Source organism: Triticum urartu, chromosome 5 (assembly GCF_003073215.2).
Source record: "Triticum urartu cultivar G1812 chromosome 5, Tu2.1, whole genome shotgun sequence".
Taxonomy (NCBI): Eukaryota; Viridiplantae; Streptophyta; class Magnoliopsida; order Poales; family Poaceae; genus Triticum; species Triticum urartu.
This window is the reverse complement of record NC_053026.1, coordinates 392,263,203-392,335,291: the sequence shown is the minus strand read 5'-3', so window position 1 is coordinate 392,335,291 and position 72,089 is coordinate 392,263,203. Positions and strand designations below refer to the sequence as shown.

Sequence of the window (72,089 nt, the reverse complement as noted above, 5' to 3'; positions counted from 1 at the left end):
GCACCCTTGAAGAGTGGTCTATTCTTATTAAATCTCGATAGTAGTGACACACATATTCATAATGTTGAAGCCAAAAGATGCAGAGTTGATAATGATAGTGCAACTTATTTGTGGCACTGCCGTTTAGGTCATATCGGTGTAAAGCGCATGAAGAAACTCCATACTGATGGATTTTTGGAACCACTTTATTATGAATCACTTGGTACTTGCGAACCGTGCCTTATGGGCAAGATGACAAAAACACCGTTCTCCAGTACTATGGAGAGAGCAACAGATTTGTTGGAAATCATACATACAGATGTATGTGGTCTGATGAATGTTGAGGCTCGTGGCGGATATCGTTATTTTCTCACCTTCACAGATGACTTAAGCAGATATGGGTATATCTACTTAATGAAACATAAGTCTGAAACATTTGAAAAGTTCAAAGAATTTCAGAGTGAAGTTGAAAATCATCGTAACAAGAAAATAAAATTCCTACGATCTGATCGTGGAGGAGAATATTTGAGTTACGAGTTTGGTGTGCATTTGAAACAATGCGGAATAGTTTCGCAACTCACGCCACCCGGAACACCACAGCGTAATGGTGTGTCCGAACGTCGTAATCGTACTTTACTAGATATGGTGCGATCTATGATGTCTCTTACTGATTTACCGCTATCATTTTGGGGTTATGCTTTAGAGACGGTCGCATTCACGTTAAATAGGGCACCATCAAAATCCGATAAGACGACGCCTTATGAATTGTGGTTTGGCAAGAAACCAAAGTTGTCATTTCTGAAAGTTTGGGGCTGCGATGCTTATGTGAAAAAGCTTCAACCTGATAAGCTCGAACCCAAATCGGAGAAATGTGTCTTCATAGGATATCCAAAGGAAACTATTGGATACACCTTCTATCACAGATCCGAAGGCAAGACTTTTGTTGCTAAATTCGGGAACTTTCTAGAGAAGGAGTTTCTCTCGAAAGAAGTGAGTGGGAGGAAAGTAGAACTTGATGAGGTAACTATACCTGCTCCCTTATTGGAAAATAGTACATCACAGAAACCAGTTTCTGTGACATCTACACCAATTAGTGAGGAAGCTAATGATGATGATCATGAAACTTCAGAACAAGATACTACTGAACCTCGTAGATCAACCAGAGTAAGATCCGCACCAGAGTGGTACAGTAATCCTGTTCTGGAATTCATGCTACTAGATCATGATGAACCTACGAACTATGAAGAAGCGATGGTCAGCCCAGATTCCGCAAAATGGCTTGAAGCCATGAAATCTGAGATGAGATCCATGTATGAGAACAAAGTGTGGACTTTGGTTGACTTGCCCAATGATCGGAAAGCAATTGAAAATAAATGGATCTTCAAGAAGAAGACTGACACTGACGGTAATGTTACTATCTACAAAGCTCGACTTGTCGCAAAAGGTTTTCGACAAGTTCAAGGAATTGACTACGATGAGACCTTCTCACCCGTAGCGATGCTTAAGTCTGTCTGAATCATGTTAGCAATTGCCGCATTCTATGATTATGAAATTTGGCAGATGGATGTCAAAACTGCATTCCTAAATGGATTTCTGGAAGAAGAGTTGTATATGATGCACCCGAAAGGTTTTGTCAATCCAAAGGGAGCTAACAAAGTGTGCAAGCTCCAACGATCCATTTATGGACTGGTGCAAGCCTCTCGGAGTTGGAATAAACGCTTTGATAGTGTGATCAAAGCATTTGGTTTTGTACAGACTTTTGGAGAAGCCTGTATTTACAAGAAATTGAGTGGGAGCTCTGTAGCATTTCTGATATTATATGTAGATGACATATTACTAATCAGAAATGATATAGAATTTCTGGATAGCATAAAGGGATACTTGAATAAGAGTTTTTCAATGAAAGACCTCGGTGAAGCTGTTTACATATTGGGCATTAAGATCTATAGATCTAGATCAAGACGCTTAATTGGACTTTCACAAAGCACATACCTTGACAAAATTTTGAAGAAGTTCAAAATGGATCAAGCAAAGAAAGGATTCTTGCCTGTGTTACAAGGTGTGAAACTGAGTAAGACTCAATGCCCGACAAATGCAGAAGATAGAGAGAAAATGAAAGATGTTCCCTTGCTTCAGCCATAGGCTCTATCATGTATGCAATGCTGTGTACCAGACCTGATGTGTGTCTTGCTATAAGTCTAGCAGGGAGTGTCGGCATTCTAGGAATGGGGGTCCCCATACTTGCCTGCCTGCGGCCTGCGGCGTGGCTCAAAGGGGGCCCAGCACGGCCCGTCTTCAATGACACAACCCCAAGGCCCTCGCGAGGGGCCAAGCCTCGCGGGGCGGATGACACGGAGCTTCCTCAGGCACGGCCACATCAGGCTGGCTCGCGAGGAGGCGGAGAGATCAAGGCGGGGTTGTCGGATTTCGGGTTCCGGTAGACCCTTGAGGTTCGAACACTAGGGTGCGCGCGGAGATTTCGCCTCCTACCTACCTGCACCCCTCCGCCTTGCTAGGATCTGAACTAAGGAAAGAACAACGCAAGAGACACAGGGTTTATACTGGTTCGGGCCACCGTTGTGGTGTAATACCCTACTCCAGTGTGTGGTGTGGTGGATTGCCTCTTGGGCTGATGATGATGAACAATACAAGGAAGAACAGCCTCGCGAGGGTCTATTCTTGGCTGGGGTGATGAACTGCTGGGAGGAGCTCAGTCACCTTTCTCTCTCTCTCTCTCTCTCTCTCTCTCTCTCTCTTTCTGATCTTCTCTCTCTCTCTCACTTTTTCCCTGCCTTTCCTTGCTCCGTCTCTCTGTCCCCCCGTGTCCCTGTGGGTGGCTGGTCCTATTTATAGAGGCCCTGGTCCTCTTCCCAAATATCGAGCGGGAAGGGAGCCAACAATGGTGAGCTAATTTGAAGGGGGACAGCTAGTATCAACTATCCTGACAAAAGTAGTCTTCGCCTGCGCAAAGCTCTGGTGATGACGCCGCCTTGGGCTCCACGGTGACCTCCGTCTCATAGTCCTCCTGGTCTTGGTCTCGTTGCACCGAAATGGCAACCTTTGCCTGATTCCTCGGTACTCCGCGGCTGCGCTTGCCCCCTTTGCACCAAAGAGGAAGGGAGGACGCTGCACGGGCTGGCACCCGCCTGGCGCCCCCGGTCGTCATGGCTTGCGTCACGGGCACCTCGTGAGGTACCCCGCCTTGATCTCTCCACCTCCTCGTGAGCCAGCCTGACGAGGCCACGCCTGAGGAAGCTCCGCGTCGTCCGCCCCGCGAGGCTTGGCCCCTCGCGAGGGTCTTGGGTTTGTGTTGGTGAAGATGGGCCACGCTGGGCCCCCTTTTAGCCACGCCGCAGGCCGCAGGTAGGCAAGTCTGGGGACCCCCGTTCCCAGAATGCCGACAGTAGCCCCCGGGCCCAAGGCGCGCCCGGACTTGGCCGTGCTGGGAGGCGGAAGGGCAAGAGTGAAGCGCCGCGGGCCCTAACAGCCTGCGGCCTTGGGCGCCGCGTGGTGGTTGACTGGACGTGGGCGCCTCCACTTCCCCATGGCGCCTCGGCAACTGCGCGGATTGGGCAAGTCCCTACAAGCAAAGTGGGTCATGATTACCTGTAGTCGTGGAGGTCGGCGGTTGGCCTTCGCCGGCCATAAGTACGGGGAAGCGCGCGCCCTTCCAGTCCATCCCTCCTTGCTTCTCCTTCTTCCTGGTCCTTGCTCCGTCTTGCTGCGATGGCTCCGATCCGCCGGTTCTCGACGGCAGAGAAAGGAAAAGCTCCCCGAGAGGATCCAGACCCACTTCCGCCGAAGAAACGTCTCGTCCCCCGTGGCCCGGACGAAGGGGCCCTTCAGGTGGTGTCGAGGCCTTGGTGCGAGCGGGTGCCGCCGGGGTTCCCGCTGCCATTGTACGCCCACGTCGAGGGCCCCGAAGGAGCTGATGCTGACCGCCATGGGCGGCGCCGCCGTTGGCGCCGACGGGTCACGAAGGTGTGGGTCGTCCCCCCTGGGGTTCACACCGAGGGCTCCTCCCAAGAGTTCGTGCTCCACGTCGCCATCCCTCTTCAGTCTTGGATCCGCCTTCCTCCCTTCTTCGCCTCCATCATCCCGCAGGGGGAGCCCCTGGAGCTCTGGCTGCAGCACGCCGGCTGCAGCACCCTTGCGACCGAGGCAGAGGTCGCGGTCGTTGCCCCGGGCGAGGTCTTCATGACTCGGGGCTGGAGAGAGATCACCCGGGTTTGCAGGGTGAGGGGTGTCTTCGCGGTCCACTTGGATTACGACGGCGCTTCGGTGATGCTCCTCAAGGTCTTCGATGCGAGCGGGCGCCAGCTGGAGTGCTGCCCCGGGGAAGGTGGCCCGGACCCTGCCGCGACGAGGACTGGGCCCGCCAACCACTCCCTTGGCGGCTCCTCAGGTGGTGGAGGCATCGGAGGCTCCAACGACTCCGGCGAGCTCTTCGCGACTCTGGAGACGAGCGACGACAGCTACGAGCCCCCGAGCTGGCGTCGCTCCTAGAGCAGGGCGGGCTCGTCAGGCCGCCACCGACTCTGATCTGGATGGGGTTGGCGTCGGTGCTTGACGGCCCACTGTTGATGATGGCGTCTTTTGCAGGGTCGCGCGTAGTTTGTGTCTCTTTAGGATCTGTTCCCTGCGAGGAATCAAGAACACGCCCCGTGGGGGCTTGTAAGGTGCCTGTGATCCTATTTTGTTAGTATAACCCTTGTCGTAGAATTGCGCGAGTTGCTCATTCCGTCTTAGCTCAGTCCTTCCTTTCGAGCCTCACGAGGGCTTGGTGCTCTGCGCCGACAGGTCCCAGTCCCAAGGCGGCTTCAGCCGTCGCTGGTATGCCAGGTTGCGATGCCGTGGTCAAGGCCAGGAGGTGAGCGACCTGGAGTCCGGTAAGAGCCCCTGAGTCGCGATGCTCAGGAGGTCCCCTTTGGCGCCCAAGCAGCCGTTGTTTGGTGAGAAAGGAGAGCGGCGTCGCTAACACGGGGTAGCATTAGGTGCGGGGATGGTGCCGCGGCAGCTTGCGCTTCCGGGTGATGACTTATATCGAGGATCAGGGGCCGCTCTCTAGTGTGTCGTCGGGTCCATGCATCGGCAGGCGCGAGGTTGCCCGGCGAGGTCCTCGTATGTCTCTCCCCTCTCGCCTTTGCTCCCCTTTCTGCTCTACGTCCTCGGGTCCCGGCCCTCGAGCGAGTCTCAGCCGTTGCTGGTATGCCAGGTCGCGATGCCGTGGTCAAGGCCAGAGGGTGAGGGCTGGAGAGCCAGTAGGAGCCCTGAGTCGTGATGCTCAGGCACCCCCCCCCTTTAACGTGCAAGCGGTTCGCGCGGACGAGAGCGAAGGAGAAACCGCATGGGCCTCGCCTGACGCAGCCCCCTTCAGGTGGTCCTAGGTCCATCATAGAAAAAACAAGGGGTTGCCATGGAAATTGACAGTCAGCCGTTGGTTGCTTCCGAGGGGTAGTGAGGCACTGAAGGCTTGACGAGGTGACGCTATGCGGGGCTGCCGCGGCCAGAGCTCAGCCATCCAGGTTTGTCGGTGTTGCAGGGACGGACCCATGCGCAAGCGTCGTGCTGTTTGGGAGCAGCTCCGTTAGTTGGCGTCGGCTGAGCAGGCAACTGGGTAAAACACATTAGCCGCGAAGGAGTGGATTCGTTCAAATAGATGCTGGGAATGCGGACATTACTGGGTCAGGCCCGAGCGGCTTGGGGGATCATGCAGCCCGAGGGGCGCCCCCAACAAGGTAAGATAACAACATGGAATAAAAAGGGATACACGCCGCAGGGACGGACCCACGCGGCCTGGAAATAATGCAGCCCTGGGGGGCACTCCCAGCTGGAAGTGGAAACTTGAAAGATGTCACCTGATGACGTTGAGGACGAAGGAGCATTGATGTAGCAGGCTCGGTGGGCTGCGGGAGCCGATCCTCACGAGCCCCCAGGCCCAGGGGCCTCGGGAGGTTCCGGAGGCACTGACGGCTCCTCACGGGCCATCTCCATCCCTGCCAGGGCTGCGGAACGCCCTGCCTCTCGTGCCTCTGTGATGCCCCTCATGAGGCGCCGGTACGTGTCAGCCGCGTTCGGCAAGCCGTAAGGCATGCGAACGTAGCTGTGGGGTGGACCTCCGCAGCACCCCACTCGCGAGGGCCAGAGGCGCTCCAAAGAAGCGACTCAATTGAGCCCTGGTATGTCGATGCAGACGCGCAGCCCACCATCCTCGCCTGGATGGGGAGCCACTGCTGGTAGGCGGCGGCCGCCTTTCATGACTCTTGACTCCTGAAGCTCCTGAATGGACTTGCTGACAAACTCCTGAGGGTCTGGATCTCCTTGCCTTGCTCCTTCTTGAGGGAAACGTGCTTCGAAACACGCCTCCATGTGGTGCCCAAGCGCCTCCCTCATGACCCTGGCTAGGTCGGTGGCCCTCCAGGGGAGAGCCCCCGAGCCCTGCCTGAGGAGGGCGCTGGGCGCGCTTTCCTATGCGATGGAAGGAGGTTCCCCCTGGGCAAGCACGGGCCCAGAGGGGCCTGCCTCCTGAGTGGTCGGGCCGGACGATGTCTTCTTCTTCTTAGGGGCGGTCTCGGTAGGCCTCCTGCTTCCACGATCCGGGTCTTCCAGTGACGCGGCCTGAAAGGCTCGTTCCAGGGAACACACCCCGTCCTTCTCTTCACATGGCACCGTGATGACCCCGCCGCTTCCTGGCATCTTGAGGACGTTGTAGCCATGGTGAGTTACGGCCATGAACTTGGCTAGCGCTGGGTACCCAAGGATGGCATTGTACGACAGGCGAATGTGAGCGATGTCGAAGTCGATAAGCTCGGTGCGGTAGTTGTTGCGTGCCCCGAAGGTGACAGGGAGGCGGACCTACCCAATCGGGACCGTGGAGCCGTCGGTGATACCGGAGAAAGGCTTGGTTGGCTGAAGCTGGCTGTAGGGCACTTGGAGGTTGTTGAATGTTTCCACGGACAGGACGTTGAGCCCTGCCCCGCCATCGATGAGGGTCTTGGTGACCACCACGTTGTTGATGATTGGGGAACAAAGCATCGGGAGAACTCCGGCTGTAGCCGCACACTTGAGCTGATCTGCTGAGCTGAACGTGATGGCGCACGCCGACCGCCTGAGAGGGCGCGTGGCTTCGAGCCTGGGGAGGGCTGCGTTCACTTCGCGGGCGAACTGCTTGAAGATGCGCTGAGAGGCTGGGGCTTGTGCCCCGCCCAGGATGTAGGCGATCGCGCGCGGCTCCTGGAAGCCCCCAGCCCCCTCATCTTGGTGGCGGTCCTCGTTTCTCCTTGGCTGCGGCGGCAGCGGTGGGAGGCCAGCGTTGCCTTGCGGGCGATCCTCGCGAGGCTGATCCCTCCAGTCTCCCTCGCGAGGCTGATCTCTCCAGCCTCCCTCGCGAGGTGGGTCTTGCCAGCGATCCTCGCGAGGTTGATCGCGCCACCCTTGGCGCGGGCCACGGTCTTCCCAGCGTCCTGCGTTCCTTCCTCCTCCTCGGTCGTAGCCCCGGTCACTGCGCTCATGGCGACGGCCGATCCTTCCTTCTCGCACGGCTCGGAGCTCTTGACATTCGTTGGTGTTGTGGGTATGGAGGTCGTGGTACACACAGTACCGGCTGCCCTTGGAAGGTTCGGGTTGATCTCTGCCCCGCTTGGTGTCTGGTTCTACCGCGAGCACGGCAGCCCCCTTGCGCTTCACATCCTTGGCCTTGGGCTTCTTCTCTTCTGGGTCTGCGGTAGGCAGCTCGAGGAGGGAGAGACGCCCTTCCTCGGCCCTGGCGCACTTGGGTGCCAGGTTGAACAGTTCCAAGGAGGTGCACAGGTTTTCATGCATCGCCAGCTCCTCCTTCATCTTGACGTCGCGCACGCCGTCGGAGAAGGCCGAGATGATGGCCTCCTCAGTCACCTTGGGAATCTTTGAGGCGCGCGCTGTTGAAGCACTGGATTTACTTCTGCAGGGTCTCCCCAGGCTGTTGCTTGATGCGGCGCATGTCGCTCACGGCGGGTGGCCGGTCGCGAGTGCCTTGGAAGTTGGCGATGAAGCGGGTGCGCATCTCGTCCCAGGAGGAGATTGTGCCTGGAGCCAGGTTCAGGAGCCAGGTGCGGGCCCCGTCCTTCAGTGCCATGGGGAACCAGTTCGCCATGACCTTCTCGTCTCCGTTGGCAGCTTCGATGCCCAGCTCGTAGAGCTGGAGGAACTCCGCAGGGTCAGCCGTGCCGTCGTAGCGAGGAGGCAGGTCTGGCTTGAACTTGCCGGGCCACGCGACGTTGCGTAGCTCGGCGGTGAAGGCGCGGCAGCCTGCTGTGGCCACGGGAGGCCTTGGATGACGGGGAACTTGTTCTTGCATGTCCCCACGCGCTGCAGCTGGGAGTAGCACGGGGTCCTGACGCGCGGGAGCAGGAGCATGGTCGCGACGTGCTGGAGCAGGGAGCGCCCGGGCAGCTTCCTGCGGGCGAGGGACTTCTTGACAACTCTGCTCTTGCTACACCGGCGCCTGACGGAGTGGGTTCTGCCCAGGGGCCATGCGCCTTGGAGCCATGGCGCCTTCCTGAGGAGGAGGCGGCCGGGCTCCACCGGGGCTTCACTGCCCGCGTGGGGCGGGGTGCGGTGCAGCGGAACGGACGGCGCAGGAGAGCCCCTGCGGCGCGGACAAGCTCGGCGATGCGGTCGATCCATTCTTCGTAGACATCATCGACGGCACGGTAGCGCAGGAGCTCGTTCGCCGCGATGAGTGCAGCCCGAGCCTCCATGGGCGCGCGGAGCACGCGGGACGAAGAACCAGCTGGGGTGAGCGAGGGAGTTGCGGTGCGGCCGTCTTCCGCACGGACGAATGCTGGGACGATGCTTGATGCTCGTCCCCCGCCGGGCCGGTGGCGGCGTTGATGGCAGGTGACGGGGAACGGCGAGGTCGCCCGCCGACAGGGGCCGTCTGGGCGACGCGGGAAGCGAGCGCGGCCCGGCGCTCGGCGCGGGCCCGACGAGTGTCAGACATGGGCGTGATGGTCGGAGGAGAACGGGGTGGTGGAAGACGAATCCCGGCGCACCCCTACCTGGTGCGCCAAATGTCGGATTTTGGGTTCCGGCAGACCCTTGAGGCTCGAACACTGGGGTGCGCACGGAGATTTCGCCTCCTACCTACCTGCACCCCTCCGCCTTGCTAGGATCTGAACTAAGGAAAGAACAATGCAAGAGACACAGGGTTTATACTGGTTCGGGCCACCGTTGTGGTGTAATACCCTACTCCAGTGTGTGGTGTGGTGGATTGCCTCTTGGGCTGATGATGATGAACAATACAAGGAAGAACAGCCTCGCGAGGGTCTATTCTTGGCTGGGGTGATGAACTGCTGGGAGGAGCTCAGTCACCTTTCTCTCTCTCTCTATTTCTGATCTTCTCTCTCTCTCTCTCACTTTTTCCCTGCCTTTCCTTGCTCCGTCTCTCTGTCCCCCCGTGTCCCTCTGGGTGGCTGGTCCTATTTATAGAGGCCCTGGTCCTCTTCCCAAATATCGAGCGGGAAGGGAGCCAACAATGGCGAGCTAATTTGAAGGGGGCCAGCTAGTATCAACTATCCTGACAAAAGTAGTCTTCGCCTGCGCAAAGCTCTGGTGATGACGCCGCCTTGGGCTCCACGGTGACCTCCGCCTCATAGTCCTCCTGGTCTTGGTCTCATTGCACCGAAATGGCAACATTTGCCTGATTCCTCGGTACTCCGCGGCTGCGCTTGCCCCCTTTGCACCAAAGAGGAAGGGAGGACGCTGCGCGGGCTGGCACCCGCCTGGCGCCCCCGGTCGTCATGGCTTGCGTCACGGGCACCTCGTGAGGTACCCCGCCTTGATCTCTCCACCTCCTCGTGAGCCAGCCTGACGAGGCCGCGCCTGAGGAAGCTCCGCGTCATCCGCCCCACGAGGCTTGGCCCCTCGCGAGGGTCTTGGGTTTGTGTTGATGAAGATGGACCGCGCTGGCCCCCCTTTTAGCCACGCCGCAGGCTGCAGATAGGCAAGTCTGGGGACCCCCGTTCCCAGAACGCCGACAGGGGTACCTCACGAGGTGCCCGTGACGCAAGCCATGACGACCAAGGGCGCCAGGCGGGCGCCAGCCTGCGCAGTGTCCTCCTTTCCTCTTTGGTGCAAAGGGAGCAAGCGCAGGCGAGAGCATCAAGCAAAGGCACCCGTTTCGGTGCAACGAGACCAGGACCAGTCCAACGGCAGGAAGGAAGTCATTGTGGAGCCCAAGCCAGCGTCACCACCAGAGCCTTTGGCAGGCGAGGACCAACTTTAGTCAGGATAAGTGTACCCGATGTTCCCCTTCAAAATGGCCAATTGTTGGCGCCCTTCCCGCTCAATATTTGGGAAGAGGCCCAGGGCCTTTGCCTATAAATAGGACTAGCCACCCCTAGGGTAGGGAGGATCCAGAATCGGCCAACCCAGAAACTAGCTAGGGTCGCAATCGAGAAGAGAGAGAGAGAAGGGTGACTGAACTCCCCCTAGCAGTTCATCCTCCCAACCAAGAACAGACCCTCGCGAGGCTATTCTTCCTTGTATTGCTCATCATCATCAGCCCAAGAGGCAATCCACCACACCTCACACTGGAGTAGGGTATTACACCACAACGGTGGCCCGAACCAGTATAAACCCTGTGTCTCTTGTGTTGTTCTTTTGTTCTTTCCATAGCTTAGATCTTAGCGAGGCGGAGGGGTGCAGGTAGGTAGGAGCGAAATCTCCGCGCGCACCCCAGTGTCAAACCTCAAGGGTCTGTCGGAACCCGAAATCCGACATTTGGCGCGCCAGGTAGGGGGTGCACCAGAGTTTTCCCTTCCGCCACCGCCACAACCTGCCTCGCGATGAGAAGCGCATCGCCTGCTCCGGCCGCCGGTGCCAGCATGGGGGCCAGGGGGCTCTGAGCCCTGGCCCCAGCCCTACAACAGGTACGGTGGCCAGACCAGTTCAAGCCAACGACGCCGCCGCGCTACTAGCGGCGCGACTGATCCGCTAGCCTTCTTGCTGGCGTACGAGGAGGCCATCCTCGAAGCTGGAGGTGACGATAGGGTCATGACCAACTGGCTCCCCATGGCCCTCACCGGCGCTCCACGTGCATGGCTGCTCCCCCTGCCGGCAGCCTTCGTGGCCTCTTGGGAAGAGCTCCGCAGCCTCTTCCCCGCCCACCAGCTACACCAACACCCCCGGTCGTCGCGGCCCTCCTGGGCGGCTCGCAGGCGCCGCCTACAAGTCACCACGTCAAGCCGTTCATCCGCCGGGTCAGCGCCGCTTCCACGCGGCAGGGGGCTCTCCCGGACCGGGCGGCGCCCAAGGCCGGCCTGACCTTCAGCTGGAGGACCACCCCTCCAACTCGGCCTGCTCGGGTGCGCTCCCCATGCTGTGCACCCCCACCATCTGCCAGGTGGCCGTCACCAGAACTCTCATCGATGGCGGTGCGGGCCTCAGCGTGCTCTCGGTCGAGGCCTTCAACCTCCTCTGCATACCCCTGGAACGGCTGCAACCCAGCCGGCCCTTCTCAGGCGTTGGGGGCGGATCATCCAGCTCCTTGGGACAGATCCGGCTCCCAGTAACCTTCGGCACCTACAACAACTTCCGCACGGAGCTGGTCGACTTCGACATCGCCCCCATCGGCCTCCCCTACAACGCCATCCTCGGCTACCCAGCGCTGGCCCAGTTCATGGCCGCGACGCACCCGGCGTACAACCTCATGAAGATGCCCGGGAGCAGCGGTGTCCTCACCGTGCACGGGGACACCGGAGACGCGCTGGTGCTCAAGCTCGCCTTCAAGACGGCGGTCGGCACAGCCCGCCGACCGAGACCCCCGAGCCCAAGGGGGCTGCACCCGCCAAGAAGAAACAGTTGTTCACCCAAGACAAGGCAGAAACCAAGCAGATACCCGTCGATGAGGACGGGTCCACCAACGCCACTTTCACCATAGGCGCCAACCTCGAAACCCGAGCAGGAGGAGGCCCTGGTCGGGTTCCTGCGGTTCCTGCACGCAAACAAGAAGGTATTCGCTTGGGAGCCTGACCAGTTGGCGGGGATTCCTAGGAGCGTAATCGAGCATCACCTCAACGTGTGCCCCAACGTGCGCCCTGTGAAGCAGAAGGCAAGGCGGTAGTCCACAGAAAAGCAGGCCTTCATCATCCAAGAGACCCGCAAACTAGAAGCCGCTGGGGTCATTCGCGAGGTCCGATACCCGGATTGGTTGGCCAACCCTGTCGTTGTGCCAAAGAAGGGAGGGAAGGAGCGCATGTGTGTCGACTTCACCAACCTCAACAAGGCATGCCCGCAAGATCCGTTCTCGCTCCCCCGCATCGACCAGATCGTCGATTCCACCGCGGAATGCGACCTGCTATGCTTCTTGGATGCCTTCTCTGGGTATCACCAGATCAAGATGGCGGTAGAAGACATCGAAAAGACAGGCTTCCTAACCCCGTGTGGAGTGTACTGCTACACATGCATGCCCTTCGGGCTGCGTAACGTAGGGGAGACCTTTCAGCGGCTGATGCACATCACCTTAGGCCCGCAGCTCAGGAAGAATGTTGAGGCTTACGTCGATGACATTGTGGTGAAGTCTCGGGAGGCCAGGACCCTGATACAAGACCTGGAGGAAACCTTCGCGAGCCTCAACATAGTGAACTTGCGGCTCAACCCAGAGAAGTGTGTGTTCGGAGTCCCCTCGGGCAAGCTCTTGGGTTTCCTCGTGTCCCACCGAGGCATCGAGGCTAACCCGGAAAAGGTCAAGGCGGTCGAGGACATGAGCCCGCCAAAGACCCTCAGAGAAATGCAGAAGCTCACTGGGCGCGTGACCGCGCTAGGGCGCTTCATCTCCAAGTTGGGGGAGCGAGCGCTGCCCTTCTTCCAGCTAATGAAGAAAAAGGGGCCCTTTGAGTGGACCGAAGAGGCCAACAAGGCGTTCCAGGATCTCAAGAGATACCTGACCAGCCCTCCGGTCATGGTGGCTCCGCGCCCTCAAGAGCCCCTGGTGCCCTACCTCGCCGCCACTCCCTACTCCGCCAGCGCAGCCCTGGTGGCGGTTACAGAGGAGCGTCGAATCAAAACCACAGCAGCAGCCCGGGACAAGGCAAAACAGGAACTAGGAAGTCCCACAGAAATCGCCACCGCGGCAGAGGAGGATCAGCCGCCGTAGAGGAGTGCACCGGAGGCGGAAGAGGCCCCTCTCCCGGATGGCCAGCCTTAGGAGGCCTCATCGCCTCAGGAGGTGCCATGGTCTCCGAAGGGCGCCACCAGCACTGACGCACCCAACCTCATTGAGCACCCAGTGTACTTCGTCAGCACGGTGTTGCGGGATGCGAGGGCACGGTACCCCATGCCTCAGAAGCTCCTCCTCGCGCTACTGGTGGCCTCGCGCAAGCCGCGACACTATTTTCAGGGTCACCCCATCAAGGTCGTCTCGTCATACCCCCTGGAGAGAGTGCTCAGGATCCCTAACTCAGCTGGAAGGGTCGCTGAGTGGAACATAGAACTATAAGCGTTTCAGCTCGAATTCAGCACAACCAGAGTCATCAAGGGAGCAGCATTGGCGGATTTTGTGGCAGAATGGACGGAGGCACCAGGCCTCAAGGCCGACGAGGATCGGTCCCTCTTCTCGGGAAGCGAGGCGCCAGAAGGCTGGGTCATGTACTTCGATGGGGCGTTCTCCAGGCATGGCGCTGGGGCTGGGACGGTGCTTATATCGCCCACTCAGGACAAGCTCTACTACGCTGTACAACTCTGTTTCCAGCAAGGTGAAAAGGTCTCCAACAACATAGCGGAGTATGAAGGTTTAATAGCGGGCTTGAAGGCCGCAGCTGCCCTGGGGGTGAAACGCCTCACCATCAAGGGCGATTCACAGCTCCTTGTCAATTTCTCCAACAAGGTGTACGAGCCGAAAGATGAGCACATGGAAGCCTACCTTGCGAAGGTCTGCAGGATGGAGAAGCAGTTCTAGGGGTTGGAGTTGCAGCATGTGCCCCGTGGCACCAATCAGGAGGCCGACGACATCGCCAAACGGGCGTCCAGGCGGTTACCTCAGGAGTCTGGCGTTTTCGAGGAGCGGCTCTTCAAGCCCTCAGCCTTGCCGTCATTATCAAACACGGCTCAGCCTCGGGAGGAGCTCCCCCAGCCACCTGCCTCAGGAGCCCCGGTCTGTGGCCCGGCCTCAGGAGCACGCCTGCTCCTGACGATGGAACCTCAGGAGGGGTGCTGGATCACAGAGCTCCGGAGTTACTTAACATGAGGGACCCTGCCGGAGAAGGAGGAGGAAGCGGAGCGTGTGGCACAGCAGGCCACGGCATACTGCATCAAGGATGGAGAGCTCTACCGGAAGCGACCAAACAATGTGTCCCTGCGCTGCATCTCCAGGGAGCAAGGAAAGGAACTGCTGGAAGATATACACGGCGGAGACTGTGGACATCATTCATCATCACGGACCCTCGTCGGTAAGGCGTTCCGCAGTGGGTTTTATTGGCCCACCGCACTCAATGATGCCGTCGAACTAGTGAAAGCTTGTGAGGCCTGCCAGTTCCACGCCAAGCAGATCCATCAGCCGGCAGGAGGCCTGCAGACTATACCCCTTTCATGGCCATTCGCAGTCTGGGGGCTGGACATCCTGGGCCCGTTTCCTCGGGCGCCAGGGGGCTACCGCTACCTCTACGTCGCCGTGGACAAGTTCACCAAGTGGGCTGAAGTAGAGGCCGTCCGCACCATCCCCGCGGGTTCCGCGGTCAAGTTCATCAGGGGCATCGTGAGCCGGTTCGGGGTGCCGAAACGCATCATCACGGACAACGGTTCGCAGTTCACCAGTGACCTCTTCAAAACATACTGTGCTAACCTTGGAACGCAGATATTCTACGCTTCGGTGGCGCACCCCCGAAGCAACGGCCAGGCCGAGCGAGCCAACGCAGAGGTCCTAAGGGGCCTCAAGACCAGGACGTTCAAGAAGAAGCTGGAGGCCTGCGGCAAAGGTTGGTACGACGAGCTTCAGTCCGTGTTGTGGTCCATCCGCACAACCGCGACCAAGCCAACTAGAGAGACCCCGTTCTTCCTGGTCTACGGAGCCGAAGCGGTCCTCCCTCACGAGGTCAGACGTCGCTCCGCGCGGGTCCTGGCATTCGACGAGGCGCAGCAGGACGCCATGCGGGGGATGGACCTCGTGCTGGGGGAGGAACGTCGCCGAGAAGCCGCGCTGTGAGCGGCGAGGTACCAACAAGCACTGCGACGATATCACTGCCGCAACATCCGCCCCAGAACTCTCGAGGTAGGAGACCTCGTGCTTAGGCGGGTTCTCTCCAGGGAGGGACTGCACAAGCTCACTCCCATGTGGGAGGGCCCGTTCAAGGTTGTTCATGTTTCCAGGCCCGGCTCCTCGCGCTTGGAGACTCAGGAGGGGGTGCCGGTCCAGAACGCATGGAACATCCAGCACCTTCGGAGGTTCTACCCCTAAAAAGGCCCGGAGCCTGTGAAGAAGGCGAATGCCTGTGAAGCTGTCGCGTTTTGGAAAAGGCCCGGAGCCTGTGAAGAAGGCGAATGCCTGTGAAGCTGTCGCGTTTTGGAAAAGGCCCGGAGCCTGTGAAGAAGGCGAATGCCTGTGAAGCTGTCGCGTTTTGGAAAAGGCCCGGAGCCTGTGAAGAAGGCGAATGCCTGTGAAGCTGTCGCGTTTTGGAAAAGGCCCGGAGCCTGTGAAGAAGGCCAACACCTGTAAGCTCGCCGCCCGTGACACTCTCACATAATAATGAGTTGGGGTTGTACACGCCCCGGAGTCTCAGGAGCGCCGGCCTCAGGCCCTGGGGCTCCCTCCCACGCCCAGTGGTAGCACTTAGCTCCGCCCTGGTGAGAAGACGTCGAAGACTAGATTAGGTGCCGGACGCGGCTTTTTCATTTGCTTTTCGTAGTTGGCTTGTTCGTTCTCATTCGAAGTTTTATTGAAGTTGTTGTCGTCTTTGGCTTGTGGTTCTTCGACCTTTCACTCTCCTGCCTCGATTTCTCTTATGCAAGGCCTCGCGAGGGGGGGCAGCCGAGCGCCCTCGCGAGAGTTCCTGTCCTAGTCGTTCAAAGGTTTCGCGACCTGGGTCCATTACAGGAGCACCCCTCCAGTCCGTGCCCCACGGGCACCGCGACACAAACATAGGGCCTGGGTCGGTCGCCCCCCACGGCTGGGGCCGGGAACTACCCATGCGCGGGCACATAGCCGGAAGGCACGATAACGGAAGAAAAGCGACGATTAACAGCAATAACCCAAACATGCCCCTGCGGGGCTCCACACTACTGTCTTTTTACGCAGGAAAAAGGAAAAGGAAGAACAAATCAGGCGCAGCTCGCCTCACACCGGCCTGTAGGGAAGACCCGAGCTGCCTCCGGCGCTCAGGCAGACTCCCTCTCGCGCTTCACTGATGCGTGACGGCGGGCAGACACGCTGCCACCTCCCAAGCAGATACGACGGCGTGGAGGCTGACCGCGGCCACCGCTAGAAGAGTCGTCGCCTGAAGAAGAACTGGTGAAGCTTGGGGAACCCTGAGCACCGCCAATCGCGCGAGCGCTGTCCTCTCCATAATCGTCGGGGCTGGGTTCCCGGCCGCGGTTGTCGTCCTCAGGGCAGCACCCTGCGCGGCGACCATCTTCCCCAAACACCCCCACGTAGAGGGTGGCGTCACCGTCAAACTTGAAGTGCAGGGTGCACCGACGGCTCAAGCCACGCGCGCGGGCGAACGTCTGCCAACCGCGGGCCAAGGCCAGGCTCCCGGCTGCGGAGACCTCCAGCGAAGCCCATGAGGCCCGGCTGCAGCAGCCGTCTGCCTGGAGCCAGAGGCCGCCCTGGGCGCTAGCCGGGAGCTCGCCGAGGAGGAAGCAAGGAAGCGGAAGCCGGGTGCTAGTCGGCTCCGCCGACCACACAACAAACTCCGGCAGCACCTCTGTCGCCCGAAAGCGCGGCCTAGGGGGACGCGTGACCGAAACGCGTCCCCCAGCCGCAGCAGTCCCCCCGTCACCATGCTGGAAATCGTCTCTGCGGCCGCGGGGAGCTGCCGTGGTGGCCACAGGATGTTTGCGAGGGCGCCCTCGGCCGCGCTTGGGCGGGGGAGAGGCAGGCTCAACCTGGCGAGCCTTCCCCTTCTCTGCGGCCGAGAACCTCCTCGACGGGGCCATGAAGAAGAAGGAGAAGCAAGGGGGGATGAACTGGAAGGGCGCGCGCCGATTCGTACTTATAGCCGGCGAGGGCCAACCGTCGCCCCCTCCCCCACGATCGTAGGTAATTATGACCTGATTTTGCATACAGGGACTTGTCCAATTCGCGCAGTTGCCGAGGTGCCGTGGGGAAGTGGAGACGCCCACGTCCAATCAACCGCCACGCGGCGCCCAAGGCCGCAGGCTGTTAGGGCCCGCGGTGCTTCGCCCTTGTCCTTTCGCCTCCCTGCACGGCCAAGTCCGGGCGCGCCTTGGGCCCGGGGGCTACTGTCGGCGTTCTGGGAACGGGGGTCCCCAGACTTGCCTGCCTGCGGCCTGCGGCGTGGCTCAAAGGGGGCCCAGCACGGCCCGTCTTCATCGACACAACCCCAAGACCCTCTCGAGGGGCCAAGCCTCGTGGGGCGGACGACACGGAGCTTCCTCAGGCATGGCCACATCAGGCTGGCTCGCGAGGAGGCGGAGAGATCAAGGCGGGGTACCTCACGAGGTGCCCGTGACGCAAGCCATGACGACCAAGGGCGCCAGGCAGGCGCCAGCCCGCGCAGTGTCCTCCTTTCCTCTTTGGTGCAATGGGAGCAAGCGCAGGCGAGAGCATCAAGCAAAGGCATCCATTTCGGTGCAACGAGACCAAGACCAGTCCAACGGCAGGAAGGAAGTCATTGTGGAGCCCAAGCCAGCGTCACCACCAGAGCCTTTGGCAGGCGAGGACCAACTTTAGTCAGGGTAAGTGTACCCGATGTTCCCCTTCAAAATGGCCAATTGTTGGCGCCCTTCCCGCTCAATATTTGGGAAGAGGCCCAGGGCCTTTGCCTATAAATAGGACTAGCCACCCCCAGGGTAGGGAGGATCCAGAATCGGCCAACCCAGAAACTAGCTAGGGTCGTAATCGAGAAGAGGGAGAGAGAAGGGTGACTGAACTCCCCCTAGCAGTTCACCCTCCCAACCAAGAACAGACCCTCGCGAGGCTGTTCTTCCTTGTATTGCTCATCATCATCAGCCCAAGAGGCAATCCACCACACCTCACACTAGAGTAGGGTATTACACCACGACGGTGGCCCGAACCAGTATAAACCCTGTGTCTCTTGTGTTGTTCTTTCCATAGCTTAGATCTTAGCAAGGCGGAGGGGTGCAGGTAGGTAGAAGGCGAAATCTCCGCGCGCACCCCAGTGTTCGAACCTCAAGGGTCTGTCGGAACCTGAAATCCGATAGGGAGGTACCAAAGTAATCCAGGAGTGGATCACTGGACAGCGGTCAAAAACATCCTAAAATACCTGAAAAGGACTAAGGATATGTTTCTCGTATATGGAGGTGACAAAGAGCTCATCATAAATGGTTACGTTGATGCAAGCTTTGATACTGATCCGGACGATTCTAAATCACAAACCGGATACGTGTTTACATTAAACGGTGGAGCTGTCAGTTGGTGCAATTCTAAACAAAGCGTTGTGGCGGGATCTACATGTGAAGCGGAGTACATAGCTGCTTCGGAAGCAGCAAACGAAGGAGTCTGGATGAAGGAGTTCATATCCGATCTAGGTGTCATACCTAGTGCATCGGGTCTAATGAAAATCTTTTGTGACAATACTGGTGCAATTGCCTTGGCAAAGGAATCCAGATTTCACAAGAGAACCAAGCACATCAAGAGATGCTTCAATTCCATCCGGGATCTAGTCCAGGTGGGAGACATAGAGATTTGCAAGATACATACGGATCTGAATGTAGCAGACCCCTTGACTAAGCCTCTTCCACGAGCAAAACATGATCAGCACCAAAGCTCCATGGGTGTTAGAATCATTACTGTGTAATCTAGATTATTGACTCTAGTGCAAGTGGGAGACTGAAGGAAATATGCCCTAGAGGCAATAATAAAGTTATTATTTTATTTCCTTATATCATGATAAATGTTTATTATTCATGCTAGAATTGTATTATCCAGAAACATAATACTTGTGTGAATACATAGACAAACTAAACATCACTAGTGTGCCTCTACTAGACTAGCTCGTTAATCAAAGATGGTTATGTTTCCTAACCATAGACATGCATTGTCATTTGATTAACGGGATCACATCATTAGGAGAATGATGTGATTGACATGAACCATTCCATTAGCTTAGCACCCGATCGTTTAGTATGTTGCTATTGCTTTCTTCATGACTTATACATGTTCCTATGACTATGAGATTATGCAACTACCGTTTGCCGGAGGAACACTTTGTGTGCTACCAAACGTCACAACGTAACTGGGTGATTATAAAGGAGCTCTACAGGTGTCTCCAAAGGTACATGTTGGGTTGGCGTATTTCGAGATTAGGATTTGTCACTCCGATTGTCGGAGAGGTATCTCTGGGCCCTCTCGGTAATGCACATCACATAAGCCTTGCAAGCATTACAACTAATGAGTTAGTTGCGAGATGATGTATTACGAAACGGGTAAAGAGACTTGCCGGTAACGAGATTGAACTAGGTATTGAGATACCGACAATCGAATTTCGGGCAAGTAACATACCGATGACAAAGGGAACAACGTATGTTGTTATGCGGTCTGACCGATAAAGATCTTCGTAGAATATGTAGGAGCCAATATGAGCATCCAGGTTCCGCTATTGGTTATTGACCGGAGACATGTCTCGGTCATGTCTACATTGTTCTCGAACCCGTAGGGTCTGCACGCTTAACGTTACGATGACAGTTTCATTATGAGTTTATATATATTGATGTACCGAAGTTTGTTCGGAGTCCCGGATGTGATCATGGACATGACGAGGAGTCTCTAAATGGTCGAGACATAAAGATTGATATATTGGAAGCCTATGTTTGGACATGAAAGTGTTCCGAGTGAAATCGGCATTTTACCGGAGTACCGGGAGGTTACCGAAACCCCCCAGTAACCTAATGGGCCTAGTGGAGGAAGAGGAGAGGAGGCCTAGGGGCTGCTGCGCGCCCCCCCCCCCCCCCCCAAGTCAGAATTGGACAAGGAGGGGGGCGGCGCCCCCCCTTCCTTTCTTCCCTCTCCTCCTTCCCCCCAAGTCCTAATCCAACTAGGGAAAGGGGGGAGTCCTACTCCCGGTAGGAGTAGGACTCCTCCTGCGCGCCTCCTCCTAGGGCCGACCGCACCCCCCTTGCTCCTTTATATACGGGGGCAAGGGGGCACCTCTAAACACACAAGTTGATCCTCGTGATCATTTTCTTAGCCGTGTGCGGTGCCCCCTTCCACCATACTCCTCGATAATATTGTAGTGGTGCTTAGGCGAAGCCCTGCGACGGTAGAACATCAAGATCGTCACCACGCCGTCGTGCTGATGGAACTCTTCCCCGACACTTTGCTGGATCGGAGTCCGGGGATCGTCATCGAGCTGAACGTGTGCAGAACTCGGAGGTGCCGTACGTTCGGTACTTAGATCGGTCGGATTGGGAAGACGTACAACTACTTCCTCTACGTTGTGTCAACGCTTCTGTTGCCTGTCTACGAGGGTATGTAGACAACACTCTCCCCTCTCGTTGCTATGCATCACCATGATCTTGCGTGTGCGTAGGAATTTTTTTGAAATTACTATGTTCCCCAACACTATCACTGGCGAGCGGGCACCCGTCACTGATGCCATGTGATGACCCACAAGTATAGGGGATCTATCGTAGACCTTTCGATAAGTAAGGGTGTCGAACCCAATGAGGAGTAGAAGGAAACGGCAAGCGGTTTTCAGCAAGGTATTCTCTGCAAGCACTGAAATTATCGATAACAGATAGTTGTGCGATAAGATAATTCCTAACGGGTAACAAGTAACAAAAGTAACTAAGGTGCAGCAAGGTGACCCAATCCTTTTTGTAGCAAAGGACAAGGCTGGACGAACTCTTATATAATGCAAAGCGCTCCCAAGGACACATGGGAATTACTGTCAAGCTAGTTTTCATCATGCTCATATGATTCGTGTTCGTTACTTTGATAATTTGATATGTGGGTGGACCGGTGCTTGGGTGCTGCCCTTCCTTGGATAAGCCTCCCACTTATGACTAACCCCTCTCGCAAGCATCCGCAACTACGAAAGAAGAATTAAGATAAATCTAACCATAGCATGAAACATATGGATCCAAATCAGCCCCTTACGAAGCAACACATAAACTAGGATTTAACCTTCTGTCACTCTAGTAACCCATCATCTACTTATTACTTCCCAATGCCTCCCCCTAGGCCCAAACAATGCTGAAGTGTCATGTAGTCGACGTTCACATAACACCACTAGAGGAAAGACATCATACATCTCATCAAAATATCGAACGGATACCAAATTCACATGATTACTTATAACAAGACTTCTCCCATGTCCTCAGGAACAAACGTAACTACTCACAAAGAATTCATGTTCATAATTAGAGGAGTATTAATTACCATTAAGGATCTGAACATATGATCTTCCACCGAATAAACCAACTAGCATCAACTACAGGGAGTAATCAACACTACTAGCAACCCACGGGTACCAATATGAGGTTTTGAGACAAAGATCGGATACAAGAAATGAACTAGGTTTTGAGAGGAGATGGTGCTGGTAAAGATATTGATGGAGATTGACCCCCTCTCGATGAGAGGATCGTCGGTGATGATGATGGCTTCGATTTCCCCCTCCGGGAGGGAAGTTTCCCCGGAAGAACAACTCCGCCGGAGCCCTAGATTGGTTCTGCCCAAGTTCCACCTCGAGACGGTGGCGCTTCGTCCCGAAAGCTTCCTCTTGATTTTTTTTCCAGGTCAAAACACACCATATAACAGAAGATGGGCACCAGGGGCCTGCCAGGTGGCCCACGAGGTGGGGGGCACGCTCAGGGCGTAGGGCGCGCCCTCCACCCTTGTGGATGCCTGATGGGTCTCCTCTGAAACTTTCTTCGCCCAATATTTTTTATATATTCCAAAATAATTCTTCGTGAAGTTTCAGGACTTTTGGAGTTGTGCAGAATAGGTCTCTCAGATTTGCTCCTTTTCCAGTCCGGAATTCCAACTGCCGGCATTCTCCCTCTTCGTATAAACAGTGTGAAATAAAAGAGAAAAGACATAAATATTGTGCCAAAATGTGTAATAACGGCCCATAATGCAATAAATATCAATATAAAAATATGATGCAAAATGGGTGTATCACCATGTTAGTAGTGGCGGGAGGTCAGTGGCAGGCGGCCCTAAGAGCCTCGCCTGCCATTGTTGGGATTTAGGTGCCCACCACCGCTAGGCATTCCTGTAGTAGTGTGCCTGCCGATGCCACTGAACTTCACCAAGCACTTCCCCATCGTCCCTCAGGAATTCAAGCTCAAGACCAACACCGGCTACACCTGGAGGGTGCCGCTCCAGGTGATCAACAGCAGGGTCACTCTTGACCAAAGTTGGGCCCCCTTCCCCAATGTTCACCAGATCAAGATCGGATACCTAGTCACTTTCAAGCTGCTAACTCCCGGCACCCGCAAGGTGATCGTCTTCAACCAAGACGACGTCGAGGTGGTGACGAAGTGCAAGAAAGATGATGTTGCCTTCGCCATGAATGTCTAGAAAGTTCACTCTTGAGTGGTTTGCTAGCGTTGAACGGTTTGTTAAAGATTGTTTAATTATGTGGCACTATGTTGAACTGGTTGCTATTTCTGTCCTGCCTGCGAGCGAGCCGGTAAGCTTACCACTTCAAAAGAAGGTTACCACACAACATGTGTTGCATTTAACCAAACAGTCTGACTTGCGTTTGTGTCTAAACAAACCCGCAACCAAACAACATGACTTATGTTTCTTCGCAGTTAGGGGAGAGGGTATGCAGACAACTAAAAAAAATGTGCAGATGATGACTTTTTGCGGGCATTTGCTCAATCAACCTCAACTAGGACAAATATGCAAAGTAGAAAAAAAAAACAATGCAGACAACCAAAGACCCCTAGCCCTTCTCGCGCATCACGTTTTCATCCGTCAGATCTCGGCCGGAAACAACACAAAGTCATCTCGTGATCCATCGTGATGCGAAAGACCCAACCAGGCCGAGATACCGTGCGGCAAAACGCTTCCGCACCGCACGTCTCGTACGCCGCCCCACACGGCAGTACGTGGCATCCGATCGAGGTCGCGGCGCGGGCTCCCGGCCGACATATATCCGAACCAAAAACCGTGCGCGGTCAGACGGCGCGATCACGCGGCCTCTCACGCCACACCGGCCCGGGGGCGGGGGGGCTGGCTGGACCACCCGCCCGGGGCACCCGGCACTGCGTAAATGCAGACGTTTCTTAGATGGCGTTAATTGCAGGCTTTTCTTTAGATAGCGTTAAGTGAGTAGGAGAAAGCCCGGGGCAGTTTTTTTGGTTTTTTCTGGGCCAGCGACAACCGGGCGCGTCCTCGGCTCGCCTTGAAACGGGCGTGTCTGACGAAAACTTTTGGCCCTGCTCTGCTGTCATCCATCCCCTCCGCTTGAGTGATGGCAATGGCGTCACGCTCTCTGCTCCACCCTTTGCGATGCCTTTGCGTGGAAAGATTGTTCATGTGTGCGTTACCACAAGAACGGCATGTTTTTGCTCCAAAAGGGAGACGTTTTCAGGTTTACAAGAAACCCGCTTCTTAGGAGTTTTTTCTTTCGGTAAACTTTCAATCTATTCATCATCAATCATGATAGTACAACACATATCAGAAATAATAAAAATTACATCCAGATCCGTAGATCACCTAATGACGACTACAAGCATCGTCATCGCCTCAGAGAAGTACTTCTTGTTTCTATGGGAATTGAACTATCTGAGTGGGCGGAATTTCCATGTTTCTAGAGAAATTGAAAGGTTTGGAGGGATTTTTCCATGTTTCTATGGAAATTGAACTGTTTGGCACCTGCAAGATTTGCAAAAGCAAGTGTATGCGAGTTGAATTCTTTGCGATGTGGGTTATTTCCATGTGTTCTATGGATATTGAGCTGCTCGAAGCACGGGAAATTTTCTTTGAAGAAATAACCGAACTAGAACACAGAGAATTTCCATGTTTGAGAATGGACGGTCGGAACAAATAAGTTCTGCAGGGATTGAAGCGCTTGCTTCCTGGGAAAAAAAATGCATCCTATGGAGTTAAGATTAGTCAGTTCTGAAGATCCAAATAAAGGCACATGATGAAAAAGAAGATGTGTGAAGGAGATCCATCATGGATCAGATTCTTGTACTTGATCCCTGATGGTGAGCAGTAGCAGTAGCAGGATCGCTTCTCTCTCCTCTCACCAACCGACTTCACAGGACAAAGCAATCATTCCATCCGATCTGGCCTGAAAGAAAGACACCAGCGCCAGTAGGCCATACAACACACAAACACAAACACAGATACATACTGATACAGCCACACACTGCTGCCTGCATCTTTGTTTCATCTCTGACAACAAGCTGCCCATGTCCATATCTCTCAGCTCAACGCTAAAACAAAGAAGAAAACGAAAAAAAGAGAGGAAGTCTCAAATCTGCCTGCCGCTGAGCCCTGGCCATGGATGGCCACAGCAGAAATCTAAATCTGAACAGAGGAGAAGAGGGCGCTGGCGGTCTGTCTCTTCTACTGGGCAGGGCGCGGCCTCTTGTAGCCCCCCTTGGAGGCGTCGGAGGCAGCGGGGGCGGAGCCGTTGGTGAGGGAGCTGGAGAAGGAGCAGGAGAGGGCGTTGTAGAGGTCGACGACGCGGGCGATGTTGCCGTTGAGCTCGCGGATGAGGGCGACGTTGCGGCTGAGGCCACCGGCCTCGAGCGACTCCTGGTTCTGGGTGATCTCCTGGATCAGAATCCGGTTCTTCTCCAGGATCACCTGCACCTCGGCGAAGCTCCGCTGCAGCGCCTGCACCGCCCGCCCGTTAGCCGCGCCGTTGCCCATCCCCCCGGCTCCTCCTCCGTTCGGAAGCACCTCCCGGCCGCTGCTGTTCTCCATCCTCCCTGGCCCGGTCGCCCTGATCTAATTCTGAGTGCGGGAGGAAGATGGATACCGAGGAGGGGAGGGGGGGTCGTCACGCAGGGAACGAGAGAGCGAGACAAGGCGGATGGAGGAAGGGATTTGGGGGGAGAATATATCGGGGTCGGGGCAGGGAGAGAGATGTGTGCTACGACCCGATGAGATCCTTTGACGTGGGATGAAGAGCGCTGTAATTTAGGGGGGAAAGTGCCGAGATTGCTTTCCTTCGCTTTCCCCCGTGGAGCCCTGGCTTATCTTGGCAATTGTTTCTCCATTTTTTTATGGGGCCTCTCCTCCTAACACTGGTTTGGATTTCCATGGCTTGTTTGCCATAGAGTGTGCTCCAGAAAGGATAAATGAGGTTGATAATGTGAGGAAGGGTACCTGTCATGTGTTGCATTGTTCCTGGAGGCATTGGTGGAGCTATAGCAAAGAAATAGGAAAGCAATGAACAATTTTTCACGGCAAGTGCTTATCGCCCGGATCCTTCGTAATTTGCCCAGGCCATCTGGCCGTCGTGGCTCCCACATGGGGAAGAAAGAAAGGGGATGGCTCAGCGACAGGCTATCAACCCAGCGTTACATAATAAGAATAAAGTAAATGTATAAACATACCATTGATTATCGGCGTCGTTTCCACATATGTTCGTAAGACAACAAAGGAAGGATGGAAGACCGGAGTTGGCAATGGGATGAAAGGGGTGACGAGAGATCGGATCTGGCCATGGAACGAAGGAGGAATGAGAGACCAGGTCAGGTAAGGTGAACAATGGTAGAAAGATGCTTGAACATGACCACAAAAGTGATGGGGAGAAGGGCGGGCACCTAGATCTGGCCATCGAGAGGATGAATGTGTCCTCTGTTCTCGATGGGACCAGATCTAAACGTGGGGATGACATGGAGACCAGATCTGGCCATTAGTAACTGTTTGTGGTACTAGATCTAGATACATGGAGGACAAGGAACACATTGACGGTGTTTCACCAACGCAACAAGGGATGATCGATACTTTGGAGGATGGTCGGCAAAATAGAAGGGAGATGTGGTAGCTTGTTAGCCATAATCCTCCTCGATAATCTTTTTCTTGCACTGAAACTATGCATTGCCTGTGGTCGAGAAAGAATAAATGAGGTTGATAATGTGAGGGAGGGTTCCCTGCAAAAAAAAGATAATGTGAAGGAGGGTACTTTTCATGTGTTGAATTGTTCCTCGAGGCACTACTAGAGCTATAGCAAGAAAAACATGAAAGTAATGAACAATTTTCATGGCAAATGCTTATCGCTGGGATCCTTTGTAATTTGCCCAAGCTATGTAGTTGTCCTGGCTCCCACATGGAGAAGAAAGAATGGAATGGCCCAAAGTTTGAAGCAAACATTACAAAATAAGAACAAAGCAAATATATATAAACATACCATTCATTGTCGGTGTTGTTTCCACATCAGTCCACCAGGAAACGAAGGAAGGATTGAAGACCGGACCTGCCCATGGAATGACGAGAGATCAGATCTGACCATGGAACCAAGGAAGAATGAGAGACTAAATTAGGTAACATGAACAATGGTAGAAAGATGCTTGAACCTGACCACGGTGGCGATCGGGAGAAGAGCGAGCACCTAGATCTAGCCATCGAGAGGATGCAGGCATCCCATGTCGTCGATGAGACCAGATCTAAACATGGGGATGCCATGAAGACCAAATCTAACCATCGAGAGGATGAAGGTATCCTCTGTTGCCGATAATACCAGATCTAAATGTGGGAATGACATGGAGACGAGATCTGGCCATTAGCGATTACATGCGGTACTAGATCTAGATGCATGGAGGACAGGGAAGGCGCCGATGTTGTTTCAATAATGCAACAAGGGAGGGTCGATTCTTTGGAGGATGGTAGGCAAGATAGAAGGGGGATGTGATGTTTTCGAGAGGGGGGTGGCACACCGGAGGGATGAGCCATGGTGGAGGAGTACTCTTTGAGGATGAAAGATATTTGTGTGAGTGGCCGCAATCATTATTTGTAGAGGCATGCCGCACTCCAGCACGTGGTTTATATGTGTCAAATGTTTTTTTGGTCGCCACACGTCTACACATTAATCCATTAGTGCCCCATGTCATGTGTTGTCTTGGGTATTTAGCAAAGGGACGGCCCCAAGCAACATTATAAAATAAAAATAATAATGACCATTACTTTTGAATGTCGTTGCGCTGTTAACACAACGAAAGAAGGATGATAAAGAGTATCCACCCATGGACACTGAATGTGAAGGACTGGGTCTAACCACGACAATATCGAAACAAAGATTAATATGGTCTCATCGATGATGAAGGAAGGATGAACGTCCAGATCTAGATATTCACCCTGGGCGTTCGGGTTTACCCAAATTTTCAGGTCGGGTAATTCGGGTTTTTTGAAATTCGGGTTTTCAGAAACGACTCCCGATATATCCCTAAAAAAACTAAAACCCAAAATATCAGGTACCCGAATTTTCGGGTTCGGGTAGTCCCAAATTTCCCAAACTGAACAAAGGTACTTATTGATGTGATTATTTTCCCATACTTACAAATGCGTCCATATTCTATTTGAAGTGAGATAGAAACAGTGGCAGTTGCATCAGTACGGCCGTTAATCGTCTCAAGCTGCTACAGAGTCACACGCGTGCCGAAAACATAGTACATTTGAGTGTAGTTTTTAGCAAGAGAATTCAGCATGGCAAATGTCAATTTTTAGCAGGAAAACTCAGCATGACAAATCAGTTTTCAGCAGCATAATAACATGAAAAATGATAATTTTGAACATCATAAGTGCATAATAGCATGACATTTCCGGCAACATAACATGAGAAATGGCAGTTTGCAGGAACACATTGCATGTCAATATTCAATAGCCGCAATCTTAACAGTACATAGATTCACTTCTCAGCAAATAGTAGCAACTAGCACAGGTGTTCACCATAACCCACAAGTACATCATGACAAAGATTCAAACAACATAGTAGGCTACGAGACACCAACCACGAAACATAGCATACCACAAAATAGTTCAGTTTAGACATTTAGTAGCCACGACTTGAACCAGTCATATATCATCAGCAACTCTCCAACACGAGTTCACAAGCTCATGCTGCAACAACAAGTGCGAGTTCATTGCATTATCATACAATTATAATGAGGATATGTCAATTGTCAACTTGCATGTCAAAACTTAAAATGTTATACCTTTAAGTAGATGTTTCAATGGTGGAGTTGAAGTTTCTTCCTTGTGATTTGAAAGTGGAAGACATGCTTTTGTCACTTTTATCTTGACGTTTTTCTTTGGGCCCAAATTCTTCAATTAACTATGCAATGGAAGCAATGCAAGCTATAGTGCACGATCTAATATGATGTGCAAGTCAATGAAATTATAACAACTCCAAGATCAAGAGACCAAGAATACAACAGCTAGCGCATTTAGAATTTTGAGCAAATATTTCACATAAAGAAACTAGGAAGAAATCACTATTCTATTTCCAAAAAGACAACAATGTTGTACCTTTTCCGATCATCGCCAACTCCTCCATATGTTCTTGAATGTCAATAGGTCTTCCCATTCTCAACCAATCTTGTGCACACACTAGAGTTTCCAACATGAATGGAGTAAGGGATGTACAAAAGTCATCTAAAACACGCCCACTTGTGCTGAAAGCTGACTCTGATGCTACTGTTGAAGTGGGTATAGCAAGCACATCACGGGCCAAGCGTGCCAATATTGGAAATCGAGCAACATTGTTCTTCCACCAAGCTAGAATGTCAACATTGCTATCTATATCATCGGTATCTTCAGCAAGATATTTGTTAAGTTCTGACTTGACATTCATACTCGAACCATTGTACATCTTCAACTTCTTTTTTATAACATCAGCGAGCAAGGCTCCTCTGCCTCCCTTCGGTTGTCTTGGTTCAGGTACTTTATTTGGTAATTCAGCTAGAGCATAAAGATCCCTATATTCATCAAATAAGTTAAGGAAACAAGTTTTAAGAGATTCCCAAACTTGATTTCCCTTTTCCTCACCAAATATTTCATCAACAATAGCATTTGTGAACAATGATAGCTTGTATCTTGGATCAATAACTGCAACAGCAAAATTTAGTAAATTGATATTCTCCTTCTCCTTCTTCTCCTTCCCCCTTCCCTCCCCCCTCCCCTTCTCCTTCTCTTTGTCATTCATGTCCTGCTCCTTTGTGTGCTAAAGTCCCCAGTACTTGTCAAATTTATCTTTCATTCTTTTGTCCATTGCCGCTTGCAAAGTATCAGGACTATTTATCCAAGTTTGAATCAACAAAGGCACTTCTCCAATCTCATGAACAAATCTATTGGAAGTGACACGAAGAGTAGCAGAGACCGTGAACCCCTCGAAGATCAGGTCTCCTCGGATATCAGTGATGTAGTTTAAACTTCCAAACCTGGTCTGGTGACCAGGGGCGTAACTGTTGACCTACTCAAGGTGACCGGTTGAGTTGGCACGTAGCACGAAGCCGTCAAATACGAAAAGCTGACCAGGGAGGAAGGTCTCCCTGGAGACAGCGCCATTGTCGATGACGAGGCGAGCTATCGATTCTTCTGTCGACAACACAATGAAACTCTCAATGAAAGCACCAATGTCGGTGTCAAAACCGGCAGATCTCGAGTATGGGGTCCCAAGTTGTCTGTCTAAGGATCAATGGTAACAAGGGACACTATGTTTACCCAGGTTCGGACCCTCTTAAAGGAGGTAAAACCCTACGTCCTGCTTGATTGTATTCAATGTGTATAGGGGTTACAAGAGTTGATCTACCTCGAGATCGTATTGGCTAAATTCTAGTTGCCTAGCCTGTAATTCTTCTGGTGGGCTCTACGGACTAAAACCCTCCGGTTTATATACACACCAGAGGGGCCTAGGGTTGTACAGAGTTGGCCTGCAGAGGAAGGAGACATTACACCCGAACACCAAACTTGTCGTTCTACGCACATAGGAGTCCCACCCGGACACGGGGGATAGCCTTCTGCTTTATCTTCATGGCCCATCAGTCTGGCCCATATCAAATAGTCCGGACACCCGAGGACCCCCTAGTCCTAGACTCCCTCAGTAGCCCCTGAACCAGTCTTCGATGACGATGTGTTCGGCACGCGAATTGTCTTCGGCATTGCAAGGCGGGTTCCTTCTCATGAATACTATAAGTTAGCTTCCTGCATAAAGGAACTGTGTCCGGCTCTGCATAATTAATAAAACCCTTAGCCATGAAGGCAAGACGTCGAAATAGGAACTTTACTGACAACTCTTTTGGTGAAGCATCACACTTGACTCTTTAACATTTCAAACCGTTTTCACGCCTCCCGTTTCATGTTTCGAGGCCTAGCCTCCATTGGCACGTCTTGTCGAAACAGAGATCATGCCCACCCATTACGGGATTCTCATCAATATGATTTGGGTAGTCCAACCACACCTTACGCATGATCTCGTTGGGAACAGGCGAGTTTTATGACTTGAGAGGGGGACGCTTGACATTTTCACCGTCTATAAAAGGATAAAGACCCCTAATTTTTCTTCATGCCTTACTCTAGCTTCTGTCTCTCCCAATCTCCAAGCTCCAGCGCCTAAAACTCTGATCTCTTCCACCGCTGCCTCCTTCTCCAGTAATGGCCGGGTCCGGCTCTAAGGGAAAGTGGGAGGCCTCCACCATCACGGAAAAGGACGTCAAGGATCTCCGGAGCACGGGCTATTTGTCCACGGATATCGTGCATAGGATCCCAGACAAAGATCAGGTTATTCCTACTGTAGAGCCTGGTGAGAGGGTCGTTTTCATCCCCCATTTCCTTCGGGGTCTAGGATTTCCCCTCCACCCCTTCGTCCAGGGTATTCTCTTTTTCTACGGGATAGATTTCCATGATCTAGCCCCAAATTCCTTCCTCCACATATCGGCTTTCATAGTCGTGTGTGAGGCTCTCCTCCGCATCCCCCCACACTTAGGCCTATGGCTCAAAATCTTCAATCTGAAGCCTAGAAGGTGGTCGACAGACAGCATGCAGATTGCGGCAGAGCTATTGTAAGCAAGCTCCCCAACGCCATCTGGACAAAAGGGGCATTCATGGAAACAGTTAAGGTATGACAACAGGAGTGGTTTTACATCACCGAATCCTGTGACGCCACCTGGGCCACGCATGATTTCAGATCCGGACCTCCCGTGAGACTCACCTCATGGACCGCCAAGGGCCTTGATCGGGGGTCCAAATCGGAGGTGAAGATGCTCCAGAAGCACATCTCCGACATGTTGGGAGAGGATACCGGACTCGCAAATGTGATCCATGTGATGCTCTTCCGCCGCATCCTTCTTTGCCAGCTCCGGGCCTCCCCCATGTGGGAGTTCAATCCGGAAGAGCCACGGACCCTGAAGTGCTTCTTCGGCACCACGCATGAAGATATATGGAAGCAACTCTTCAAGGCTCGGAAAAAGTGGCCAAAGAAGACCGAGGACATCGAACTCGACATCGAGAACCCAGCCACGGCGGTAAGCATAATCTTTCCGAAGACCTATCCAGTCAATATTTCAGGTATAACAGAAATTATATTGCCTGCTTTCCTTACAGGTCTGGACGGCAAAGGCGGAGCGGATCAACTGTCCGGCACCTCTGCCTTAGGACCTGGCCACACTCCAGCTAACGGAGATGCTAGACCCGGCGCCCTATCAGGCGCCGGAGAAGAAGCCCAAGAAGAAGAAAGGCAAGGAGGCCAAGGGCGGCCCCCGCCCAAAGGGCCCTTCAGAAACAGTGTCCAGAGAGACCGAAGCCCTCTCTTCCCATGAAGGATATGAGGAAGAAGAGGAGGAGGTGGTGGAAAGCGACTCTCCTCATAAGGGGAGGAAGAAGAAGAGGGAGGCCTCCAAAGACCCGGATGTCGGCGTTCTGGCAATGGGGGTCCCCAGACTTGCCTGCCTGCGGCCCCATGGTGTGGCTTTGCTAGCAGGCCTGTAGGGCCCATCTTCATCAACAAGGCATTCAAGACCTTCGTGAGGGGCCAAGCCTCGCGAGGCGGATGACGCAAGACCTCCTCAGGAGCGGTCTTGCCAGGAAGGCTCACGAGGGGCGGAGAGTTCAAGGCTAGGCAAACTTCGTGAGGTTCTCGTGACGTGAGCCATGACGACCGAGACCATGCGGGCGCCAGGCGGGCACCGGCGCGCGCAACATCCTTGTTTCCTCTTTGATGCTAAGGGGGCAAGCGCAGGCGCGGAGTACCGAGGCATCAAGCAAAGGTTTCCATATTGGTGCAACAAGACCAAGACCAGAAGGACGGCAAGACGGAGGTCACCATGGAGCCCAAGGCGGCGTCACCACCAGAGCCTTTTATAGGCGAAGACCACTTTGTCAAGATAAGCTGTACTAGTTGTCCCCTTTCAAATTGGCCATTGTTGGATCCCTTCCCGCTCAATATTTGGGGAGAGGACCAGGGCCTCTATAAATAGGACTAGCCACCACCGTAGCTAGGGCGACCTAATCAAAAAAGGAGAAGCCGGAGCTGATCAAATCCGCACACACAAGTTCGCCAAGCACAAGAACACCTCAACCTCAGGAGGTTGTTCTTCCCCTTGTACTGATCATCATCAGCCCAAGAGGAAATCCACCACCACAACACTAGAGTAGGGTATTACACCACAACGCTGGCCCGAACCAGTATAAATCTTGTGTCCCTTGTGTTGTGAGTTCGTCGAGTTAGTTCGTAAGATCTTAGCCGAGTTAGGATGTGGATCGGTAGGGGGAATCTTCGCACGCACCCCAGTGTTCGAACCTTAAGGGTTTTGCCAGAACCCGCGATCCGACATTTGGCGCGCTAGGTAGGGGTGCGCCGAAGGTTCCCTTCCATCGCTCCGTGTCACGTCACTTCATCGTCTCCATGGCGGACGCACGCCGCGCCCGCGTCGAGCGCCGGGCTACCCTCGCCACCCCGTCGCTCTCCGTCGCCTGCCGCCAACACCGCCACCGTCCCGGCGGGGAACGAGCAGCAAGCGTCCTCGCTGCACCCCTCGGTGCGACGGGACGGCCGCACCGCCACTCCATCACTGACTCCCGCTGGTTCGTCGTCTCACACTCGTCGTGTTCCCACAGATGCACGGGCCGCGCTCCTAATGGCGCACGAGCTCCCGTGCTACCGCCAGTCGACGACCTCTACGAGGACTGGCTTGACCGCATCGCCGAGCTTGTCCGTGCCGCAGGGGCTCCCCTGCGTCGTCCCTCTCTCTGCCTCGCCCTCCGCTAACCACGGGCGATGCAACTCACGAAGCACCTCCACCACCTATGCAGCAAGACAGCGCCCTAGCGCCGAGGCGCGCAGCTCCACGGCGCGACCCTCCGCGTCCTACGCCTGTGCGTGAAGAAAGAAGGTGTCAAGAAGTCCCTCGACCGCAAGAGAAAGCTCCGTGATACGTCTCCAACGTATCTATAATTTTTGATTGCTCCATGCTATATTATCTACTGTTTTGGACTATATTGGGCTTTATTTTCCACTTTTATATTATTTTTGGAACTAACCTATTAACCGGAGGCCCAGCCCAGAATTGCTGTTTTTTTGCCTATTTTAGTGTTTCGAAGAAACAGAATATCAAACGAAGTCCAAACGGAATAAAATCTTCGGGAACGTGATTTTCTCACCGAACGTGATCCAGGAGACTTGGACCCTACTCCAGGGGGTCAAAGAGGAGGTCACGAGGGTGGGGGCGCCCCCTAGGGCGCCCCCCTGCCTTGTGGGCCCCTTGGTGCTCCACCGACGTACTCCTTCCTCCTATATATACACACGTACCCCCAAACGATCAGAACAGGAGCCAAAAACCTAATTCCACCGTCGCAACTTTCTGTATCCACGAGATCCCATCTTGGGGCCTGTTCCGGAGCTCCGCCGGAAGAGGGCCGTCATCACGGAGGGCTTCTACATCATCCTATCCCCTCCGATGAAGTGTGAGTAGTTTACCTCAGACCTTCGGGTCCATAGTTAGTAGCTAGATGGCTTCTTCTCTCTCTTTGAATCTCAATACAAAGTTCTCCCCCTCTCTTGTGGAGATCTATTCGATGTAATCTTCTTTTTGCGGTGTGTTTGTTGAGACGATGAATTGTGGGTTTATGATCAAGTCTATCTATGAATAATATTTGAATCTTCTCTGAATTCTTTTATGTATGATAGGTTATCTTTGCAAGTCTCTTCGAATTATCCGTTTGGTTTGGCCAACTAGATTGGTAGTTCTTGCCATGGGAGAAGTGCTTAGCTTTGGGTTCGATTTTGCGATGTCCTTTTCAATGTCAGAAGGGGTAGCAAGGCACGTATTGTATCGTTGCCATCGAGGATAACAAGATGGGGTTTATTTCATATTGCATGAATTTAGTCTCGACATCATGTCATCTTGCTTAAGGCGTTACTCTGTTTTTAACTTAATACTCTAGATGCATGCTGGATAGCGGTCGATGAGTGGAGTAATAGTAGTAGATGCAGAATCATTTCGATCTACTTGTCACGGACGTGATGCCTATATACATGATCATGCCTAGATATTCTCATAACTATGCTCAATTCTGTCAATTGCTCAACAGTAATTTGTTCACCCACCGTAGAATACTTATGCTCTTGAGAGAAGCCACTAGTGAAACCTATGGCCCCTGGGTCTATTCTCATCATATCAATCTCCATCACTTTAATCTTGCTTTGCTTTTATTTTGCCTTTACTTTTTACTTTGCATCTTTATACCAAAAATACCAAAAATATTATATCTATCAGATCTCACTCTCGTAAGTGACCGTGAAGGGATTGACAACCCCTAATCGCGTTGGTTGCGAGTAGCTATCGCTTTGTGCAGGTACGAGGGACTTGAGCGTGGCCTCCTACTGGATTGATACCTTGGTTCTCAAAAACTGAGGGAAATACTTACACTACTCTGCTGCATCATCCCTTCCTCTTCGGGGAAAACCAACCCAAGCTCAAGACGTAGCACTCCGCCACTCCTTGCACCGCCGCGCCAGGATCATTTGCTGCGGCAAGGCCCCGCGCCGCTTGCCGTAGCGGCGCACGGGCGCCAAGACCAAGTTCCACCTCCAAGGTGGGCCCCGGTGACCATGGCCGGCTGCCGCGCCTTCACCCCCGAGCTGCGTAGCGTCACCTGGCCGGGCAAGTTGAAGCCAGATCTGCCTCCTCGCTATGATGGCACCCCTGACCCCGTGGAGTTCCTGTAGCTCTACGAGCTGAGCATCGAGGCGGCAACAACGATGAGAAAGTCATGGCGAACTGGTTTCCCATGGCCCTCAAGGATGGCGCCCGCTCTTGGCTCCTGAACCCGCCTCCAGGCTCGATTTCCTCCTAGGACGAGATGCGCAACCACTTCATCGCCAACTTCCAGGGCACTCGCGACCGCCCCCCGGTCGCGGGTGACCTGCGCCGCATCAAGCAACAACCAGGAGAGACCCTACAGAAGTACATCCAGCGCTTCAACAACACGCGAATCAAGATCCCCAAGGTGACCGACGAGGCCATCATCTCAGCATTCTCCGACGGCGTCTGTGACGTCAAGATGAAGGAGGAGCTCGCCATCCATGAGGAGTTGTGCACGACCTTGGAGCTGTTCAACATCGTGACCAAGTGTGCAAGTGCTGAGGATGGGCGCCTCTCCCTCCTCGAGCTCCCTGCTGCGGACCCAGAGGAGAAGAAGAGCAAGGCCAAGGACGTGAAGCGCAAAGTAGTGGCCGTGCTCGCGGCGGAGCCAGACACCAAGCGTGACAGAGACCAGGCCGAGTCATCCAAGAGCAGCGGACCGTCCTGCGCCTTCCATAACCTGCATACCCAGAACACCAGTGGCTGTCAAGAGCTCAGAGCCATTCGAGAAGGATGCTTCAGTCGACGCCCCGAGCGCAGTGACCGGGGCTACGACCGAGGAGGATGACATGGTGGCAGACGCTGGGACGACCGTGGCCCGCGCCAGGAGTGGCACGACCGGCCTCGTGAGGACTGCCGGCAGGATTAGCCTCGTGAGGGCACCTGGAGGGACCAGCCTCGTGAGGATCATCCTCAAGGCAATGTTGGCCTTCCTCCACTACCGCCACCACCCAGAAGGAATGACGACCACCATCAAGACGAGGGGCTGGGGGCTTCCAGGAGCCGCGCGCTATCGCCTGCATCTTGGGCGGAGCTCAAGCCCCAGCTTCGTAGCGTATCTTCAAACAGTTTGCTCACGAAGTGACCGCAGTCCTCCCCAAGATCGAGGCCACACGCCCGCTCAGATGGTCCAAGTGCCCCATCACGTTCAGTTCAGCAGATCAGCTCAAGTGCGTAGCTGCTGTAGGCGTCCTCCCAATGCTTTGTTCACCAGTCATCAGCAATGTGCAAGTTACCAAGACCCTCATCGACGACGGCGCAGGGCTCAATGTCATGTCCATCGACACGTTCGACAGCCTCCAAGTGCCATATGACTAGCTTCAATCTACCAAGCCTTTCTTAGGAGTGACCGACGGCTCTACTACCCCGATCGGGCAGGTCCGCCTCCCCGTTACCTTCGGAGAACGCAACAACTACCACACCGAACTCATCGACTTCGACGTCGCCTACATCCACCTGCCATACAACGCCATCCTCGGGTATCCATCACTGGCCAAGTTCATGGCGGTGACCCATCACGGCTACAATGTCCTCAAGATGCCGGGAAGCGGCGGAATCATCACAGTCCCGTGCGAGGAAAGAGATGTGGTGTGCTCCCTCGAGCGTGCCTTCCAAGCTGCAGCAATCGACGACCCCGACAGCCAGGGCGAGCGCCCCTCTTGAGGCCACCCCCAAGAAGAAGAAGCAGTTACTCCACGTAGGGCCTCAGGCAAGCGGCGCCTCGTCAGGATCGGCGCCCGCGCCTGGGGCGCCTCCCTCCATCGCATAGGAAAGCATGCCCAGCGCCCCTCTCGGGCAGGGCTCGGGGGCTCTCTTCTGGAGGGCCTCAGACTTTGCCAACATCACGAGGGAGGTGCTTGGGAACCACTTGGAGGCGTGCTTCGCGGCACGTTTCCCTCAGGAGAACACATGGCAAGGAGTGCCCACTGCTCAGGAGTTCATCACCAAAACCACTCAGGAACTGCAAGACGCAAGGGCCATGCGCGGCGGCCGCCGCTCACCAGGCGCAGCTCCCCATCCAGGCGAGGATGTCGGGCTACGCGTCTGCATCGACGTCCCAGGGCTCAACCAGGCTGCCTCTCAGGAGCTTTTCTGGCCTTCACACGTGGGATGCTGCAAGGGCCCACCTCACAGCTACGTTCGCATGCCTTTTGGCCCACCGAGCGTGGCGACCGCCTATCAACGCAACCTGCGGAGCATCCTGGCGGCTCAGGAGGCCAGACACTGATACGTCCATTTTGCATCATGCTTTTATATCGATATTTATCGCATTATGGACTGTTATTTCACTTTATGTCACAATACTTATGGCTATTCTCTCTTACTTTACAAGGTTTACATAAGGAGGGAGAATGCCGGCAGCTGGAATTCTGGTCTGGAAAAGGAGCAAATATTAGAGACCTATTCTGCGCAACTCCAAAAGTCCTGAAACTCCATGGAACGTCTTAAAAGAAATAAAGAAAAATACACGTCAAAGATGAAGGCCAGGGGGCCCACACCCTGCTCACGAGGGTGGGGGGCGCCCCCCCTAGGGCGCGCCCCCCTACCTCATGGGCCCCCTGGTGGCTCTCCGACGTCCATCTTCTCCTATATGAGGTCTTTCGATGAGAAAAAAATAAAAAGGAACTTTTTGGGACGAGACTCCGCCTCCACGAAACGGAACCTTGGCAGATCCAATCTAGAGCTCCGGCAGAGCTGTTCTGCCGAGGAAACTTCCCTCCGGGAGGGGGAAATCATCACCATCGTCATCACCAACGCTCCTCTCATCGGGAGAGGGCAATCTCCATCAACATCTTCACCAGCACCATCTCATCTCCCAACCTAGTTCATCTCTTGTATCCAATTCTTGTCTCAAAGTCCGGGATTGGTGCTAGTTGGTTGCTAGTAGTGTTGATTACTCCTTGTAGTTGATGCTAGTTGGTTTATTTGGTGGAAGATCATATGTTCAGATCCTATATGCATATTATTACCCCTCTGATTATGAACATGAATATGCTTTGTGAGTAATTACGTTCGTTCCTGAGGACAAGTGAGAAGTCTTGCTATGAGTAGTCATGTGAATTTGGTATTCGTTTGATATTTTGATAAGATGTATGTTGTCTAGCCTCTAGTGGTGCTATGTGAACGTCGACTACATAACACTTCACCATTATTTGGGCCTAGAGGAAGGCATTGGGAAGTAATAAGTAGATGATGGGTTGCTAGAGTGACAGAAGCTTAAACCCTAGTTTATGCGTTGCTTCGTAAGGGGCTGATTTGGATCTATATGTTTCATGCTATGGTTAGGTTTACCTTAATACTTTTGTTGTAGTTGCGGATGCTTGCAATAGAGGTTAATCATAAGTGGGATGCTTGTTCAAGTAAGAACAGCACCCAAGCACCGGTCCACCCACATATCAAATTATCAAAGTATCAAACGCGAATGATATGAACGTGATGAAAACTAGCTTGACGATATTCCCATGTGTCCACGGGAGTGCTTTTCCTTATATAAGATTTTGTCCAGGATTGTCCTTTGCTACAAAAAGGGATTGGAACACTTCACCATTATTTGGGCCTAGAGGAAGGCATTGGGAAGTAATAAGTAGATGATGGGTTGCTAGAGTGACAGAAGCTTAAACCCTAGTTTATGCGTTGCTTCGTAAGGGGCTGATTTGGATCCATATGTTTCATGCTATGGTTAGGTTTACCTTAATATTTTGTTGTAGTTGCGGATGCTTGCAATCGAGGTTAATCATAAGTGGGATGATTTTTCAAGTAAGAACAGCACCAAAGCACCGGTCCACCCACTATGTCAAATTATCAAAGTACCGAACGCGAATCATATGAACGTGATGAAAACTAGCTTGACGATATTCCCATGTGTCCTCGGAGCGCTTTTCCTTATATAAGGGTGTCCAGGCTTGTCCTTTGCTACAAAAAGGATTGGGCCACCTTGCTGCACTTTATTTACTTTTGTTACTTGTTGCTCGTTACAAATCATCTCATAACAAAACTATCTGTTACCACTTATTTCAGTACTTGCAGAGAATACCTTGCTGGAAACCGCTTATCATTTCCTTCTGCTCCTCGTTGGGTTCGACACTCTTACTTATCGAAAGGACTACGATAGATCCCTATACTTGTGGGTCATCAAGACTCTTTTCTGGCGCCGTTGCCAGGGAGTGAAGCGCCTTTGGTAGGTGGAATTTGGTAAGGAAAAATTTATATAGTGTGCTGAAATTTACTATCACTTGTTACTATGGAAAGTAATTCTCTGAGGGGCTTGTTCAGGGTATCTTCACCCCGACCAGTAGAGCAAAGAGTTGCTCCTCAACCTACTGAACCTATTGAAATGAAATTCCTTTTGAGTTTCCTTCGGGTATGATAGAAAACAGCTAGCTAATCCTTTTACAGGAGATGGAACAAAGCATCCTGATGAACACCTAATATATGTGGATGAAGTTTGTGGATTATTTAAGCTTGCAGGTATACCCGATGATGTTGCTAAGAAGAAGGTCTTCCCTTTATCTTTGAAGGGAGACGCATTGACATGGTATAGGCTATGTGATGATACGAGATCATGGAACTATAGAAGATTGAAATTGGAATTTCATCAAAAGTATTACCCTATGCATCTTGTTCATCGTGATCGCAATTATATATATAATTTTTGGCCTCGCGAAGGAGAAAGCATCGCTCAAGCTTGGGGGAGGCTTAAATCAATGTTATATTCATGCCCCAATCATGAGCTCTCAAGAGAAACAATTCTTCAAAAAATTTATGCTCGGCTTTCTGAAAATAATCGCACCATGCTCGATACTTCTTGTGCTGGCTCTTTTATGATGAAGACTATTGGATTTAGATGGGATTTATTGGATAGAATTAAACGCAACTCTGAAGATTGGGACCTCGACAATGGTAAGGAGTCAGGTATGACACCTAAGTTTGATTGTGTTAAATCTTTTATGGATACCGATATTTTCCGTAAGTTTAGCACTAAATATGGACTTGATTCTGAGATAGTAGCTTCTTTCTGTGAATCTTTTGCTACTTATGTTGATCTCCCTAAGGAGAAGTGGTTTAAATATCATCCTCCCATAGAAGTAAAAGTACATGCACCTATTAAAGTTGAAGAAAAGACTGTCACTTATAATGATCCTATTGTTCCTACTTGTTATGTTGAGAAACCACCTTTCCCTGTTAGGATAAAGGATCATGCTAAAGCTTTGACTGTGGTTCATAAAAGCAATATTAAAACATATACTCCTCCTGAGCAAGTTAAAGTAGAACCTAATATTGCTATTTTTAAAGATCTCTTGTCTGATAATATTGATGGGCATGTTATTCTGTTCTATGGTGAAACTGCTAGAATTGCTAAACCTTGTGCTAAAGATAAAAATAGACCTATGGTAGGCGTGCCTGTTATTTCAATTAAAATAGGAGAACATTGTTATCATGTCTTATGTGATATGGGTGCTAGTGCTAGTGCAATACCTATTGACTTATACAAAGAAATTATGCATGACATTGCACCTGTTGAGTTAGAAGAAATTGATGTTACTATTAAACTTGCTAATAGAGATACTATTTCACCAATGGGAATTGTTAGAGATGTTGAAGTCTTGTGTGGGAAAACTAAATATCCTACTGATTTTCTTGTTCTTGGTTCCCCACAAGATAGCTTTTGTCCCATTATATTTGGTAGACCCTTCTTAAATACTGTTAATGCTACCATAGATTGCACAAGGGATGTTGTTACTGTTGGCTTAGATGATATGAATCATGAGTTTAATTTCTCTAAATTTAGTAAACAACACCGTGAAGAAGAATTGCCTAGTAAGGATGAAATTATTGGTCTTGCTTCTATTGCCGTACCTCCTAATGATCCTTTAGAACAATATTTGCTAGACCATGAGAATGATATGTTTATGAATGAAAGAAGGGAAATAGATGAAGTATTCTTTAAACAGGAACCTATTCTGAAACACAATTTGCCTGTTGAAATCCTAGGGGATCCCCCTCCACCTAAGGGTGATCCCGTGTTTGAGCTTAAACCGTTGCCTGATAATCTTAAATATGCTTATATTGATGAAAAGAAGATATATCATGTTATTATTAGTGCTAACCTTTCAGAGCATGAAGAAGAAAGATCATTACCCCTTACCTTTTATCGATCAAATGCTAGAAAGATTATGCAAGCATACACATTACTGCTTTCTAGATGGTTATTCTGGTTTCTCTCAAATACCTGTGTCGGCTAAAGATCAATCAAAGACTACTTTTACATGCCCTTTTGGTACTTTTGCTTATAGACGAATGCCTTTTGGTTTATATAATGCACCTGCTACCTTTCAAAGATGCATGATGGCTATATTCTCTTACTTTGTGAAAAGATTTGTGAGGTTTTCATGGACGACTTTTCCGTCTATGGATCTTCTTTTGATGATTGCTTGAGCAATCTTGATCGAGTTTTGCAGAGATGTGAAGAAACTAATCTTGTCTTGAATTGGGAAAAGTGCCACTTTATGGTTAATGAAGGTATTGTCTTGGGGCATAAAGTTTCTAAAAGTGGTATTGAAGTTGATAAAGCCAAGGTTCATGCTATTGAAAAGATGCCATGTCCCAAGGACATCAAAGGTATAAGAAGTTTCCTTGGTCAAGCCGGATTTTATAGGAGGTTCATTAAGGACTTCTCAAAAATTTCTCGGCTTTTGACTAATTTATTACAAAAAGATATACCATTTGTCTTTGATGTTGATTGTGTAGAACCATTTGAAATACTTAAGAAAGCATTAGTCTCTGCACCTGTTGTTCAGCCACCTAATTGGAATTTACCCTTTGAAATTATGTGTGATGCTAGCGATTATGCTGTAGGTGCTGTTCTAGGGCAAAGAGTTGATAAGAAATTAAATGTTATCCATTATGCTAGTAAGACTCTAGACAATGCTCAAAGAAATTATGCTACTACTGAAAAAGAACTTTTAGCGGTTGTATTTGCTTGTGATAAGTTCAGATCTTATATTGTTGATTCTAAAGTAACTATCCACACTGATCATGCTGCTATTAAATATCTTATGGAGAAGAGAGATGTTAAACCTAGACTTATTAGATGGGTTCTCTTGCTACAAGAATTTGATTTGCATATTGTTGATAGAAAAGGAGCTGAGAACCTCGTTGCAGACAACTTATCTAGGTTAGAGAATGTTCTTGATGACCCACTACCTATTGATGATAGCTTTCTTGATGAACAATTAAATGTCATAAGTACTTCTTGTAGTACCCCTTGGTATGCTGATTTTGCTAATTACATAGTTGCTAAATTTATACCACCTAGCTTCACATACCAACAAAAGAAAAAGTTCTTCTATGATTTGAGACATTACTTTTGGGATGACCCACATCTTTATAAAGAAGGAGTAGATGGTGTTATTAGACGTTGTGTACCTGAGCATGAACAGGAACAGATCGTACGCAAGTGCCACTCCGAAACTTATGGAGGACACCATGCGGGAGATAGAACTACACATAAGGTATTGCAATCCGTTTTTATTGGCCTACTCTCTTCAAGGATGCCCGTAAGTTTGTCCTATCTTGTGATGAATGTCAAAGAATTGGTAATATTAGTAGACGTCAAGAAATGCCTATGAATTATTCACTTGTTATTGAACCGTTTGATGTTTGGGGCTTTGATTATATGGGACCTTTTCCTGCCTCTAATGGATATACACATATTTTAGTTGTTGTTGATTACGTTACTAAGTGGGTAGAAGCTATTCCAACTAGTACGTGCTGATCATAATACTTCTATTAAAATGCTTAAAGAAGTTATTTTTCCAAGGTTTGGAGTCCCTAGATATTTAATGATTGATGGTGGTTCACATTTTATTCATGGTGCTTTCCGTAAAATGCTTGCTAAATATGACGTCAATCATAGAATTGCATCTCTGTATCACCCACAGTCTAGTGGTCAAGTAGAATTGAGTAATAAAGAACTCAAATTAATTTTGCAAAAGAAATATAGAAAGAATTGGTCCAAGAAACTTGATGATGCATTATGGGCCTATAGGAACTGCATATAAAAATCATATGGGTATGTCTCCGTATAAAATGGTTTATGGAAAAGCATGTCACTTACCTCTCGAACTAGAACATAAGGCATATTGGGCATTAAAGAGCTCGACTATGATTTTAAACTTGCCGGTGAAAAGAGGTTATTTGATATTAGCTCACTTGATGAATGGAGAACCCAAGCTTATGAAAATGCCAAGTTGTTTAAAGAAAAGGTTAAAAGATGGCATGACAAAAGGATACAAAAGTGTGAGTAATGTAGGTGATTATGTATTGCTATACAACTCTCGTTTAAGATTTTTTGCAGGAGAACTTCTCTCTAAATGAGAAGGCCCCTATGTTATCGAGGAGGTCTATCGTTCCGGTGCCATAAAAATCAACAACTTCGAAGGCACAAATCCGAAGGTGGTAAACGGTCAGAGAATTAAACATTATATCTCAGGTAATCCCATAAATATTGAAACCAATATTATTGAAACCGTAACCCCAGAGGAATACATAAGGGACACTTTCCAGAACGTTTCAGACTCCAAAAAGGAATAGGTATGTGGTACGGTAAGTAAACCGACTCCAAAACAATTTTTAAGGCAATATTTCTCCGTTTTGGAATATTTAGAAAAATAGAAAATTAAGTAGCAGTCCGGGAAGGACACGAGGGCCCCACGAGGCTGGAGGGCGCGCCCCCCTACCTCGTGAGCACCTCGTGTGCCTTCCGGACTCCGTTTTCGTACACGAGACGTATTTTGGTCGGTAAAAATTCATTATATATTCTCCCGAAGGTTTTGACTCCCGTATCATGCAAATATTCTCTGTTTTTGTTTCGAGCTATTTTTCTGACAGATCTAGATTATCATGACGTCCCCAAGTGCTTCCAAGAACAAGTTCTTCGAGAAGGTCATCAACCCTTACCTCGCGGAGGTGCTGTGACACCCTCAAACCATTGAGATGCGTGATGGGTTGCTGCACATCCGCGATGCTGACGGACCAAAGGGAACCGGAAGCATGGAGACGAGGCTCAAAGCAATGGAGCAACAAGTTTTCAAGTACCAGGGGATGGTGGAGCGTGGAATCAATGCTAGCCACACGATGCTCGCGGAGTTCACTAACAACTACAAGCCGGATGCCAAGAACACCGAGGAGGCCATCTTCAAGCTACATGAGAAGATCGAGCACCTCCAAGCCCAAATCTATGACCTGCAAAACCAAAACTGTGAGTATGAATATAGATTCAAAAGAATGAGTTTGGCTGCAGATTCGAGGATTCCGGAGACTCGATCATCCTTCTATGATGGTGAACCTATGCCTTGGAAGATGGATGACAAGCCCGCATCATCAACAACACCTCCACCTTCTTCACCAACCAAGGAGATATAATCACATGGGTATGGGCACTCCCCTTGGCAACTGCCAAGCTTGGGGGAGGTGCCCCGGTATCGTATCACAATCACAACTCCTATCTTTACCGTTTTCCTTAGTTCGATCCTATTAGTAGTATTTTGATCTAGTAGAATAAAGTTTATGGCATGATCTAGTTTTGAGTTTTGCCTTTATGATCTCTCTATGTAATCGAGTCCTGTGAGCTATATAATAAAGATTAGTGTTGAGTCAAGGGCTTGATTTTCTTGCTGATCTTGGGTGAATAAAAGAAAAGAGAAAAAGAATAAGAAGAAACAAAAGTTCATATTGATCTTATTGATAGTAATGACTTCACATAGAAAGAGTGTGATGATTAAAAGTTGTTGGGAGTTGGCAGACATAGCTTTGGTCATCGTTGCAATTAATAGGAAGTAATAAGGAAAGAGAGGTTTCACATATAAATATACTATTATTGACATCTTTTATGATTGGGAGCACTCATCAAAATATGACATGCTAAAGAGTTGATGTTGGACAAGGAAGACAACGTAATGGGTTATGTTTTCTTATATCTGAGATAAAGTATGTTGTCATGGATCATCCAACATGTTGAGCTTGCCTTTCCCCCTCATGCTAGCCAAATTCTCAGCACCAAGTAGAGATACTACTTGTGCTTCCAAATACCCTTAAACCAGTTTTGCCATGAGAGTCCACCATATCTACCTATGGATTGAGTAAGATCCTTCAAGTAAGTTGTCATCGGTGCAAAGCAATAAAAATTGCTCTAAATATGTATGATTAGTGTGGGAGAAATAAGCTTTATACGATCTTGTGATGTGGAAGTAATAAAAGCGACGGACTGCATAATAAAGGTTCATATCACAAGGGGCAATATAAAGTGACGTTCTTTCGCATTAAGATTTTGTGCATCCAACCATAAAAGCGCATGGCAACCTCTGCTTCCCTCTGCGAAGGGCCTATCTTTTATTATTATCTTCTACCTTATGCAAGTGTCATGGTGATCTTCACCTCTCCCTTTTTCAATTTTATCCTTTGGCAAGCCCAGCATGTTGGAAAGAACCTGATCTAGATATATATATCTAATTGGATGTAGGGGGGCATGAGTTATTATTGTTGACATTACCCTTGAGGTAAAAGGTTGTGGGGCGAAACTATAAGCCCCTATCTTTCTCTGTGTCCGATTAAAACTCCGTAACCACAAGTATTGCGCGAGTGTTAGCAATTATGAAGGACTAGATGATAGTTGAGTATGTGGACTTGCTTTTTAGCTCTGACATAGACTCTTTCTGATGTTATGATAAATTGCAATTGCTTCAATGACTGAGGTTATAGTTTGTTGGTTCTCAATAAGGTTTCTGATTCATACTTTTGCATTGTGAATAGATCATCACTTGAACATAAGTAATCATATGACAATATCTATGTATGTTGCTGTTATGAGAATAATCATGATGCCCTTCATGTCCGTATTTTATTTTTATCGACGCCTCTACCTCTAAACATGGGGACATATTTATTGTTATCGGCTTTCTTGAGGAGAAGCGAAGGTCTAAGCTTGGGGGAGTTTAATACGTCCATTTTGCATCATGATTTTATTATCGATATGTATTGCATTATGGGTTGTTATTTCACATTATGTCACAATACTTATGGCTATTCTCTCTTATTTTATAAGGTTTACATAAAGAGGAGAATGTCAGCAGCTGGAATTCTGGGCTGAAAAAGGAGCAAATATTAGAGACCTATTCTGCACAATTCCAAAAGTCTGAAACTCCATGGAATACCTTATAATAAATAATGAAAAATCATCACCAAAGATGAAGACCAGGGGGCCCACACCCTTTCCACGAGGGTGGGGGGCGCCCCCCTAGGGCGTGCCCCTACCTCGTGGGCCCCCTGGTGGCTCTCCGATGACCATCTTCTGCTATATGAAGTCTTTCGTTGAGAAAAAAACAAGAAGCAACCTTTCGGGACGAAACTCTGCCGCCACGAGGCGGAACCTTGGCGGATCCAATCTAGAGCTCCGGCAGAGCTGTTCTGCCGGGGAAACTTCCCTCCCAGAGGGGGAAATCATCGCCATCGCCATCCCCAACGCTCCTCTCATCGGGAGAGGGCAATCCCCATCAACATCTTCATCAGCACCATCTCATCTCAAAACCCTAGTTCATCTCTTGTATCCAATTCTTGTCTCCAAGTCCGAGATTGGTGCTAGTAGGTTGCTAGTAGTGTTAATTACTCATTGTAGTTGATGCTAGTTGGTTTAATTGGTGGAAGATCATATGTTCAGATCCTTTATGCATATTATTACCCCTCTGATTATGAACATGTATATGCTTTCTGAGTAGTTACGTTTGTTCCTGAGGACAAGGGAGAGGTCTTGCTATTAGTAGTCATGTGAATTTGGTATTCGTTCGATATTTTGATGAGATGTATGTTGTCTAGCCTCTAGTGGTGTTATGTGAACGTCATCGTCATCACCAACGCTCCTCTCATCGGGAGAGTGAAATCTCCATCAACATCTTCACTAGCACCATCTCATCTCCAAACCCTAGTTCAGCTCTTGTATCCAATTCTTGTCTCAAAGTCCGGGATTGGTGCTAGTAGGTTGCTAGTAGTGTTGATTACTCCTTGTAGTTGATGCTAGTTGGTTTATTTGGTGGAAGATCATATGTTCAGATCCTATATGCACATTAATACCCCTCTGATTATGAACATGAATATGCTTTGTGAGTAATTACGTTCGTTCCTAAGGACAAGCGAGAAGTCTTGCTATGAGTAGTCATGTGAGTTTGGTATTCGTTTGATATTTTGATAAGATGTATGTTGTCTAGCCTCTAGTGGTTCTATGTGAACGTCGACTACATAACACTTCACCATTATTTGGGCCTAGAGGAAGGCATTGGGAATTAATAAGTAGATGATGGGTTGCTAGAGTGACAGAAGCTTAAACCCTAGTTTATGCGTTGCTTCGTAAGGGGCTGATTTGGATCCATATGTTTCATGCTATGGTTAGGTTTACCTTAATTCTTTTGTTGTAGTTGCGGATGCTTGCAATAGAGGTTAATCATAAGTGGGATGCTTGTTCAAGTAAGAAGAGCACCCAAGCACCGGTCCACCCACATATCAAATTATCAAAGTATCGAACGCGAATCATATGAACGTGATGAAAACTAGCTTGATGATATTCCCATGTGTCATCGGGAGCGTTTTTCCTATTATAAGAGTTTGTTCCGGCTTGTCCTTTGCTACAAAAGGATTGGGCCACCTTGCTGCACTTTATTTACTTTTGTTACTTGTTGCTCGTTACAATTTATCCTATCACAAAACTATCTGTTACCACTTATTTCAGTACTTGCAGAGAATACCTTGCTGAAAACTGCTTATCATTTCCTTCTGCTCGTCGTTGGGTTCGACACTCTTACTTATAGAAAGGACTACGATAGATCCCCTATACTTGTGGGTCATCAGGCACCACGCTGTGCTGACGGAGATGAAGACGGTCCTCAAGGAACCCCCTCGACCCCTAGAGCCACCCGAGGCTCAGGGTCCCGGTGGCTCATGAGGAGTAGCCCCTTCGCCGCATACCTTCAGCTGCCCCAACTCTCCTTCGTAAATAGAACCAGGTGACATTTTCCAAGTTCATTCAGCTGGGAGCGCCCCCAGGGCTGCATCATTCCCAGGCCGCGTGGGTCCGTCCTCGTGGCATGTATCTTTCCTTGTTTATGTCTTTAGCTTACCTTGCTGGGGCGCCCCTCGGGCTGCATCATCCCCAAGCCGCTCGGGCCGGACCCAGTGGCGTGTATCGTTATGCATTTACCTGAGCTAGGTTGCCTTTCATGCTTAATCTATCTATGACTATCACATGCTCGATCGCCACCCACCATGGGAACCGCGCGACGGCCGTCTTTCCTCAGGACCCTTCGCGTGAGTAAGTTAAGCACGACGTTTGTGCTCGGGCCCGTCCCTACAGTGTCGATAAATCCAGCGGCTGAGCTATGTCTGGCGGGCCGGCCCCATTCACGTCACCTCCTGGGGCCATTGGTGCTTATCTTTCTCACGCGATAACCTCAGGAGATTCGTTCGGTGCAGGTTGTCTAACCATCTCGCAGGACCAAGACAGCGAACAAGAACCAAGACCAGGCACAACCCGCCTTGAGGTAGGGCCTTGTGAGTCCCGCGCTGGCTCACGAGTGCCCAAAAACACCTCGCATGGCTCTGCTGTGCAAGCCACGTGTCAGGGCGGGGCTGTACACGCCCCGGGGGCTCTCCGCAGTAGGGAGTCCCCTCTCACGCACCAGAAGCAAATCAGCAATCACCACGGCGACCCTTGCCCTTCCTCATGCTAACTTGCAGGAACCTCCTGATGGCCACAGCAGGCGGTACCGCGGACTCTCCCACTTCTCTCATGCGATTCACTTGCGCGTTAAAAGGGGGGCTCTTGAGCATCGCGCCTCCGGAGCTCTTACTGGCTCTCCAGCCCTCACCTCCTGGCCTTGACCATGGCACGCGACCTGGCATACCAGCGGCGGCTGAGCTCGCTCGAGGGCCGGGACCTGAGGACGCAAAGCACCAAGAAGAACATGGAAGGGAGGGGGAGGCCCGCACGGGCCTGACCTAGCTACACCACGGTGGCCGACGTACGAGTTCGGCATGACTCGAGGAGCCGACCCCGGACAACCAAGATAAGTTCTCGCTCTGGATCCACCAGTCGCTACGACACGAGACCCTCGCTCACTCCCTTCGCTGCCCTGCTGCGGCAACGTTTTCTTCCTTTCCCATCCTAAGACAGCTGGTTGCACGCTAAAGGGGTCTCTTGAGCATCGCGCCTCAGGAGCTCTTACTAGACCTCGGGCCGCTCACCTCCTGGCCTTGACCATGGCAGGCGACCTGGCATACCAGCAATGGCTGTAGCCTGCCTGAGGACCAGGACCTATCAGCGTAGAGCACCAAGTTGCCGCGGGATTGGAAAGGGGAGGCCGAGCCTCAGCAGGATATGCGCGCGCAGATCTTCATAATGAGGGCAATGTTGACAAAAGGCATTACAGACGCTTTACACGCCCCCACGGGGTTCATTTCTTGATTCCTCGCATGGAACAAAAGGGAAGGAATTCATATGAGTTCTATCTACACGCACCAAATGTCACCGACGCCATCATCAATAGTGGGCCACGTGAGGCCGGCGCCAACCCCATCAAGATCAGCGGCGATGGCGGCTGGACGCTACAGCCCTGCTCCGGGCTCGGCGGGAGCTCGGGGGCACGTAGCTGTCATCGCTCGTCTCCGGAGACTCCACGAGCTCAGGAGAGTCGCTGGACCACCAGGAGTCGCCGTTGTCGCTAGAGGAGCTGCAGCCGAGGCCTGCGGCGGGCCCAGCGCCCGCCGCAGCGTCATCCTGGCGACCTCCTTCAGGGAAGCACTCTAGGCGGTGGCCATCTTCGTCGAAGACCTTGAAGAACAACACGGAGGCACCGTCGTACTCGAAGTGGATCGCGAGGGCGCCCTCCGTGTGGCAGACTCTGGCAATCTCGCCCCAGCCCTGGGTCATGAAGATCTTCCCGGAGGCAACGGCTCCAATCTCCGCTCCAGTCGCTGGGGCGTCGCAGTCGGCGTGTTGCAGCCAAAGCTCACGAAGGCCCCTCGGCGGCATCTCGGCGGCGAAGAACTACGGGAGGCGAATCCAAGTGCTCGGGGGCATCGCCGCCGACAGCACGAACTCGCGCGAGTCGTCCGCAACATGGACCCCTGGGGCGACGGTGTGCGCCTCCGCGGCATGGTGACCACGGCCCTGGCGCGGGCAGCGCCGCTCACCGCTCGTCCCTCTGGAATCTTCGGCGTGAGCGTACAAGGGCAACGAGTACCTAGGAGACGGCCTCTCATACCAAGGCCGCGACACCACCGGCCTCACGAGCATCTCGCCGCGATGAGACCTCCTCTTCTTCGGCGGGAGCAGCTCGGGCTCATTGAGGGGAGCCTTGCCCTTCTCTGCGGCCGAGAACCTCCGGATCGGCGCCATGTCTGCACAAGCAAGGAGTGGAGATAGGAAGGAGAAGAAGCGGGAGAGGCAGAGGGACTTGTCATGTCGGGCAGTTGCCGAGGCAACATGGGGAAGCGGAGACGCCCACGTCCAATCAACCGCCACGCGTCGACCAAGGACGTAGGCTATTGGGGCCCGCGACGCTCCGCACTTGACCTTTGGCTTCGCCTCGAAGCCAAGCCCGAGCGTGCCTTGTGCTCGGGGGCTACTGTCGGCGTTCTGGCAACGAGAGTCCCCAGACTTGCCTGCCTGCGGCCCACGGCATGGCTTTGCTAGCAGGCCTGTACGGCCCATCTTGATCAACAAGTCATTCAAGACCTTCGCGAGGGGCCAAGCCTCGCGAGGTGGACGACGCAAGACCTCCTCAGGAGAGGCCTCGCCAGGCAGGCTCGTGAGGGACAGAGAGTTCAAGGCAAGGCAAACCTCGCGAGGTTCTCGTGACGTGAGCCATGACGATCGAGACCAGGCGGGCTCCAGCGCGCGCAACGTCCTTGTTTCCTCTTTGGTGCTAAGGGGGCAAGCGCAGGCGCAGAGTACCGAGGCATCAAGCAAAGGTTTCCATATTGGTGCAACAAGACCAAGACCGGAAGGACGGCAAGACGGAGGTCACCATGGAGCCCAAGGCGGCGTCACCACCAGAGCCTTTTGCAGGCGAAGACCACTTTTGTGAGGATAAGCTGTACTAGCTGTCCCCTTTCAAATTGGCCGTTGTTGGCTCCCTTCCCGCTCAATATTTGGGGAGAGGACCAGGGCCTCTATAAATAGGACTAGCCACCACCATAGCTAGGGCGACCTGATCGAAAAAGGAGAAGTCGGGGCTGATCAAATCCACACACACAAGTTCGCCAAGCACAAGAACACCTCAACCTCAGGAGGCTGTTCTTCCCCTTGTACTATTCATCATCAGCCCAAGAGGCAATCCACCACCACAACACTGGAGTAGGGTATTACACCACAATGGTGGCCCGAACCAGTATGAATCTTGTGTGCCTTGTGTTGTGAGTTCGTCGAGTTAGTTCGTAAGATCTTAGCTGAGTTAGGACGTGGATCGGTAGGGGGAAATCTTCGTGCGCACCCCAGTGTTAGAACCTTAAGGGTTTTGCCGGAACCCGCGATCCGATATTGGAGGGGGAGGCGCCCAAGAGGGGGAAACTGATCCTCCCGGATAGTTCAGACTCAGAGTCCGAAGTCCCCAAGATACATCCCATGGTGAAGCCCCTGGCCAAATCATAAGTATTCAGAAACTCACTATTATCTTTGGTCTACCTGCTTCCATTATGTAAGTTATTTTGATATTTGCCTTTCAGCCCTCCCCGCGTGCTCCAGCATACTCCATTGTCGGAGGGGAATTCTCTGCCGCCCGAAATGGCAGAGAGTGGCATACCACCGCGAGCCCCTCGTCTATCGCCATGGAGGACACCAAAGTGTCATCCCGAAGGACCTCTCCTGGCCGAGAGGGGGCGAACGAAGCCGTCGAGAGAATGCCCGAGGTTAATGCCTCGGTCGCCGAAGACCTAGGGGAGGCGGCCCCTATGACAACCGACAGTGGGGAGCCCCAACAATCCGGCCCCCAGCCGAACACCATTTCGGAGGCTAGCATAGCTTCGGGATCGGATAAGCAGCCCCCTTTGAAAGAGGGGGGAGGAGCACCAGCTCCATCGGCATCCTCCACTAGTTTGGAGCCCCCCATACTCTGGAGAAGCACTTCAAAGTGCTTCCGTCGTGGCGGAGCACCGCACCCTGATGGGTGTGGTTATGGAGAAGGTTCAGTCCGCTAAAAACGGACTGAACGAAGCCTTCTGCAGCCTACTGGCAGGCTTTGAGGTATGCGACGTAATGTTCTAAAAACTTTTCATATAGAAGAATAAACCTGTGTACAAACAGTAGCCCCTGAGGCTCTGTCTGGTTTAGAAGAAAAAGAAACCGGACTAAGGATCCACATAGTAATTGGGATAGTAACATACTGTGCTATCATTGTAACAGACCTCCATGTTGGCGGCAACCGCCCAGGCCGCAGAAGTTTCCGAACTCAATCGGAAGCTTCAAGTGGACAATGAGGAGCTCGACCGCATCAACAAGCGGTTCGATGAAACACAAGGTATGCGTATGATGTTTAAAAAGAAATTAAATTGCATGCTAGAAGTGATATGCATATTTAGAGGTTAACTCATAGAATGCTTTCATTATGATCATAGTTGGCGCAGCCGAGGTCGAGACCCTCAAAGGCGCCCTCGCCCAGGCCAAGAAGGAAGCAGAGGCAAATAAGGCAACTGCTGATAAAGCGGCTGCTGAACTAGAGGCCGAACAAACTGCCCGCCGCCAACATGAAGCTCGGGTGACCGAAATCGAGCAGGAGCTGAAGGATGCCATCAGCAAATGCGAGACATTGGAGCAGAAGACTTCGGCCCAGTCTTCCGAGCTTGCCATGGTTCTCCAGGATGCCAAAGATGCGCGGAGTGAGTCCCGAAGCACTTGCAAAGAGATCCACTAGGCGAGGCATATAGCGGCTGGTAAGGCCTTTCTTTTGCAGAGTATCTTTGGAGGTCAAAGGTACGCTTTGCTCACATGAGTGTGGAGTTCTCCAGGCGCATTTACGGATCTTCCAAAGAGTGCCACCGATGCCGCGTAGTTCTTTCGAGCCCAGGAGGGGAGCTCGACCGAGAAGCTGTTCTGGTCGCAATTTCTCACACCGGGACATCCGACGCCTCTAAACGACCAACTGAAGCAGCTGGTAGAGCTGCATAGGGCAGTGGGTTTGGCTATGAAAGACTTGATAGTCCAACTTTGGCCGGCCAAGCCGATCCCTAACAGCTACTTCGGTTTGGTAGCTCGGCTTGTCAACGTGCGGCCGCGGATTGATGCCGTGAACCGCTCGGCCTGCATAGATGGTGCCCGGATGGCCTTCGCCCACGTCAAAATGCAATGGGCGAAGATGAAGGCCACCGAAGTGGCAACCGTGGGCCCACCCGAGGGCAAATATCATCGGAAGCCGGAGAGGTAATTTGACAACGTCCTAGAAGGAGCCTGAGAGATAGAGGGCCAATGTTTGAAGGACATAATATTTGATTAAATGTGGTCGGGTTGTACAAACTATGTTGTGAACCCATGCTGTTATATATCTATGTTTGCGCCTTTTATTTCAAGCGATTTTTGCCCCTGTGTGGCCGTTTATAGTTATATTCTGAAAGTTGCTAGTCGTCATCTTCATCCCGCATGTAGATGCTACAGGGGTGTTCGACATAACGTGTGACCACACTCTATCCAGTGTCTTGGTCCATAAAGGAGGTGTCCGCGAGGTGAACCAGGCAATTGGACTATGCGGCTTTATTACTTTCACTTAGCCATATGAGTTTGACTGTGGAGCTAAGTACTAGCCCCTCGTGCGTGTGCGGCTATCCGGGCTATGGTGCCTTTTCCACGCGGCTGGACGAAGACCAGCCCCTCATATAACACGGGGTGAATCGCTAACGATTTGTAGTATAATACTAAGTCGCCGAACCACCGACAGCTCTCGCCTATCATGACAGTCAGTTTTCGGCTTTCTCTACTAAGGTACTTGACCGCACGAAACAGAAATACAATCGCAGTAGTTCTCCCTTTACTACCTTAGCCAAACAAGCGAAACGTAAGGTGGTAAGCATAGGAGCCGGGCAACCCGACTATAGACCAAAGACATGATTTTGGAGCCGATGCATATAATGCAATATCCGGGACGCCGAAGAGTTCCCTATAGGTGTTTGGACTTGAAATGTGCATGGCCGAATACAGCCCCTGGTGTTAAGGCCGGACTAAAGCACGTGTGGCAATCTGAAGTAGGGAGGGAATACAGAATAAAGTGACTTCCAAAAAAAGTGGTTATCATCTGCTTCCTTTATACCCTGATTAATATGTCGAGCCGTGTTGTTACAGATAATGCCAAAAACATCAAGGTCATTTTACATGCCAAAAGTTTATACAAGGGAAAGGTTTACACAGAGCCTAAACGAAATGGTTTAAGAATCCCAATGATGCCCTGCTGCATGCCTGCGTTGTTTCTCCTTGGTGAGATATCCTTGAAAAGGAGGAGTCTGATGGTCGTCTGCTAAAAGGAGGAACCTAGAAAGGAGTCCCCGCACGACCATAGATCAGGTAGGTTTTAACCAAAGTGGAAAAATATATTTGAGGTCCGAATAGGGTCAAGTCGTACTATGGACCTTTTCCGCAGTGTGCCTCCGGCACTGCCCATGGTATGTTGAGTGCGTAGTTATGTACGCGCGGTACGTATGCCGCAACCTTATGGGGCGATCGGCGGAGGCTAAACTGCTATTCAAGCTCCGGTTCCACCGAGCTACTGCATTGCAACGCGGATCGGACACATTTAGCAGTGTCATGGGTCTTGATGACCGGTGAATTGTTCGGCTTGATGAGTCCGCCTTGTACTTCGGCCGCTAGGGCTGCGGTATGCTCCTTCGTGCGGAGGGAGCACTCCGTATTCCCATTTACTGTGATGACGCCACGTGGTCCACACATTTTGAGCTTCAGATAAGCATAATGCAGGACTGCATTAAAACGGGCGAAAGCAGTTCGTCCGAGAAGCGCATGATAACCACTGTGAAAAGGGACGATGTCGAAGATCAATTCTTCGCTTCAAAAGTTGTCTGGAGAGCCGAATACTACTTCCAGTGTTAGTGAGCCCGTGCAGCGGGCCTTCACGCAGGGTATCACTCCCTTAAAAGTAGTGTTGCTAGGCTTGATTCTTGACGGGTCGATACCCATCTTACGGAGAGTATCCTCATAGGTCAAGTTGAGGCTGCTGCCGCCGTCCGTAAGGACTCTAGTGAGATGGTATCCGCCGATGATAGGATCGAGTACCAGGGCCGCCGAACCTCTGTAACGGATACTGGTTGGGTGATCCCTACAATCAAAGGTGATCGGACAAGCTGACCATGGGTTGAATTTTGGGGCAACAGGATCTACGGCGTAGACATCCCTTAATGCGCGTTTGCGCTCCCTCTTGGGGATGTGGGTGATATAGATCATTGATACGTCCATTTTGCATCATGTTTTCTTACTGTTATTTATAATGTTTTTATCCATAATAATGCTTTTTTGAGTAATTCTAATGCCTTTTCTCTCATAATTTGCAAGGAACACACCAAGAGGGAGAATTCCGGCAGTTGGAAATCTGGACCTAGAAAAGCTACATCAGGCCACCTATTCTGCACAACTCCAAATGAGCTGAAACTTCACGGAGATTTTTTATGGATTATTTAAGAAATACTGGAGCCAATAAACACTAGAGGGGGGCCAGGTGGGCACAACCTACCTAGGCGCACCAGGCCCCCCAGGCGCGCCCTGGTGGGTTGTGGCCTCCTCGGCCGACCTCCGGTGCCCATCTTCTGGTATATAAGTCATTTTGACCTAGAAAAAAAATATAAGAGGAGGACTTTCGGGAAGAAGCGCCGCCGCCTCGAGGCGGAAATTGGGCAGGAGCAATTTTGCCCTCCGGCGAAGCGATTCCGCGAGGGGAACTTCCCTCTCGGAGGGGGAAATCATCATCATCATCACCAACAACTCTCCCATCTTGGGGAGGGCAATCTCCATCTACATCTTCAACATCACCATCTCCTCTCAAACCCTAGTTCATATCTTGTGTTCAATCTTGTTACCGGAACTATAGATTGCTACTTGTGGGTGACTAGTAGTATTGATTACATCTTATGGTTGATTACTATACGATTTATTTGGTGGAAGATTATATGTTCAGATCCATTATGCTATTTAATACTCCTCTGATCATGAACATGTTTATTGTCTGTGAGTAGTTGATACGTCTCCAACGTATCTATAATTTTTGATTGTTTCATGCTGTTATATTATCAATCTTGGATGTTTTATAATAATTTTATAGTCATTTTATATCATTTTTGGTACTAATCTATTGACATAGTGCCAACTGCCAGTTCCTGTTTTTTCTGTGTTTTTTCACATCGCAGAAAATCAATATCAAACGGAGTCCAAATGCCACGAAACTTTAGGGAGATTTTTTATGAACCGGAAGGAACAAGTTGGGCCCTGGTTGCACCTGGGGGGAGTCCCGGGTAGGTGACAACACACCAGGGTGCGCCAAGAGGCCCAGGCGCGCCCTGGTGGGTTGTGCCCACCTCGGGTGCCCCCGGACCACCTCTTTGCTCTATAAATACCCAAATATTCCAGAAACCCTAGGGGAGTTGACGAAATATTCATCCAGCCGCCGCAGAGTCCAAAACCACCAGATCCAATCTAGACACCATCTCGGATGGGGTTCACCACCTCCGTTGGTGCCTCTCCGATAATGCATGAGTAGTTCTTTGTAGACCTTTGGGTCCGTAGTTAGTAGCTAGATGGCTTCATCTCTATCTCTTGATTCTCAATACAATGGTCTCTTGAAGATCCATATGATGTAACTCTTTTTGCGGTGTGTTTGTTGGGATCTGATGAACTTTGAGTTTATGACCAGTCATATCTTTTTATATCTTTGAAAGTTATTTGAGTTTCTTTGATCTCTTATATGCATGATCTCTTATAACCTCGTATTTCTTCTCCGATATTTGGGTTTTGTTTGGCCAACTTGATCTATTTATCTTGCAATGGGAAGAGGTGCCCAGTAGTGGGTTCGATCTTACGGTGCTTGATCCTAGTGACTGAAAGGGAACCGACATGTATGTATCGTTGCTACTAAGGATAAAAATATGGGATCTATATTTACGCAATAGATAAACGGATCTTGTCTACATCATGTCATCGTTCTTATTGCATTACTCCGTTTTTCCATGAACTTAATACACTGGATGCATGCTGGATAGCGGTCGATGTGTGGAGTAATAGTAATAGATGCAGGCAGGAGTCGGTCTACTAATCTAGGACATGATGCCTATGTAATGATCATTGCATGGATATCGTCATAATTATTTGAGGTTCTATCAATTGCCGAACAGTAATTTGTTTACCCACTGTTTGCTATCTTTTTTGAGAGAAGCCACTAGTGAAACCTACGGCCCACGGGTCTTCTTCCTCATATATTTGCTTGCGATCTACTGTTCCTTTGCATTTTTATTCAGATCTATTAAACCAAAAATACAAAAATACTTTGCTGCACTTTTATTTTATTTGCAACCTATTATTTCAATCTACTACAATTTTCTGGCATCGTTACCCGAAAGGGATTGACAACCCCTTTAACACGTCGGGTTGCGAGGTGTTGTTATTTGTGTCCAGGTGTTGTTTACGTTGTGTTGCTTGGTTCTCCTACTAGTTCGATAACCTCGGTTTCTTCATTGAGGGAAATACCTACTGTCGTTGTGCTGCATCATCCCTTCCTCTTTGGGGAAATACCGACGTAGTCCTAGCAGACATGAGCTTTTCTGGCACTATAGTGAGAGAGCAATCAAAAGGAATTTCCGGCACCGTTGCCGGGGAGGATCTTCAACATATACCAGGTTCATAATCACAAAGCTCATCTCCTTGCAATTTACATTATTTTCCATTTGCCTTTTGTTTTCCTCTCCCCACTTCACAAAAATTTGCCGTTTTATTCGCCCTCTTTTTCGTTTGCCTTTTTCTCGTCAGATCTTTTGTTTGCTTGTGTTGCCATGTGGCTTCTATATGCGTGCATCTTCTCTTGCTAAAAATCTATTTATATGGATCCCCATCCACTTGCTAAGATTTTTAAAAGATCCAATCATGATGAACCAATTGCTAGCGAGTTGAGTGCACTAGATTATCTTTATGAAGTTTTGCTTGAGAATCGTGAATCTGAAAATCGTGATGAAGAAATTTATGAAGTGATTCATGATACCTACTTGAATGAAAAGCATGACTGCAATAATTTTACTATAAATTCTATTAATGTCAATTGTGCTAATAATATGCAAAACCCCAAGCTTGGGGATGCTTGTTTTGTCATGTCCGCTACTTATTGCAATGATCATGATTGGGGTGATAATGTTTCTTATGATCTTGAAAATTTATTTAAGCCTCATGATGAATATGTTTGCGATAATATTTAAAGTGAGTTTGGAAGAGCGTCAACTTTAGCTAAAAATAATACCACATATTTGAAGAGTGTTCAATCTTATGAAATTTTTGATGAAAGTGGGTTTGGAGAGGTCATGACTTTAGTTGATGTTAATCCCACTATCTTGGAAGATTATAAAACCTTTATGCATGTGGATCGTGAAGAGAATATTTTATATGATAGCTATATTGTTGAATTTGATTATGATCCTACATGTAATTATTTTGACAGATGGAAATATGGTTGTAGAAATTTTCATGTTACTAAATTACCTCTCGTTATTTTGAGATTGCTATTGTTTCTTTCTTCTTCCTTGCATATGCTAGATATTTCTTGCCTTGATGATTTGTTTGCTTATAAAATTCCGATGCATAGAAAGCATGTTAGACTTAAATATGTTTTTCATATGTTTCATGATGCTCTCTTTGTGTTTCAATTCTTATTTTTCATGTGAGCATCATTGAAATCTTATGCCTAGCTAAGGGTGTAAAACTATAGTGCTTGTTGGGAGGCAACCCAATGAATAAAATTTATTTTTGCTTTTTGCTTCCTGTTCTTGTGTATTATCACAATTATTCTACGGTTATTATTGTGTTTTTTATGTTTTAATTAGTGTTTGTGCCAAGTAAAGCCTTTAGGATCTTCTTGGGTGATAGTTGTTTGATCTTGCCGAAAACAGAAACTTTTACGCTCACGAAATTATTTTTCGTTTTTTACCAGAGAGTGATAAAGTACATATTCCACTTGCAGTAGATCAAAATACAAATTCCTTAGGCCTTCCTAATTTTTCAAATTTTTTGGAGTTACAGAAGTATTCTAAATAGTCAGATTGCTACAGACTGTTCTGTTTTGACAGATTCTTTTTTCTTTGTGTTGTGTGCTTATTTTGATGGCTCTATGGTTTCTTTTATGAGTTTTTTCCATAGAAAAGTTGGAATACAGTAGATATAATACAAAAACAAAATATGAATTGGTTTGATAGAGTACTTATAGTAGTGGTTTATTATTCTTATACTAACGGATCTCACGAAGATTTTGTTGAGTTTTGTGTGGTTGAAGTTTTCAAGTTTTGGGTTATCTTATGATGGATGAAAGAAGGATAGAAGAGCCTAAGCTTGGGGATGCCCCGACATCCCAAGCTATTATCCAAGAATGAGCAACCAACTAAGCTTGGGGATGCCCCGACATCCCAAGCTATTATCCAAGAATGAGCAACCAACTAAGCTTGGGGATGCCCCCGAGTGGCATCCCCTCTTTCTTCTAACGACCATCGGTATTTAACTTGATACTATATTTTTATTCGTCACATGATACGTGTTTTGCTTGGAGCGTCTTGTATGATATGAGCCTTTGATCGTTTTATTTTGTGTTTTAAGTCATCAATCCTTGCTGGACACACCTATTTGAGAGAGCCAAAATTATTTCATGACTTGTTAGAATAGCTCTCTATGCTTCACTTAAATCTTTTATGAGCTAGGACTTGCTATAGTTCTTCACTTATATCTTTTTGAGCACGGTGTGCTTAGTATTTTTCAAGAAATGCTCTCTCGCTTCACTTAGATTTATTTGGGAGTTAGTAAAATTTTGAAGAAATTCTCTCTTGCTTCACTTAAATTATTTTGAGAGAAAGAAATATTATGATCATGATCTTCACTTATATTTGTTTGAGCTTATGAAAAGCAACACATGAAAATTAGTCCCAAAGTGATAGATATCCAAGAAGGATAAAGAAAAGAAAAATGTCATGAAGATCATTGGACAAAATAAACTTGATTCTTAGTAATAGTTTTGAGATATGATGATGTTATATGTGAGTTATGTTGATGAGTAATTATGCTCTAGTAGGAATATTGGTGTTAAGGTTTGTGATTCCCGAAGCGTGCACATATAGTCTCTCGTTATGCTATGATGTTGGAGGATGATTTATTTTTGATTTGTCTTCCTTATGAGTGGCAGTCTGGGATGAGCGATGGTCTTTTCCTACCAATCTATCCCCCTAGGGGCATGCGTAGTAGTACTTTGCTTCGAGGGCTAATAAACTTTTGCAATAAGTATATGAGTTCTTTATGACTAATGTGAATCCATGGATTATACCCACTCTTACATTTTTCGCAATTTGCTAGCCGCTACGGTACCTTGCATTGCCCTTTCTCACATTGAGACGTGGTGCAAACTTCGCAGGTTCATCGAAACCCCATGATATGATACGCTCTATCACACATAAGCCTCATTATATCTTCCTCAAAACAGCCACCATACCTACCTATTATGGCTTTTCCATGGCCATTCCGAGATATATTGCCGTGCAACTTCCACTGCTTTCGTTTGATGACTTGAGCATTCATTGTCACATTGCTTTGCATGATCATATAGCTGACATAGTGTTTGTGGCTCAGCCACCGTTCATCATTTTTCATACATGTTACGCTACATCATTGCCAGAGGCATTCATATAGAGTCATACTTGTCATAGGTATCGAGTTGTAATTTTTGTTTCTTTTGAGTTATAAGTAAATAGAAGTGTGATGATCATCATTATTCATTCTTAGAGTAGTGCCCCAGTGAGGAAAGGATGATGGAGACTATGATTCCCCCACAAGTCGGGATGAGACTCCGGACAACGAGAGAAGAAAAAAAGAAAAAAAGAAAAGAAAAAAGAAAAAAATAAATAAATAAAAAGAAAAAAAGAAAAAAGAAAAAGAAACAAAGAGAGAAGGGGTATTGCTAGTATCCTTTACCACACTTGTGCTTCAAAGCAGCACCATGTTTTTCATATGGAGAGTCTCCTATGTTGTCACTTTCATATACTAGTGCGAATTTTTCATTATAGGATTAGATGCACACCCACTTAGTTTTCATATTGAGCTTTCATACACTTATAGCTCTTAGTGCATTCGTTGCATGGCAATTCCTACTCCTCACGTTGATATCGACTGATGGGCATCTCCATAGCCCGTTGGTTAGCCGCATTGATGTGAGACTTTCTTACCTTTTATCTTCTCTATATTTACCCCTATCATCATACTCTATTCCACCCGTAGTGCTATATCCATGGCTTGCACTCATGTATTGCGTAAGAGTTGAAAAAGCTGAAGCATGTTAAAAAGTATGAAGCAATTGCTCGGCTTGTCATCGGGGTTGTGCATGATAAATACTTTGTGTTAAGAAGACAAAGCATGACAAGACTATATGATTTTGTAGGGATAACTTATTTTAGCATTGATATTTTGAAAGAGATGGTTGCTTGTTGATATGCTTGAGTATCTAAATTATTATGTCAAAACTAGACTATTGCTCTGAATCACATAAAATTCCAATTGTCCATGCTATAAAGAAAAGAATATGATATGACATGATAGGCAGCACTCCACATCAAAAATTCTATTTTTATCACTTACCTACTCGAGGACGAGTAGGAGTTAAGCTTGGGGATGCTGATATGTCTCCAACTTATCTATAATTTTTAATTGTTTCATGCTGTTATATTATCAATCTGGGATGTTTTATAATCATTTTATAGTCATTTTATATCATTTTTTGGTAATAACCTATTGACATAGTGCCAAGTGCCAGTTCCTGTTTTTTTCATGTTTTTTACATTATGGAAAATCAATATCTAACGGAGTCCAAATGCCACGAAACTTTACGGAGATTTTTTATGGACCAGAAGGAACAAGTTGGGCCCTGGTTGCACCTGGGGGAGTCCCGAGGAGGGGACAACCCACCAGGGCACGCCAGGAGGCCTAGGCGTGACCTGGTGGGTTGTGCCCACCTCGGGTGCCCCTCGGACCGCCTCTTTGCTCTATAAATACCCAAATATTCCAGAAACCCTAGGGGAATCGACGAAATATTCATCCAGCCGCCGCAGAGTCTAGAACCACGAGATCCAATCTAGACACCATCTCAGATGGGGTTCATCACCTCCATTGGTGCCTCTCCGATGATGTGTGAGTAGTTCTTTGTAGACCTTTGGGTTCGTAGTTAGTAGCTAGATGTCTTCATCTCCCTCTCTTGATTCTCAATACAATAGTCTCTTGGAGATCCATATGATGTAACTCTTTTTGCGGTGTGTTTGTTGGGATCTGATGAACTTTGAGTTTATGATCAGTCATATCTTTTTATATCCATGAAAACTATTTTGAGTTTCTTTGATCTCTTATAGCCTCATATTTCTTCTTCGATATTTGGGTTTTGTTTGGCCAACTTGATCTATTTATCTTGCAATGGGAAGAGGTGCCCGGTAGTGGGTTCGATCTTACGGTGCTTGATCCTAGTGACAGAAAGGGAACCGACACGTATGTATCGTTGCTACTAAGGATAAAAAGATGGGATCTGTATCTACGCAATAGATAAACGGATCTTGACTACATCATGTCATCGTTCTTATTGCATTACTCCGTTTTCCATGAACTTAATACACTAGATGCATGTTGGATAGCGGTCGATGTGTGGAGTAATAGTAGTAGATGCAGGCAGGAGTTGGTTTACTTATCTTGGACGTGATGCCTATGTAATGATCATTGCCTGGATATCGTCATAATTATTTGAGGTTCTATCAATTGCCCAACAGTAATTTGTTTACCCGCCATTTGCTATCTTTTTCGAGATAAGCCACTAGTGAAACCTACGGCCCCCGGGTCTTCTTCCTCATATATTTGCTTGCGATCTACTTTTACTTTGCATTTTTATTCAGATCTATTAAACCAAAAATACAAAAATACTTTGCTGCACTTTATTTTATTTGCGATCTATTATTTCAATCTACTACAATTTTCTCGCATCGTTACCCGAAAGGGATTGACAACCCCTTTAACATATCGGGTTGTGAGGTGTTGTTTTTTGTATGCAGGTGTTGTTTATGTTGTGTTGCTTGGTTCTCCTACTGGTTCGATAACCTTGGTTTCTTCACTGAGGGAAATACCTACCGTTGTTGTGCTTCATCATCCCTTCCTCTTTGGGGAAATACCGACATAGTCCTAGCAGACAGGAGTTTTTCTGGCGCTATAGTCAGAGAGCAATCAGTAGTTACTTTTGTTCTTGAGGTCACGAGAGAAATCATGTTGCAAGTAATCATGTGAACTTGATATGTGTTTGATATTTTGATAGTATGTATGTTGTTATTCCCTCGGTGGTGTCATGTGAACGTCAACTACATGACACTTCACCATATTTGGTCCTAAGGGAATGCATTGTGGAGTCGCAATTAGATGGTGGGTTACGAGAGTGACAGAAGCTTAAACCCTAGTTTATGCGCTATTTCGTAAGGGACTGGTTGGATCCAAAAGTTTAATGCTATGGTTAGAATTTATTCTTAATACTTTTCTCGTAGTTGCGGATGCTTGCGAGAGGGTTAATCATAAGTAGGAGGTTTGTTCAAGTAAGAACAACACCTAAGCACCGGTCCACCCACATATCAAATTATCAAAGTAGCGAACACAAATCAAACCAACATGATGAAAGTGACTAGATGAAATTCCTGTGTACCCTCAAGAACGCTTTGCTTATCATAAGAGACCGTTTTGGCCTGTCCTTTTCCTAAAAAGGATTGGGCTACCTTGCTGCACTTTCATAACTATTATCGTTACTTGCTCGTTACAAATTATCTTTCTATCAAACTACTCGCTACTTACAATTTTAGCACTTGCAGACAATACCTTACCGGAAACTACTTGTCATTTCCTTCTGCTCATTGTTTGGTTCCACACTCTTACTTATCAAAAAGAGCTACAATTGACCCACTATACTTGTGGGTCATCAAGGCTATTTTCTGGCACCGTTCCAGGGAGTGAAGCGCTTTTGGTAAGTGGAATTTGGTAAGGAAACATCTATATAGTGTGCTGAAATTTATTGTTACTTGTTACTATGGAAAACAATCCTTTGAGGAGTTTGTTTGAGGTATCATCACCACATCCGGAACTACAATTAGCTACCCCTCAACCTACTGCACCTACTGAAAATATTGAATATGAAATTCCTTCGGGTATGATAGAACAACTGCTAGCTAATCCTTATGCAGGAGATGGAACTGAACATCTTGATATGCACTTGATATATGTGGAACAAATTTGTGGATTGTTTAAGCTTGCAGGATTACCCAGGGATGAAGTGATGAAAATGGTTTACCCTTTATCTTTGAAGGGAAAATTATTGGCATGGTATAGGCTATGTGATGATATTGGATCATGGAATTGGAATCGTTTGAAATTGGAGTTCCACCAAAATTTTTATCCTATGCATCTAGTTCATCGTGATCGGAATTATATATATAATTTTTGGCCTCGTGAAGGAGAAAGTATCGCTCATGCTTGGAGGAGGCTTAAGTCAATGTTATATTCATGCCCCAATCATGAGCTCTCAAGAGAAATTATTATCCAGAATTTTTATGCTCGGCTTTCTCGTAATGATCAAACCATGCTTGATACTTCTTGGGCTGGTTCATTTATGAAGAAGACTATTGAATTCTGGTGGGATCTTTTGGAAAGAATTAAACGCAACTCCGAAGATTGGGAACTCGACGAAGGTAAAGAGTCAGGTATTAAAATTTGAAGACATTATAACCGAGCACTTTTCCTGCCCTCTTAGGCCATCAAGGTTCTTGGCCATCGGATCTCGCGGATGAAAATTTTCTGGCCATCCAATCGACTCCTGGATGGATGTCTCTACGGAAGCTACTCCCGTAACAAATTCCACCTTCTATGGTTAATTGGGCCAATATGGGCTTTCTGATTCCACCCTAACCTCTCGCTCATCTCTCCTCCCTCTTTCACCCATGATACAAACGTGCGCCACTGATACGTCTCCAACGTATCTATAATTTTTGATTGCTCCATGCTATATTATCTATTGTTTTGGACATTATTGGGATTTATTATCCACTTTTATATTATTTTTGGGACGAACCTATTAACCGGAGGCCCAGCCCAGAATTGTTGTTTTTTGCCTGTTTTAGGGTTTCAAAGAAAAGGAATATCAAACGGAGTCCAAACGGAATGAAACCTTCGGGAACGTGATTTTCTCATCGAATACAACTCAGGAGACTTGGACCCTACGTCAAGACACGTAACAGGAGGCCACGAGGTAGGGGGGCACGCCTACCCCGCCCAGGCCCGCCCTCCACCCTCGTGGGCCCCCTGTTGCTCCACCGACATACTTCTTCCTCCTATATATACCCACGTACCCCCAAACGATCAGAAACGGAGCCAAAACCCTAATTCCACCACCGCAACTTTCTGTATCCATGAGATCCCATCTTGGGGCCTGTTCCGAAGCTCCGCCGGAGGGGGCATCGATCACGGAGGGTTTCTACATCAACACCATAGCCCCTCTGATGAAGTGTGAGTAGTTTACCTCAGACCTACGGGTCCATAGTTAGTAGCTAGATGGCTTCTTCTCTCTTTTTGGATCTCAATACAATGTTCCCCCCTCTCTTGTGGAGATCTATTTGATGTAATCTTATTTTTGCGATGGGTTTGTTGAGACCGATGAATTGTGGGTTTATGATCAAGTCTATCTATGAATAATATTTGAATCTTCTCTGAATTCTTTTATGTATGATTGGTTATCTTTGCAAGTCTCTTTGAATTATCAGTTTGGTTTGGCCTACTAGATTGATCTTTCTTGCAATGGGAGAAGTGCTTAGCTTTGGGTTCAATCTTGCGGTGTCCTTTCCCAGTGACAGTAAGGGCAGCAAGGCACATATTGTATTGTTGCCATCGAGGATAACAAGATGGGGTTTTCTTCATATTGCATGAGTCTATCCCTCTACATCATGTCATCTTGCTTTACTCTGTTTTTAACTTAATACTCTAGATGCATGCTGGATAGCGGTCAATGAGTGGAGTAATAGTAGTAGATGCAGGCAGGAGTCGGTCTACTTGTCTCGGACATGATGCCTATCTACATGATCATACCTAGATATTCTCATAACTATGCTCAATTCTGTCAATTGCTCAACAGTAATTTGTTCACCCACCGTAGAATACTGATGCTCTCGAGAGAAGCCACTAGTGAAACCTATGGCCCCCGGGTCTATCTTTATCATATCAATCTCCTACTACTTAGTTATTTACTTTGCCTTTATTTTAATTTGCATCTTTATCATAAAAATACCAAAAATATTATCTTATCATATCTATCATATCTCACTCTCGTAAGTGGCCCTATAGGGATTGACAACCCCTATTTGCGTTGGTAGCGAGGATTTTTTTGTTTTGTGCAGGTGCGAGGGACTCGCGCGTAGCCTCCTACTGGATTGATACCCTGGTTCTCAAAAACTGAGGGAAATACTTACGCTACTTTGCTGCATCATCCCTTCCTCTTCGGGGAAAACCAACACAGTGCTAAAAGAGGTAGCAAGAAGGATTTCTGGCGCCGTTGCCGGGGAAGTCTACCCAAAAGTCAACATACCAAGTACCCATCACATATCCTTATCTCCCGCATTACATTATTTGCCATTTGCCTCTCGTTTTCCTCTCCCCCACTTCACCCTTTCTATTTTATTCGCCCTCTCTCTCTATCCTCCCTCTATTTGCCTCCTTTTGCCCACTTGCTTTTTGTTTGCTTGTGTGTTAGTTTTCTTGCTTGTCACAATGGCTCTACCTAAATTTGGTGACCTTCACCTTAAAAGGTTAGAAGAAATCGAAAATAATGTTAGGAGTTTCATGGTTTTGCAATTTGAACATAATAGTTTCTTCAGAAACGAGCTTAAAGAACAGAAAAGTTTTATGAGTTTTATGAATAAAGAGCTTGATGATATGTCTAAAGAATTTGATGGTTTAAAATCCCAACTTGCTCATCTTGAGAAATTAACTGCTGAAATTTCGGATAAGCAGGCTACCCTAGTTAATAAGATGGCCGCTAAACCGAGTTGCTATGAAAACAATGATGAAGATCTAAAAGTTATTGATGTGTCCCCTATTAAATCTTTGTTTTTAAATATGAATCTTGATAATGATGGGACTGAATATGATCCACCTTTACCTAGAAGGCATTCCAAGAATTCTGAATCTTTTGATCTTGATGCTAAATTTGATAAAACTGGGATTGAAGAAATTAAAACCCTAGATGTTGCTAAACCCACTATTATATATTTCAAGGAATTTAACTATGAAAATTGCTCTTTGATTGATTGTATTTCCTTGTTGCAATCCGTGCTAAATTCTCCTCACGCTTATAGTCAAAATAAAGCGTTTACTAAACATATGGTTGATGCCTTGATGCAATCTTATGAAGAAAAACTTGAATTGGAAGTTTCTATACCTAGAAAACTTTATGATAAGTGGGAACCAACTATTAAAATTAAAATTAAAGATCATGAATGCTATGCTTTATGTGATTTGGGTGCTAGTGTTTCCACGATTCCAAAGACTTTGTGTGATTTGTTAGGTTTCCGTGATTTTGATGATTGCTCTATAAACTTGCACCTTGCGGATTCCACTATTAAGAAACCTATGGGAAGAATTAATGATGTTCTTATTGTTGCAAATATGAATTATGTGCCTGTAGATTTTATTGTTCTTGACATAGATTGCAATCCCTCATGTCCTATTATTCTTGGTAGACATTTCCTTAGAATGATTGGTGCAATTATTGATATGAAGGAAGGAAATATTAGATTCCAATTTCCATTAAGAAAAGGCATGGAACACTTTCCTAGAAAGAAAATTAAATTACCTTATGAATCTATTATGATAGCCACTTATGGACTGCCTACCAAAGATAGCAATACCTAGATCTATTCTTGCTTGTTATGCCTAGCTAGGCGCGTTAAACGATAGCGCTTGTTGGGAGGTAACCCAATTTTATTTTTATTTCTTGCCTTTTGCTCCTGTTTAGTAATAAATAAATTATCTAGCCTCTGTTTTGGTTGTGTTTTTTGTGTTTAATTACTGTTTGTGCCAAGTAGAACCGTTGGGAGGACTTGGGGAAAGTCTTGTTGAACTTGCTGTAAAAAACAGAAACTTTAGCGCTCACGAGAACTGCTGTAATTTTTATTTGGAAAGTGATATTTAGTTAATTATTTTTGCAGATGATTAATATATAAATTACTCACGTCCAGCAATTTATTTTAGAATTTTCGGGGTTCCAGATCTCGTGCTAGTTACAGATTACTACAGACTGTTCTGTTTTTGACAGATTCTGTTTTTCGTGTGTTGTTTGCTTGTTTTGATGAATCTATGGCTAGTAAAATAGTTTATGAACCATATAGAAGTTGGAATACAGTAGGTATAACACCCATATAAATAAAGAATGAGTTCATTACAGTACCTTGAAGTGCTCTTTTGTTTTCTTTCGCTAACGGAGCTCACGAGATTTTTTACTTTAAGTTTTGTGTTGTGAAGTTTTCAAGTTTTGGGTAAAGATTTGATGGATTATGGAACAAGGAGTGGCAAGAGCCTAAGCTTGGGGATTCCCATGGCACCCCCAAGATAATCTAAGGACAACTAAAAGCCAAATCTTGGGGATGCCCCGGAAGGCATCCCCTCTTTCGTCTACTTCTATCGGTAACTTTACATGGAGCTATATTTTTATTCGCCACATGATATGTGTTTTGCTTGGAGCGTCTTGTATTATTTGAGTATTTGCTTGTTAGTTTACCACAATCATCCTTGCTTTACACACCTTTTGAGAGAGCCATACATGATTTGGAATTTGTTAGAATACTCTATGTGCTTCGCTTATATCTTTTGAGTTATATAATTTTGCTCTAGTACTTCACTTATATCTTTTAGAGCACGGTGGTGGATTTGTTTTATAGAAACTATTAATATCTCATGCTTCACTTAGATTATTTTGAGAGTCTTAATAGCATGGTAATTTGCTTAAAATCCTAATATGCTCGGTATGCAAGATTAATAATAAAACTTTCTTATGACTGTGTTGAATACAAAGAGAAGTTTGATGCTTGATGATTTTTTTGAGACATGGAGGTAATAATATCAAAGTCGTGCTAGTTGAGTAGTTTTGAAATTGAGAAAATACTTGTATTGAGGTTTGCAAGTCCCGTAGCATGCACGTATGGTAAATGTTATGCAACAAATTTGAAACATGAGGTGTTATTTGATTGTCTTCCTTATAAGTAGCGGTCGGGGACGAGCGATGGTCTTTTCCTACCAATCTATCCCCCTAGGAGCATGCACGTAGTACCGAGGTTTTTGATGACTTGTAGATTTTTGCAATAAGTATGTGAGTTCTTTATGACTAATGTTGAGTCCATGGATTATACGCACTCTCACCCTTCCATCCTTGCTAGCCTCTTCGGTACCGTGCATTGCCGTTTCTCACATTAAGAGTTAGCGCAAACTTCGCCGGTGCATCCAAACCCCGTGATATGATACGCTCTTTCGCACATAAACCTCCTTATATCTTCCTCAAAACAGCCACCATACCTACCTATTATGGCATTTCCATAGCCATTCCGAGATATATTGCCATGCAACTTTCCATCATTACGTTCATCATGACACATTCATCATTGTCATATTGCTTAGCATGGTCATGTAGTTGACATAGTATTTGTGGCAAAGCCACCGTTCATAATTCTTTCATACATGTCACTCTTGGTCCATTGCATATCCCGGTACACCGCCGGAAGCATTCATATAGAGTCATCTTTGTTCTAGTATCGAGTTGTAATCATTGAGTTGTAAATAAATAGAAGTGTGATGATCATCATTTTCTAGAGCATTGTCCCAAGTGAGGAATATAAAAAAGAGAAAGGCCATAAATAAAAAACAGAAGGCCCAAAAAAAGAAAAAAATGAGAGAAAAAGAGAGAAGGGACAATGTTACTATCCTTTGCCACACTTGTGCTTCAAAGTAGCACCATAATCTTCATAGTAGAGAGTCTCTCATGTTATGACTTTCATATATTAGTGGGAATTTTTCATTATAGAACTTGGCTTGTATATTCCAACAATGGGCCTCCTCAAGTTCCCTAGGTCTTCGTGAGCAAGCAAGTTGGATGCACACCCACTAGTTTCTTTTGTTGAGCTTTCATACATTTATAGCTCTAGTGCATCCGTTGCATGGCAATCCCTACTCCTTGCATTAACATCAATCGGTGGGCATCTCCATAGCCCATTGATTAGCCTTGTTGATGTGAGACTTCCTCCTTTTTTGTCTTCTCCACATAACCCGCCTCATTATATTCTATCCACCTATAGTGCTATGTCCATGGCTCGCGCTCATATATTGCGTGAAAGTTTATAGGTTTGAGATTACTAAAGTATGAAACAATTGCTTGGCTTGTCATCGGGGTTGTGCATGATGATAGCATTCTTGTGTGACGAAAATGATACATGACTAAACCATATGATTTTGTAGGGATGAACTTTCTTTGGCCATGTTATTTTGAGAAGACATAATTGCTTAGTTAGTATGCTTGAAGTATTATCATTTTTATGTCAATATGAACTTTTGTCTTGAATCTTTCGGATCTGAATATTCATACCACAATTAAGAAGAATTACATTGAAATTATGCCAAGTAGCACTCCACATCAAAAATTCTGTTTTTATCATTTACCTACTCGAGGACGACCAGGAATTAAGCTTGGGGATGCTTGATACGTCTCCAACGTATCTATAATTTTTGATTGCTCCATGCTATATTATCTACTGTTTTGGACATTATTGGGCTTTATTATCCACTTTTATATTATTTTTGGGACTAACCTATTAACCGGATGCCCAGCCCAGAAAATCACGTTCCTGAAGGTTTCATTCCGTTTGGACTCCGTTTGATATTCCTTTTCTTCGAAACCCTAAAACAGACAAAAAATAGCAACGTATCTATAATTTTTGATTGCTCCATGCTATATTATCTACTGTTTTGGACATTATTGGGCTTTATTATCCACTTTTATATTATTTTTGGGACTAACCTATTAACCGGAGGCCCAGCCCAGAATTGCTATTTTTTGCCTGTTTTAGGGTTTCGAAGAAAAGGAATATGAAATGGAGTCCAAACGGAATGAAACCTTCGGGAACGTGATTTTCTCATCGAATACAACTCAGGAGACTTGGACCCTACGTCAAGACACATAATAGGAGGCCACGAGGTAGGGGGCGCGCCTAGCCCGCCAGGCGCGCCCTCCACCCTCATGGGCCCCCTGTTGCTCCACCGACGTACTTCTTCCTCCTATATATATACCCACGTACCCCCAAACGATCAGAAACGGAGCCAAAACCCTAATTCCACCGCCGCAACTTTCTGTATCCACGAGATCCCATCTTGGGGCCTGTTTCGGAGCTTCGCCGGAGGGGGCATCGATCACGGAGGGCTTCTAGATCAACACCGTAGCCCCTCCGATGAAGTGTGAGTAGTTTACCTCAGACCTACGGGTCCATAGTTAGTAGCTAGATGGCTTCTTCTCTCTTTTTGGATCTCAATACAA

General features: G+C 48.7%; 1 protein-coding gene across 1 annotated transcript; it reads right to left on the bottom strand.

The window, feature by feature from the left end:
• Positions 1-24,461: 24,461 nt before the first annotated feature.
• LOC125509233 (protein ELF4-LIKE 3-like) lies at positions 24,462-25,225 on the bottom strand. The gene has a single exon (XM_048674156.1). It carries the CDS (start codon positions 25,040-25,042, stop codon positions 24,680-24,682), a length of 363 nt encoding a protein of 120 aa, XP_048530113.1. The 5' UTR covers positions 25,043-25,225; the 3' UTR covers positions 24,462-24,679.
• Positions 25,226-72,089: the final 46,864 nt, after the last annotated feature.

Bases quoted from the DNA above. Each gene is read 5' to 3' on its own strand.
- LOC125509233 (XM_048674156.1), bottom strand. From the start codon at position 25,042: ATGGAGAACAGCAGCGGCCGGGAGGTGCTTCCGAACGGAGGAGGAGCC.